At 47.3% G+C, this 69,166-nt stretch overlaps 4 protein-coding genes across 7 annotated transcripts in view; 1 reads left to right on the top strand and 3 right to left on the bottom strand.

The window, feature by feature from the left end:
* The window catches only part of HNF1A (HNF1 homeobox A), a 17,706-nt gene extending 7,736 nt beyond the window's left edge, over positions 1-9,970 (top strand). The window contains exons 3-10 of one of the 2 annotated variants that reach the window (XM_082699057.1): positions 3,163-3,349; positions 3,808-4,049; positions 4,879-5,036; positions 5,176-5,377; positions 6,099-6,290; positions 7,474-7,595; positions 7,683-7,827; positions 9,555-9,970. In XM_082699057.1, the coding sequence (XP_082555183.1) occupies positions 3,163-3,349; positions 3,808-4,049; positions 4,879-5,036; positions 5,176-5,377; positions 6,099-6,290; positions 7,474-7,595; positions 7,683-7,827; positions 9,555-9,682 (1,376 nt within the window). In that variant the 3' untranslated portion in view covers positions 9,683-9,970. Of the gene's footprint in view, positions 1-3,162; positions 3,350-3,807; positions 4,050-4,878; positions 5,037-5,175; positions 5,378-6,098; positions 6,291-7,473; positions 7,828-9,554 lie in introns of both variants that reach the window. The other variant, XM_082699056.1, reaches the window with a different exon arrangement.
* A 1,272-nt stretch (positions 9,971-11,242) lies between these two features.
* On the bottom strand, positions 11,243-22,313 carry LOC309848066 (protein CUSTOS). 2 transcript variants are annotated; one of them, XM_082699059.1, is made up of 6 exons: positions 22,127-22,313; positions 16,161-16,203; positions 15,883-15,981; positions 13,335-13,408; positions 12,703-12,793; positions 11,243-12,205 (listed from the first exon to the last, which is right to left on the bottom strand). In XM_082699059.1, the coding sequence occupies exons 1-6, from the start codon at positions 22,278-22,280 to the stop codon at positions 11,854-11,856; spliced, it is 813 nt and encodes a 270-aa protein (XP_082555185.1). In that variant the 5' UTR covers positions 22,281-22,313; the 3' UTR covers positions 11,243-11,853. The 2 variants fall into 2 exon arrangements, with proteins under 2 accessions (XP_082555185.1, XP_082555184.1); XM_082699058.1 differs by having other exon boundaries at positions 11,243-12,208; positions 22,127-22,312.
* A 1,009-nt stretch (positions 22,314-23,322) lies between these two features.
* Positions 23,323-37,260, bottom strand: OASL (2'-5'-oligoadenylate synthetase like). 2 transcript variants are annotated; one of them, XM_082699857.1, is made up of 6 exons: positions 36,787-37,260; positions 33,026-33,308; positions 31,749-31,924; positions 28,516-28,757; positions 25,950-26,097; positions 23,323-24,350 (listed from the first exon to the last, which is right to left on the bottom strand). In XM_082699857.1, exons 1-6 carry the CDS (start codon positions 36,982-36,984, stop codon positions 23,850-23,852), a joined length of 1,548 nt encoding a protein of 515 aa, XP_082555983.1. In that variant the 5' UTR covers positions 36,985-37,260; the 3' UTR covers positions 23,323-23,849. The 2 variants fall into 2 exon arrangements, with proteins under 2 accessions (XP_082555983.1, XP_082555984.1); XM_082699858.1 differs by lacking the exon at positions 28,516-28,757 and having other exon boundaries at positions 36,787-37,254.
* Positions 37,261-41,646: 4,386 nt separating this feature from the next.
* On the bottom strand, positions 41,647-57,748 carry LOC309848370 (2'-5'-oligoadenylate synthase-like protein 2). Its single transcript, XM_082699856.1, has 6 exons — positions 57,413-57,748; positions 49,472-49,760; positions 48,503-48,678; positions 45,317-45,558; positions 44,727-44,868; positions 41,647-42,854 (listed from the first exon to the last, which is right to left on the bottom strand). The coding sequence occupies exons 1-6, from the start codon at positions 57,608-57,610 to the stop codon at positions 42,381-42,383; spliced, it is 1,521 nt and encodes a 506-aa protein (XP_082555982.1). The 5' UTR covers positions 57,611-57,748; the 3' UTR covers positions 41,647-42,380.
* Between the last annotated feature and the right edge of the window lie 11,418 nt (positions 57,749-69,166).

Below are 69,166 nucleotides of genomic sequence, written 5' to 3'. Positions count from 1 at the left end.
GATGTGGGACTTGATCCCAAGACTCTGGGATCATGACCTGAGCTGAAGGCAAATGCTTAACCAACTGAGCCACCCAGGTGTCCCTAAAAAAATTTTTTTTTAAATTTCTTTTATTAATTACCCACGTTTTTAAAAAAGGGTACTACATATTAGTTTTAAAAAATAGGGGAAAATAAAGAGTTTACAATAAAAATTAGGTGTCCTCCTAATGGACATTCCTGGTCTCATGCATCCTTCCAGAGATATTTTATGCATATACTACACAATATGTAATGTATAATAATATATAATACACACATACATACATATATTTCTTTTTTTCCCCCTGTGCTCTTTGAAGAGCTGCTGGCTATTATTATTTGGAGGCACTGTTGTTTGTTTAACTGGCTCCCTACCAAAGACTTTTAGACTTTTAGGGTTTTTCCAACATGCTGCTATAACCAACTGCTTCAAAGAAGACGTGCTTACACAAGACTCTGTCTGTGGAAGTAATTCCTAGGAGTGGGATTCTGGGTGAGGGAGTATGTACTTGAAAATCTTTGATAGATATTCCCATAGCTCCTTATGAAGACATGGTGACAATTTGCATGTATGGTAATTAAAAAAATCAACTATTTGCTCCCATGCTTCCTAAACATTTATTAAAATGTTAAAAGTCCTCAAATTCACATATTAATTTGCTCACTCATTTAATATTCACTTATTTATTTACTTATTTATCTATTTTTTACAAGGTGAAAAGTTTTTTCAAGCTGGAAAGTTTATTAAAGTGAAAAGTACACTCTCAAGATAGGAGAGCAGGTGAGCTCAGGAGAGAGAGAGAGCAGGGCGCCTGAGTGGCTCAGTGGGTTAAAGCCTCTGCCTCAGCTCAGGTCATGATCCCAGGGTTCTGGGATTGAGCCCCGCATCAGGCTCTCTGCTCAGTAGGGAGCCTGCTTCCTCCTCTCTCTCTGCCTGCCTCTCTGCCTACTTGTGATCTCTGTCTGTCAAAAAAACAAATAAAATCTTAAAAAAAAAAAAAGAGAGAGAGAGAAAGAGAGCAAGCTATACTTCATTTAATATTTATTTATTTATTTTAAATTTTTAAATTTTTTTTTAAAAAAGATTTTATTTATTTATTTGACAGACAGAGATCACAAGTAGGCAGAGAGGCAGGCAGAGAGAGAGGAGGAAGCAGAGCAGGGAGGAAGCTCCCTGCTGAGCAGAGAGCCCGATTCGGGGCTTGATCCCAGGACTCTGGGATCATGACCTGAGCCGAAAGCAGAGGCTTTAACCCACTGAACCACCCAAGTGCCCCTTATTTATCCTTTTTAAAAGATTTTATTTTTAAGTCCTCTCCATACCCAACATGGGGCTCGAACTCACAATCCTGAGATCAAGAGTCACACATTCCACTGACCTAGTCAGCCAGGCGTCCCACCTCAGTTTATATCTATTGAGTATCTACTATTTACCATTTTTGTTAAACAAAAAAACCCACAACTTTTTAAAGCTGTGATGATCATTTATATAACTTATTTTTTAAAACGATGATATTGGTAGGGGTACCTGGGTGGTTCAGGTGGTTAAGCATCTGACTCTTGACTTTGGCTCAGGTCACGATCTAGAGGTCACGAGATTGAGCCCCTTGTCAGGCTCCGCACTGGGCGTGGGACCTACTTAACATCCTTTTTTTCTCCCTCTGCCCAACCCTCCCCAAACTATGATATTGGTTTTATCAAGGGGCTGATTAAAACATTTAAGTTAGTTGGGGTGTCAGGGTGGATCAGTCAGTTAAGTGTCTGACTCATGTTTTCAGCTCAGATCCTGATCTCAGGGTCCTGGGATCAAGCCCCAGTGAGAAGTCTGCTTGGGATTTCCCCGTGTCCCTCCCCCTGCTTGCACACGCTCTCTCCCTCTCTCTCTAAAATAAATAAATGAATAAAATCTTAAACTGAAAATACCAAAAAGTTAGGTTAATTAGGTTAAGTAACATTAGGTTACTTTACATTAGGTTATTGAACATTTACTGAGCAACCACTATGGTAAAATTTTAATATATCCTTACAAAAATGATCACTGATTCCTTATTCATGCAGAAATAGCAACACATACTGATGCCCTAGGACCCAGTGTTCCTGACACCTGTACCCAACAGGGGCATCCTTTGGGTCTCAGGTGGCTGGAATTGTATATGACGTACTTTGAAGGCACTATCACTAAGTGTTTTTAGAAAACAAGCATGGCTTTAATTTACCCTTCTTAGCAGGTAAAACTTTAACATAACAAACTATTTTTTTAAAAAATATTTTATTTATTTATTTGATAGAGACACAGTGAGAGAGGGAGCACAGGCAGGGGGAGTGGGAGAGGGAGAAGCAGGCTTCCCACCTAGCAGGGAGCCTGATGCAGGGCTCGAACCCAGGACCCCGGGATCATGACCTGAGCTGAAGGCAGACAGATGCTTAACGACTGAGCCACCTAGGCCCCCACACATAACAAACTATTAATTTAGGACAAGTGTAGACCTTCTGGGCAGGCAGTACAGAGGAATCTAGTTTACCCCAGACCCAGTTTTCCCTATTATTAACATGAGTAGGGGACATTTGGGACGATTAACAAACCAGCACTGTCACACTATCGTTAAAGTCCATACTTACTTTATTGTTCAGAGTGCCTCAGCTGTCCCCTAATGTCTTTCTCATCCAGGGTCCCATCCACTTGGATGGTGAAGGCACAGCGTCTGCCCTCCCTGACTCACTCTCCCTGCCTCCCCTCCCCCAAAGATGGCTTTGCATTTATCCATTCTAGTCTCTTGGTTCCTTGCTCAGGGAGAATCTAAGCATTTCCATTAAGTTGGAACCAGCTGATGAGGGCTGGCTGGGTCTCCCCTTTCCTGGCTAACACTTGCATGTTAAGTGTGATTTCCAGATCTGAGGAGTTTAAAATAGCTCTGAATCTACTGTGCAAGGGTTGATTAGTGATGTCTGCCTGGGGCACGGGTTGAGACAGGTGGCACGCGTGCTGTTTGTTATCACTGGATTGGATTTTTACGTTCTAGATGTAAGCTCCCTTGGTTCAAGATCTTAGGAATGAGAAAGAATCAGAAGTGTGGTTGGAGGAATTGAGGTGGCCAGGTGGGAGTGGCCAGCACCCTGCTTATGGCTGTGTGTGTGCCTACAGAGTTCACCCACGCAGGGCAAGGTGGGCTGATTGAAGAGCCCATAGGTGACGAGCTGCCAACCAAGAAGGGGCGGAGGAACCGTTTCAAGTGGGGTCCGGCCTCCCAGCAGATCCTGTTCCAGGCCTACGAGAGGCAAAAGAACCCCAGCAAGGAGGAGAGAGAGGCATTGGTGGAGGAGTGCAACAGGTAGGATGTCTGGTGGGTCGGCAGGGCTGGCTCGGTTTGGGCTGGGGCAGGGCGGGGAGAGATTGGGGGAGGGTGGCTCTGAGTTCTGAGGCTCCCCAGTCCTTGAGCGCTCTTGCTGTTGGCCCAGGAGCACTCAGATCCCGCTCAGTGTCTGGAACCTAGCTCCATTCCTAGCACCCACTCCCCACCCATCCTAGCAGTCCTTGAGGGGCTGCTATTTCATTCACCCTCATTATGACCCTATGGCTATTTTGCTCACTTATGAATGGAGATACTAAGAGAGGTTAAGACCCTTGCTCAGGGTCACATAGCAGCCCTGGGATTAGAACCCAGATCTGCCAGCTCTCAATACTAAGGGAGAAGCCTACATCTTGGGACTCTCTCCCCTACCTCCAGCCTCAGGAGAGGAGGGTTCCTCTGAGCCTAGCCTGGAGGCTCACGAGTGGCCATTTCTGCAGGGCGGAGTGCATCCAGAGGGGGGTGTCCCCGTCGCAGGCCCAGGGACTGGGCTCCAACCTCGTCACGGAGGTGCGCGTCTACAACTGGTTTGCCAATCGGCGCAAGGAAGAAGCTTTCCGTCACAAGCTGGCCATGGACACATACAGTGGGCCGCCCCCAGGGCCAGGCCCGGGCCCCACACTGCCTGCCCACAGTTCCCCGGGCTTGCCCCCACCTGCCCTCTCCCCCAGTAAGGTCCACGGTGAGTGCTTTGTGTGCGGGGGCATGAAATAGTGGGTAGAGGGGACAGATGGCAGGCTGGTGAGCTAGGGAGCACCACACCAGCGGCAATAGCCACCCAAACCCCTTCGCACTTCAACTTGGTTCCTTATCACCCCCCTCTACTCGTTACCCTCCATCCTCTATCTGGTCCCCTCCTACCCACCCCAGTGACCAGACCATGCCATTCGATCTGGCTGAACTTGACTCGGATCACTTTCATTCAGGTCATTCATTTAAGATCAACTCAACTCAATTCCTTTCAGTTCAGTTCAATTCGATTCAATTCCGTTCTGTTTAACTCCCTATAATCCAACTGAGTTCCCTTCTATTCCACTCCGTCCAGCTAAATATAATCCAGGGAAATTAAGTTAATTTTGTACAGCTCAGTTCAGTTCAATCCAATTTGATTTGATCTGGTTCGGTTCAACTCCAACATACTCAATCTACTTCAATTCATTTTGGGTTCAGTTCAACCAGATTCCAGTTCATTGAACTAATTCCAGTTCCTTCTATTAAACTCCATTCACCACAGTTTCAGTTCATCAATTTCCGTTCATTTTGACCCAAATGTCTTTCATTGCACACCTCCTGCCTATCACGCATAGCTCCGGCCCACAGGGGCCATAGAGCTAGTGAGATGCAGGTCTTGCCTTCGGGGAGTTGGAAGCAGCCAGCCCAGGACCTGGCAGGGGGAGGTTCAAGTGAGGTTTGTTGGCCGCACACATAAAGATGGGGGGAGTCAGTAATTAGGGCAGTTTGGAGCAATGAAGGCCACGGAGGTGGGGTGCTGATGCTGGCTGCGGCTCCAGTTCCAGGTGTGCGCTATGGACAGCCAGCAACCAGTGAGGGGGCGGAAGTGCCCTCAAGCAGCGGTGGTCCCTTGGTGACAGTGTCTGCTTCCCTGCACCAAGTGTCCCCCACGGGCCTGGAGCCCAGCCACAGCCTGCTGAGCACCGATGCCAAACTGGTGAGTGTCCCCACACCCCACGGGGAGGAAGACCCGTCCAGACCCATCTTCCACCTTCCCCTGGCTGGGAGATTCTGCAGTGGTCCCCAGGGAGACAGTGTGGGGCCTCACTCAGGCTCAGCTTGGTTTCCCCTCTAAGGTCTCAGCTACTGGGGGTCCCCTGCCCCCTGTCAGCACCCTGACAGCCCTGCACAGCTTGGAGCAGACCTCCCCAGGCCTCAACCAACAGCCCCAGAATCTCATCATGGCGTCACTTCCTGGGGTCATGGCCATTGGGCCTGGTGAGCCTGCCTCCCTGGCCCCCACATTCACCAACACGGGTGCCTCCACCCTGGTTATTGGTAAGTTGGTGGGCATGGGGGGGCACCCGGGTGGGAGGGCTCACAGGGACCCCACAGGATCCAGAAGCTGGAGGAGCCACTGGGACTCATTCATTCATTCATAGACTTACTGAGTACATGTGCTGGGCCAGGCACAGTGCCACCTGAGTGACACATAAGGGAGCCAAACAGACCAAAATCGCAATGACTCCGGGTGGGGAGGCAGACAGCACACTCAGTACAACATTATATAGTGTCTCGGAAAGCAAAATGTCTTTGGGAAAACTGGGCACAGAAAAGGAGATCAAAATCTTGTAGGTTTTGGGGTGTTTTTTGTTTGGTTAGTTTTCTTAAGCCCAGAAAGACTTTCTTTGCAAGAACCATAATACAGAGGCTGAATATATTTGACAGATAGGGAGCTACCGGGAGAGGGGGACAGAGTTAAGCTGCAGGGCCTATGCACTGCTGTGGAACCCCAGGTCTCCGGGGAACCTAACTGGTCACACCCCCTGCCCATAAGATGAATTAGAGGCTCAGAGGCAGGGAGTAGCTTGCTAAGACCATGTAATTTAGCGCCAGGTCCTAGTGAAGCTGTCTCCTGGTCGCCTTTCCCCTTCCTCCCCCCGCCCCACTGGCTCTGGAGGGAGGGGCAGTGTCCGGGGGTCAGTGCTGGGCCAGTGGAGGCAGTGAAGGCCATGGAGGCAGTAGGAGGCCAGGCTAACTCCTGTTCCTCCCGCTGCAGGCCTGGCCTCCACTCAGGCACAGAGTGTACCAGTCATCAACAGCATGGGCAGCAGTCTCACCACCCTGCAGCCCGTCCAGTTCTCCCAGCCGCTGCACCCTTCCTACCAGCAGCCACTCATGCCCCCCATGCAGAGCCACGTGGCCCAGAGCCCCTTCATGGCCACTATGGCCCAGCTGCAGAGCCCCCACGGTAAGCACCCCGAGACCCATACTGGGGGAAGTGGTGGGAGAGGCCAGGTGTCTACGAGCAGATGAGGCGACAGGGCAGCTTAGCAGCTTGTGTGTGTGTGTATGTTGTGGGGCACATGCTTTGGTGTGTGTTTTGGTAACGAGGCGGTCTGCCGGGGTTCAGATGCGTGTCTGGGGGCCTGAATATGTGTCAGGGTGTGAATGAGCATTGGTCGTGTGTGCACACGAGTTTCTGTGAGTGGGTATGCATGTGGGTGTCTATTGGTGTTTGTGGATGCACACCCATGTGTAGGAGAAAGGTCTGAGTCCTCTCTCTGAAACGCGCAGGGCCACATGTATCTCAGAACTCAGTACTTCTCTGACTTTAGAAAGGAGACACAGAGTGTCCACCATACATACCACCACACTCCCGGGAGGCCTTGGGGCAATGTCCTGTCTTCTAAGCCCTGTGACTTCTGCAGAAGGGAGAAAGCCACCAACGGGTTAACAAAGACTTAACAGAACCTCCCATTGGGTTCCAGTCAGAGTTTGCCACCAGATGAGCTCAACTGATGGCTTTACAAAAACCTGTTGGTTTTCAGAACTTTCTGGAATTTGGAACTAGGGATAAGGGCCTGTGGGCCTGTGTCTCTGTGTGGGTTTGGTTGAGGGCACATACTCGTGTGTGTATGGTTTCATCTGAGTCAATGTGAGAATATGTAGTTCAAGTGCTTTTCTGCTGGTGTCTGTGTGCCTAGTCATGGGGCCAGGCTGTAGGCGGAACTCTGGGTTACATTTTGGAGAGGTGTCCTGGAGGTGGAGTGATGCTGCCCCCCGCTCTGCTGACCCCCTAAGGGGGCTGCCAGCCTTCCCCACCACGGCCTGTACTTAGTACAGCTGCACTGTGCCTCCTACTGCCCTTCACACTTGTCGTCCCTGGGTGGTGGGTGTGGGTTGAGGGTTCTGAGCCTCCCCAGCCTTCCACCAAGCCAGTCTCTGCAGGGTCTTGTAGTTGGGGAAAGGATCTAGCCCCTCAGTTTTGGAAATCTTTCCTGAGTCCTTAACCACTGCTCCATTGGGCCATTTACCAGGCCCCGTGCCCCACTTCCCCCAGAGCTCCCAGCTTTGAGGCCCCCTTCAGAGGGGTCTAGTGTGGCCCAGGGTGCCACGTATTTATCCTCCTCTCTCTTCTCCCTCCTGGCCAGCACTCTACAGCCACAAGCCTGAGGTGGCCCAGTACACCCACACAGGCCTGCTTCCGCAGACCATGCTCATCACCGACACCACCAACCTAAGCGCCCTGGCCAGCCTCACGCCCACCAAGCAGGTAAGGCTCAGGCCCTCCTGGCCCCTTGCTCAGGCCCCTCCCAGAGGGCACCTCTGCGGGGCTCAGGAGGCTGCTGTGTTCCCCCAGGTCTTCGCCTCGGACACCGAGGCCTCCAGTGAGTCCGGGCTGCATACGCCAGCGTCTCAGACCACCACCATCCACATCCCCAGCCAGGACCCCGCTGGCATCCAGCACCTGCAGCCAGCCCACCGGCTCAGTGCCAGCCCCACCGGTGAGCAGCCTTTCCCTGCTCCCTCAGCTGGGGAGGAAGGTGTATGCAGCAAAGGGGAGGGCACCCTGTGCTCCCCTGAAGTGAGCCAAGAGGGGTATGAAACCACAGGAAAATGGGCGTATCTTACGTGACTATCACACTGACTCAGTTGAGGAAAGAGATTAAGTAATCGCAAGAGACAGTAGAGGGTACTAAGGAGCAGAACGCTGGGCGTGCCGTGGACCAGAAGCAGCTCATGGGCGTGCTGGTTGGGCTCAGGGGTTGGCACTGTTTGAGTATGTTGCCCACTTTTTAAAAATTAGCTTTCACAAAGAAATCGTGGTTTCTGGCTTTTCTTGGAAAATTGGGAGACTCGTGTTCCCACGTAGCAACGATAAGAGTGTGGGCTCTCCAGGTCATCACATCCCCCTTGACCCATTCACTTCCATCTCCGATGCCCGACATCTGCAATAATGAACAGTGGGCACTTGGGAGTCAGGCTGCTGGGCTCTGGGGCCATGGGTCATCACTTGCTAAGTGTGTGACTGTGGGCGGCTGCTCCTCCTCTGGGGGCCTCAGGTTCCCCCATCCAGTCCTTGTGGCTGCACTGACAGGTACTCAGGGCTCCATGGGTCAGGCTCCATGCTTTATCCACCGGACACGAGTCGTCATCCCCATTTTACAAATGAGAAGCACCGCTCAGGAGGTGAAGGACTTGGCCTTGCCTCTGACACTGCCTAGGTGGCAGGGCCAGGATTTGCATCCGGGTCCAAAATCAAAGCCCATTCTCTTAGCCACCGGATTTAGTCAGGGTTCTGGTGAGACACAACCAAGAGGAATACAGCTGGGCCCTGAATGACCCGGGGTTTGAACAGCACGGGTCCACTTATATACCAGTTTTTTTCAGTATAGCACAGGATGGTAAATGTCCAATGTTCTTGATAACTTTTTCTTTTCTCTAGTTTACTTTAAGAATACAGTATATAATATCTAGAGGGTACAAGATATGTGCTGATGGTTGTTCAGGTTATTGGTACAGCTCTGGGTCAACAGTAGGCTGTCAGTAATTCAGTTTTTGGGGAGTCAAAGGTCAGTTGCATATCTATGACTGTGCAGGTGGTCAGTGGCCCTAGCTCCCTCCACACTATTTGAGGGTCAAAGACATATGTACACATATATTTAAGTAACTGGTTCACATGCCTGTGGGACTGGCAGTTGGGAAGCTGTAGGGCAGGCCAGCAGGCTGGCAAGAGAGACAGGAGTCCGTGCTGCAGTCTTGAGGCAGGATTCCTTTTTCTCTAGGAAACCTCAGCTTTGGCTCCTAAAGCTTTCAACTGATTACATGAGACCCACTCATGTCATCAAGAGAAATCTCCGTCACTTCCACGCAATGGATTATAGGTGTTAGCCACAGTTACAGAACATCACCACTGCAACACTTCAATGTTTGGCTCGGTGACTGTATCGTAGCCTAGCAACTAACCACACCATCTCACCAGGGCTTCTCAAATGTTTCCACTAAAATGTCCTGAGGTGGCCACTCCCTGGGGGGCCCCAGAGACTGGCTGGGGGTTGATGAGACCCAAGCACAGAGGTTTAGTTTTGGGGTCTGGTTATCTGCAGCAGTTCAGAAGGTGGTGAGGCCCCATGTCCTCTGTGCCAAGTGCCCCTTGGGATGGGGAATGGGTGGGTGAGGTGGGTTCAGGAAGGGCTTGGCCAGCAGCCAGCTGTCTCACTTGCCCCTGCAGTGTCCTCCAGCAGCCTGGTGCTGTACCAGAGCTCCGACTCCAACAATGGCCACAGCCACCTGCTGCCATCCAACCACAGTGTCATCGAGACCTTCATTTCCACGCAGATGGCTTCGTCCTCCCAGTAACCATGGCGACCGCCTCCCAAGGGGCTGGGCCCTGCCTGGAGCCTGCAAGGCCTGCTTGGGGGGTGATAGGGACATCTGTGCCTGTGAAACTTTCACTGCCACAGGACAGCAGTGTGCCCTGGAAAACTGTGCCTTGGTCCCTACTTTGCTCTGTCAGCGTCAGAAGGGGTTCCAGGGTTCCCTGACCCCAGGAGGGCTAATTCCGTCCACAAGAGGGGACTGTGGAGAGCTGGGAAGCAGAGCAAGACACAGGAGGGACTGTTCCTGATGCTCAGGGTCAAATCTGTCACTTGGGCAGCCTTTGGACTCTGGTGCCCCCGGCCTGTACCTGTGGAGAGCCCTGGAACTCCAAAGGGAACCACACTTCTCAGAACATGAGGCTGTGCAGCTGTGACTCACTGAGCTCCGAGAAGCTTAGGGTCAATGTGGCCCCACTCTGTCTTCTGTGTCCCGATCAGTCCCCTCACCCTGCTCCCCTTCCAGCTGTAGGCTCACATGCCCATTTGTACCAACCCAGTCCCCCAATCACATGAGCTTTCCCCAAGTGGCTACTCTGATGTCCACCGCCGGGAGAGCTCAAGCTAGCAGTGAAAGCATGCACAGCTCTCCAGCTTCTCTTTTCCTGGACCATCCCTCTCCCTGGCCTCCAAGATAGCCAGTTTTCTTGGCTGTTCTTTCCCTTGGGTATTACACCTTCTAATGCCAGCCTGGCATCTTGCCTCTATGGGAAAGTCCCCCTCCGGGTTGGGAAGTCATCCCTACCCCATGGGAGCCTTGCGATTGCGCCTGGTGCTGTCAGGATTCTGGTCTGTGGGGCCCTGCAGCACCTCCCTGGTTTGGGGGAGAAGCCGCTAAGCTCGGAGGGCACCAACGCCTGAGCACGTGGCAGAGCTGAGGTGCCCAGAGGGAGGAGGGGAAGGTCTAGGCAGTTCACAGCCACACCCAGGAGCCTGAGGTCCCGAGTGCCACCAGGAGAGGCAAGGCAGCTGTGTAAACCCAGGGCCCCATGACCCCCTCCCCCTGGGGCTGCCACCCCTCACCTGGCCTTGCAGATAGCTCCCACCCTGGGACTGAGGACAGGGCCAGGGAAGAACCAGTGCCCCCTGCAGCTTGCAGCTAGCTAAGGGCGAACCTGTACATTTATTTAACTTTTAGTAAAGGAAAGGAGGAACGGAGTAGAGGAAATGAGTACCGGAAACTTCTTGCTTGTCCACACATTGCCCACATGGGGTTGGGCGGGCAGAGGGAGGTGGAGGTGGGCCAGGGGCCTGAGGGGAGATGGGTCAGCGCACACACTCTCATGTCCCACCTCTGTCTCGCTCTGCGGAAGCTTAAAGGCAAGGCCAGAATTTCACCTTAACCCTGGGCTGCTCCTCTTCCCTGTGGAACACTCCTGGTGTGTGAAATCCCACTTGCGAGTGCTGTGATACTTCCTGAAGTCTTGAGGCTAGGGTGCGGGGACACATCTTGGGGTATAGGCAGGAGGATTCTACCTGAGTGATGTTTATTGAAACTGTCTCATCAAGATTCAGCATCGATACACAGGCAGAACCCCAACTATTTTGTTAAGTTTGGGGGTCTCTTGACAATTTATTTTCAATCATCTGGTTGGCTCAGACACATGATCATGCATGGTACATTCACAAACGTGGAGGAAAAAAATTCTGGAAACCTAGTGGGGGAGAAAATCCCTCAGACAATGTTGTATAAAGTCTGTGTGGCCTGGAGGCAGAAAAAACTCCTTCTGGGCCGAGCCGCCCTTCCCTCAGTTTCTTATGGTTTTCTGCCACACCAGGTTGAGAAGGTGGAAGGAAAGGAAAAGCTCTCCCTTCACTCACTCTCCTCAGACAGTACAGGGAAGACAAGCTTTACCACCTGGTCAACAATCTTGAATAGGTGGATGGCTCCTTTTTCCTGAAGCCATGGAATGTTCTGGTACTACAGGTCTGCCCCAGCCCCCAGGGCGAGCACCAATGGGCAGGCCTTAATTGGGCTTCTCACTCTACAGCTGTCTTTGTCCCGACCCTTGGGCAAGCCCCAATCATGGTCCAGGTATGGACTTCCTATCCAAGTTCTTGGACTTGGAAAGGGAGATGGGGCTTGGAAATGACTTGTCCCCAAAGGGCACCTTGTCCTCCAGACTGGCTGAGCCTTGGGCCCATATGCCAAGGTCAGTTTGCAGGCGTGGCCACTGTACTCTTTGTTGATGGGAATGGGGAAGCCTCACTGGTCTTCTTGGCTTTTTTCTTCCTTCTCTTCTTTTTGGTCCCAAGTGATGGCTGGTCTCCATTGAGCTTGGGTGACTGCTTTTCCTGCTTCCTAACTGCAGTTCCGCTTATGACGGTGGCAGCAGCGTCCAAGTTGGCACTGGCCTCCTTCTTGGCTTTCTTTTTAAACTTCTTTTTCTTTTTCTTTGCCTCTCCGTCCACTCTTATAGGGCCATGGATAGCAGATTCCTGGAGGATGTCGGAGGCTGACACAGCTGCCTCCCGGCACCGCTGCCATTCCTCCTCGCTGTCCTCACTGCTACAAGGGAAGAGCACAGAGTGGGCACAGGGCCCGGAGCTGCCCCTTACAGCCCTCCGTTTCAGCCACAGGGAAGAGGTCACAGTGGGAGGTGGCTAGAGAGCTCCGGCCTCAGAGTGAGGCTTACCTAGGTTCCAGCCCTGGCTTTTCTGCTTCCCAGCTGTGTAACCTCAATAAGTGACTTCACCTCTCCGACCCTCAGTGTCTTCATCTACAAAATGAGGATCTTACCAGAGCCCAGGCCTCACAGGGATGCCCCAGGAGTGAGGTGTCTGGCAGTTGATGATGCCCAAGAAGCAGTAAAACTCCAAAGCCAATGCCCAACAGAACCTCTTCCCCCTCGCCCTGGGAGGGGGGAACCATTTCTCTAGCTACCTGACAGGTTCCTTCTTGGCCTGGATCTGATCAGATTCTGCTTGGCTATTCTAGAGGACTGGCAAACACAGACAATGGACAGAAAGAGGGGAACACGAGGAGAGGGTATGAGACCTCACCTGGAGCCGGAATGTAATCGCTTTCGGCCAGGCTGGGGAGCAGCTTTCTTCTCGGAGCCTCCCGGGATGGATGTGAAGAAGAGGCGGAAGCCTAAAATCCAAAGGGGTGGGGTGAGCACTGCCAGCGGCCCTCCTCCTAGGGGCCAACGCTGCCCCGCCCAGCCCTCAGGGAGCTCCAAGTCCAGAGGCAGAGACCCAGGAATCAGTGTTGGTTGGTGACAAAAAGGTGTCTTGTGTGTGGAGAGGCACGCATGATGCCTGCCAGAGTCAGGGGACGCCAGCTGCCCCAACAGGTCAGCAAGCCCTAAGGGGAACTGGAAACCTGCAGGTGAACCTTCTGCGTCAGGAAGCTTCCGCAGTGGCAAGTGGGCTGGGCACAGGACAGACAGACTCGGCCAGGGACAGCTGGGGAGTGCGGTTGGTAAGAGGCCCCCGCTTGGGCTTTGACACCTTCATCTCTCAGAACCTCAGCTTCCCCTATGGCTTCCCCTGTAAGCAGGGAAAGCATCAACGAGCCTATTTCAGAGAGGGCTGTGTGGATCAGAGAGTGTATGGAAACAGTTTGCCAGCTGGGACACACATCGGGGGTGTGTAAGGAAACAACACCAGGTGCTAACAGTATGACTACTCACCGTCGTCCTCTGCGGGGACTTGCTGCACCTTAGGCTTTGCTGGCTCCTCCACTACTTCTGAGATGGTAATCGAACTATGGAAGGAGGAAATGGTTGATTTAGGATGAGGTCTGGAGTAATAGGGAAAAAATTAAAAAAAAAAAAAACTAAAACAATTTTTTTTTTTAAGTAGAAGGGACAGGGGAATATGATGTTAAATGCTACAGCAGCAAGCATGCGGGCCTGATTAAGGGCAGTAACACCTATAGACGTAACATGATGAACGCTCCCCTTTCGGGGCAAATGGCAGCCCTTCCTTTGTTTGAATCCCACTCTATTCCAGAAAGTGCTGAAGAAGTTTTAAAGATACCCACAGTATAACAAAATTCAATTTCAAATAGAACAAAGCTAAAACAGGCCAGGAGGGACAGACAATGCTGGAGAGAGGGGGCATGGTTTGTTTTGAGCTTCCTGGAAGCAAGCATGAAAAGGGAAATAAGACCAATCTGGAGAATGGTTCAGAGGTCAGCCTCTAGAACAGGGCAGCCCTGTTTTTTCTTTTCTTAATTTTTAATTTTTTAAAAAAATTTGAGTTAATCATGGGTTGACATACAGCTGTTGAAATAAAACAGAGATCCCATATACCCTTCCCTTTCCTCCCTATGGTAACATGTGCATAACTAGAATACAGGTTCCAACCAGGAAACGGATACTGATACAACCCACTGACTCTATTTACACTTCAGAGACCTGGCTTTGAATCCTGGCTTCGTTGCTTTCCTGTGGTGTCCCCTCCGGCAACTGACTTCATCTCTCTGAGCCTCTGTTACTTACCTGCCACATGGAGAATAGTAACCCTACATCTTAGAGTTGTCATGGGATGAAATAATAGTGGATATCAAGCACTTAGCATAGAGCTTGGCCACAAGTAGGTGCTCAGTAAATAGTAGCTCTGATGATGATGAAGATGGTCCCTGACATCAAGATGAGCAGGAAGAAGTACTGAGATCAGGAAGCATCGATCTGGTGAGTGCTGATGAGGTCACCGTGCACGGCAGAGAACAACGCTCGCACAATGTCTTGGCGGCGAACACAGGAACGTACTGGGTACATTCTCCTGACTGTTTCTTCCCTATATGCCAAAGGCATCCCTTGGAGCACCATGCAGGAAAGCAGGGAGCAGGCACAGAGCCGCTGCTGCCCAGGTGCCTAACTCTGACCCAAGCATCTGACACAGTGGTTCAATGTCAGTCTGCAGGGGACATGAGAATGCTACTAGGACATAGTAGGTCAAGGCCAGGGATGCTGCTCACTGCTCTACGAGGCACAGGGTGGCTCCCCACAGGCAAGAAAGATCCAGTCCAGGAGTCTAAAATGTCAGGAGTGACAAGGCTGAGGAACCTCGATCTAACACAAGGAACCAATTAGAGTATCATTTAAGTCTCTTTTCAGAGAGACGCAGAAACACCACAGGGAGCATGTTGACTGTGGTTGACCTGTATCCTGCGTGATTTCCACCTGGGGAAACATCCGATGTGAATCACCATAATGCCAGCCAGGCCTTGTTCACCCCAAAGCCAAAGGGTCATGAAGAAAAACTGCTCCCGTGTGTTGAAATGCCACTGGACCTCCCCACGCGTGTTCACCACATTCTCGAGTTGGGGGACTGGTACTGACGCTGCGGTGGCTCAGGATGCAAAGGTCTGGCCCAACATTCTGTCAGTCTCAGAAGAGCAGCTGGTTTATACTTTGGGAGGACACATTTGTCTTTTTGATAAATTGAAGGACGATGGCCTGAACATCTTCATCTCCCTTTGAAAAATCTGGTGGGGCTCTGCCAATCAGGAACGGATGTAGACCAGCTTATCCGGAAATGTGTTCCATGCTACACTTATCAGTCTTCCCTGAAACAAAGTCACTGTGGCCAGATGAGTTTGGGGAAACTGCCAGGCCAAGCAAAACCACACAAGTCTCTTGACTGCAGGATTCTCAAAGCCTTGAATATCCCATTATGAATCTTAAGTCTCCAAGGGCATAAGGAGGTACACAGATTGCAGTGTTTCCCAACTTCTTTGCTGTTGGACCCCTTCTTTTGAGAGCCATGCTTTGGACCTGGCACTGACTTGAGGAACACTGACTGGGATCTGTATAGATCATATTCTCAAATGCAAGACAGAGAACCAGCACGGCACAGGGCATAAAGAAAGTACCCCCAAAATAGTAGTTTTGGCTGTCTCTACCCTCTTGTGGTGAGAAAGAGCTCTCGCTTCTTGCGTTCCTCTGACTTTCATGGTAGCCGGATAATGCAGTGCTTAAGAGTATGGCCTTTATGGCCAAACACACTTGGGTTTGAGTCCCAGCCTGGGCCTTACAGTCTGTGCCTTCAAGCAAATGCTCCTTCTCCCAGAAGGAGAATAAGGACAATGATAGGACCTGGTTACGAATGTCACAAGGGGACATATGCCACATGCTTGCCCAGCTCCTGTTTGCACACCCTGAGGTCCTAGCCGATGTGAGCCATCCCTGTTTGTATTAAAGGATGCAGAAGAGAAGGGCCATCTTTGGTTACCTGTCCAGCAGGGCTCCCAGTTTCTTGGCTACGTGGGCTCGGAATTCGGGGGTGGTCTGAAGTTCATTGCCATCTTGTTCGTGGTCGTCCACTCTATGCCTACAACACACATGAAAGGACCTCATTTCCCACCAGCTCAGCAGCTGCTCCCTGTCCACGAGGGCAGGGATTCCATGTGTCTTGTTCACCCTGACATCCCAGGGTCTAACCTGGTACATGGCAGGGGACCACTACTTGTTAAAAGGGTGGATTAAATTTGAATACAGTGTGCACAGTACCTGAGGCTCGGCTGGGTGGCTGGCCCCTGATTATTTCCAGCACCTATAGAAATAAGGAAAATTGAGGCATTTATAGAGGAAATGACAATAATACCCATTGGGCATGACTTACATGTATAACACACTGAATGCTCCCAACAACCTTGTTTTTTTTTTTTTTTTTAAAGATTTTATTTATTTATTTGACAGAGAGAGATCACAAGTAGGCAGAGAGAGAGGAGGAAGCAGGCTCCCTGCTGAGCAGAGAGCCCGATGTGGGACTCGATCCCACAACCCTGAGATCATGACCTGAGCCAAAGGCAGCGGCTTAACCCACTGAGCTACCCAGGCGCCCCCCCAACAACCTTGTTAAAGGAGTTATTATCCATTTGGCAGAAGAGGAAGCAGAGGCAAGGAGATGTAAACTAACTTGGCCAGAGTCAGGCAGCTAGTAAGCAACAGAGTTGGGACAGGATTCAGGTCATCTGACTCCAGAGCCCCCTCTGAACCACCATGCTGAGCAATAAAGTCTAAGTGTGTTTGATTCCAGTGTTTGCTGCACACCTACTGTGGGCCTGGCTGTGTGCTAAGTGCTGTGGAGGAGAGAGAAGGTAGCTCGGTTACATAGGCTGCGTTTTTCAAGCCAAGATGCTGGGGATGCCTGGTGGTCATTCGCTCAACCAGATCCTGAAGCTCTAATATCACCCAGGTGGTGATGCAGCTGATGAACAATTTAGACACAGATCCCAGCCCTCATGTAACTTCCGTTCTAGTTGGTGGATATGGATGACAAAAACCACACAATTAAAATATGAAATTAGATAATGATAAATCTAGGGGAAAAAACAAAGCAGGGGAAGGATATGGGGGAGGGACAAGTTGGGGGATCATTTTGTAAAGGTGGTCAGGGAGGACTTCATGATAGGTGACACACGAACAGAGTTTTCAGAGACGTGAGGGAGTGAGTCAAGTGCATAACTGGGGAAGAGTCTTCCAGGTAGAGGGAAGAGCACCTGCAAAGGCCCTGAGGCAATACTTCAGAACCAGCCAAGAAGCTGGTGTGGCTGCAGCCCAGTGAGTTGGTGGAGCAGCAGAAATGGGGACCTTGTGGGGGTCAGAGCAGGAAGGGCCTGGTGGGCCAGTGTGAGGACCTGGGCTTTGAGGGAGGTAAGGAGCCCCTGGAGGATTCTGCACAGAGGAAGGACATAAACGGATTTGGAATTTTCCAGCATGTCTCTGGCTGTGGTGTGGACACAGGCCGTGGTGGGGTGAGGGCAGGAGGGGGCCGCGGCAATCAGGGAGAAGGGTTAGGGCTCTGAATGCATGTATTTTGAAGAAGTCAGCAGGATTTTGCTGACAGACTAGATGGTGTGAGAGATGAATGAAAGATGGTTCTCAGGTCTCTGACTTGAATAATGGAACAAAATGTGCTTGTGTCTTTAGGAAGCCAATTGGACAAAATGATCACTTGGTAATTCTGGGCCCCAAGCAAGGCCTCATGGTCTTGAATCAATCCAGGGCATGCAGTTCACGTGTGTTCTGTGTCAAACAAGTTCTGGAGAACAGCCCAGAATGCAGAGTGCCTGATGCTCCTGCAGTTGGGGAACCTGCAAGCCTGGGATGGACCCAGTCCTGCCTTCTGAGCACACACTCACAAGGAGGAGGAGTATTTCATCCTGCATGACTACAGAGCAAGGGCAGTGATGGCTAATGTCCTGGAACAGCAACAGTATGAGGCCCCAGAAGACAGGGTTCAGTTCTGGTTCTTCCACTGTGACTCCGGACATGTTACTTTATTTCCCTGAGCCTTCGTTTTTGTCATCTATAAAATGGGGAGAAGACCACCAATTTCCCAGAGTTAGTGTGAGGACATAGTAAAGTTTTACACTGTTTCAGAAACTATTTTTTTTATAAAGATTTTGTTTATTTATTTGACAGACAGATCACAAGTAGGCTGAGAGGCAGGCAGAGAGAGAGAGGAGGAAGCAGGCTCCCCGCTGAGCAGAGAGCCAGATGTGGGGCTTGATCCCAGGACCCTGGAATCGTGACCTGAGCCCAAAGCAGAGGTTTTAACCCACTTAGACACCCAGGCACCCCTTGGACACTTTGTTTGCATGTCTATCTCCTCCCTGGATTTGTAAGCCGCTGGAGCACATGGTCCGCCTCTTGTTATCTTTACATCTCCAGCTCTGGGTGTAGTGCCTTGGTGTGAAAAAAGGTTGCATAAAGTAATCAAAATGTATGCTGCCCCAAATGTGGTATGTGTGATCATTACTGGGTTAAAGAGCTCATTACTGGATTAAAAAGCTGTATCAGGGGTCACATTAATAACAGTCACTTTGGGGTGCCTGGGTGGCTCAGTCAGTTAAGTATCTGACTCTATTTCTGCTCATCACAATCTCAGTGTTGTGGAATTGAGCCTGGTGTCAGGCTCTGGGCTGGGCATAGAGCCCATTTAAGATTCTCTCTCTCCCTTTATCTCCCCACCAACTTGTGCGCACACACTCTCTCTTTCTCTTTCAAAAAAAAAAAAAAAATCTTAATACTACAGTGACCTACATTTCCACATGGTCATGGACCAAAGGGTGGGAGTTTTGCCCACAAGAGGCACTTGTCTGTGGCAGGGAGTGACAAGAACAGCAGTTAATAGCACAGGCTTAGAGTCATAAAGACTCTGCCACCTACGAGCTGGATGACCTTTCTGAGCATTCACTTTCTCATCTGTAAAATGGGGCTAATAATTGCTAGAATGGATTACTGGAAGAATTAAACTAGACAATGAACATGAAGTGTTTAGAACAGGGCACACGGGGCACCTGGGTGGCTCAGTGGGTTAAGTGTTCAACTCTTGATTTTGGCTCAGGTCATGATCTCAGTGTTGTGAGATGTTGGCTTAGCGCGGAGGCTTGCTTGAGTTTCTCTCTTCCTCTGCTCCTTTCCCTCCCCCGTCCCCACACAAGTGCCCTCCTTCCCGCTCTCTCTCAAATAAATAAATAAATAAAATCTTTAAAAATAAAAATGAAAAAAGAACAGGGCACACAGTAAACTCTCAACTCATGGTGGCTACTATTAGAATGGCCCCAGAATGTATGTTAAGTGTTCAGTATTCTTCCTGGCACACAGAAGGCGCTCAATAAGTAACAGGGCTTATTATCAGCAGCTACATCTACTTTGGTTAGCAGAAGGTTTACAATTTCACAAAAACAGTGAGTCATAAAGCAGATATCTTAGATGCCTCTTTTCCCATGTACACCTCTTCACTAGCTGGTCAAAGCTGTTCATGTTTGAGACTCCCAACAATCCTAGGACTTAGGCATTTCTTTTTTTTTTTTTTTTAAGATTTTGTTTATTTATTTGATAGACAGAGATCACAAGTAGGCAGAGAGGCAGGCAGAGAGAGAGGAGGAGGAAGCAGGCTCCCTGCTGAGCAGAGAGCCCGATGTGGGGCTCGATCCCAAGAGCTTGAGATCATGACCTAAGCCGAAGGCAGAGGCTTAACCCTCTGAGCCACCCAGGCGCCCCGACTTAGGCATTTCACACATGAGGAAACTGTGGCTCTCAGAAATTATTTTACTTGTCTGGGGTCAGCTTCACAGCTTCACAAAGAAATCCATTCTGTCAAGGCAGAAACAACTGGACTGGAAGTCTGGTTGGATGTCAGTCCCTCACTCATCAGAGAAGTGCCTCTCTGGCAAGTTCATTCATGTAAGAACTATTTTCCTGAATGCTGTGCTAAGCCCTGGGGATACCATGGTGAGGGACAGGCCAGATCCCAGCCTTTGTTAAGTTCACGTCACATAACATCTCACTAAACTATTTGTGGAGCAAGTTGGGCCAGGGTTAACTCACCCACAAATGCTAGGGATGCAGGGATGGAAGGAAAAAGAGTTAAGTGGCAAGAGTAGGGGAAAAGGAAGCACCATTTATGAAGGGAATCACACAAGGTATGATGGTGACACTGTGAAGACATATAACCAGCTTTTCTGAAGAGGTGGTTAACTCAGCTATATCACAGGGTAAGCAAGAGTTAAGTAGGAGAGAGAAAGCAGTCCATGTAGAGAAAGCAATCACAAAACTACTACCACTGATTGGGTCTTTAATATGTGCCAAGCATTGTAGAGGTATCATCTCCTTGGGGAGGGGAGGGACCACCATTACCCTTACAAGTGCCTTACAAGTGCCTTGCCCATAGTCTCACTGCTAGTGAATGATGGAGTTGGCAAGGCAGACCTGTATGCAGAGCTGAAGAGAAAAGTGCTGAGTTATGGTGTCCAGAGATGAGAGGATATAATATGGTTTGGAGTCTACCTATGGGAAATGCAATGTGGCAGGACAGGAGGAAGAGAGAGGCAGGCAGGGAATGGACTGAAGACTACCAAAGGGCTTGTAAGTCCTTTTAAACAAATGTGGGGGTTCTTAACCTTGCTTTGCGATGGCCTGCTTTGGCAGTCTGGTAAAGCCTTGATCCTCCTCAGAATAATGTTTGAAATGCATAAAACACAACACATATGATTACAAAGAAAACCAATGATATAGAAATCCAGTTACCATTATTAGTTAAAAAAATTAGTTAAAAAAATTAGTTAAAAAAAAAATTACGGAGTAAGGGACAGGTGAGGCTAGGTAGGGAGAGACAGGTAGAGGGGCTATGTGACCAGGCTCATGCAGGGGACTATGCAACCAGGCTCACAGAAATCCCAGAAGTGGAGAAATGTTATAGATAAGATATTAACCAGAGAGCAGGGAACAAAACAAACCCACCTTGTTTGTAAATATAGACAAGATATTTTCAAAATATTTACAAATCCATCTTTTCCCTTAAATGTTCTACACAAAATATTTACCAATAAAAGCCCTCAGTGGCAACCCATTCCAGATCCCTTTCACTCTAGAAAGATTTCCCCCCTGTTCTCACCTTCCCTTAATAATTCTTCACTTCAGGACGCCTGGGTGGCTCAGGTCGTGATCCCAGCGTCCTGGGATCGAGTCCCACATCGGGCTCCTTGCTCCGCAGGGAGCCTGCTTCTCCCTCTGACTCTGCCTGCCACTCTCTCTGCCTGTCCTTGCGCGCGCTCTCTCTCTCTCTGACAAATAAATAAAATCTTAAAAAAAAAAATAAATAATTCTTCACTTCATTTCACCCTTTGTCTGCCAGATCCATTTTTTGACTTTGTGAGAAAAGAACCCGGCAACATTACTACATGTGCTTCTTTATTAATGCACTGTCTTTATTAAGGCATTAAGTAAGATCTACAGATGGGTCTAAAAATGACTGCAATTTTAAAGCAGGGACGAGTGTAAATTATCTTTTCCTAATATTTTCTTGTGAATACAATGGTGTTTTGATACATATGCAGACTGCAATGGGATATGAAAATCTGTGATTTTGTCAGGACAAAGTAACAGGTGTTGCCCAAACGACTGTAGTTGTTTTGCTCACGTGCATGACAGAAAGGGATGCTAAATTTCAAATGCAGGTTAATGAAAGTAAAGGTAAAATATTTTTCCGATTCCAACGTCACGGATCTTCTAGATTCTACCCATGACTAGGAATCCCTAAGTTGAAGGGCTTTGGATTTATTCTCAGGGTCGTAGTCACGGTCAGACACGTGTAGGACTAAGCTCGCTGGCAGCGCCAAGGTCTGAGAATGAGCTGGACGCGGGGTTAAGGCTGGAGACCGGTTTACAGAAAGGGGACTGTTGCAGTCATCTTGGAAGAGGTGGCGGGCTACCAGAGTGCAGCAGTGACGATGGACCAAAGGAAACAGAGTCAAGAGACATCCAGGTGCTTCAGTTTCCCTGACTGGGATAATGAAACAACCCTCCCTCGTGCTGCCCACTCTTTGAATAGGGGTTCCACCCAGTCCCTGAAGCTTTCTCAGGAAGAGAGTGGAGTCCGGATAACACCCTCCTAACCATCTATCCTCTGAGACCCCGGGATAAGATCCCACGCCTTTCCGCCAGACTCCCAGAGCACAGTGTCCTACCGGCTCTTGACTTCTCCGGCCCTCTCTGGTGCTGCTCCAAGCCCCAGGCTGGCATCGCCGCCTCCCGGCACCGTGCCAGCTCCTCCGCATCGCTGCCGCTGCCGCTGCTGTTGCTGCTCTCCAAATCGCTCAGGTTGGCACGGGGCGCCGCCATCTTGAACTACCGCAAAGGATTGTGGGGAGGGCTTCTACTGGCGAACCTTCTCTGCACCTGCAGGAGGGCGGGGGAACGCAAGGTTTTGTGGGGATTGTAGTTCTTCGACGCCGGCCCCCTGGGACACGAACTACCCTAAGAGTTTTCTCAAACGTGAGAGCTAGAAGGGCTTAAGAGGTGAACTTGCGGGGCACCTGGGTGGCTCAGTGGGTTAAGCCGCTGCCTTTGGCTCAGGTCATGATCTCAGGGTCCTGGGATCGAGTCCCGCATCGGGCTCTCTGCTCGGCAGGGAGCCTGCTTCCCTCTCTCTCTCTCTCTCTGCCTACCTCTCCATCTACTTGTGATTTCTCTCTGTCAAATAAATAAATAAAATCTTTAAAAAAAAAAAAAGAGGTGAACTTGTCCATCCTTTTCTTGATGAGGCAAATGAGATCCACAGAGGAGAAGGAATTGCCTAAGGTCCTACAGGGAGTTAATTACAAAACCAGCATTGGTTCTTAGGCTTTGATCCAATGTAATTTCAATATTATCCATTTATTCCAGTAATTCCCAAATTCTTCTAGGCATCAGAAACACCATAGGGAACTTATTAAAACTCAGATTGTTGTGTCCAACAAAAATTAACCAAAGGAGGGCGCCTGGGTGGCTCATTCAGTTAAGCATCTGCCTTTGGCTCAGGTCATGATCCCAGGGTTCTAGAATCCTGCTTCTCCCTCTGCTCTTACCCCTGCTTGTGCTCTCTCTCTCTCTCTCTAATAAATAAATAAAATCTTAATATATATATATATATATATATAAAGAAACAAAAAAGGAATCAGGGCAAAGGCGAGGGGGGAAATGAAACATTTTATTGGGTTATTGGAGTAACCTGATCACATGAAGTCCTCTGATGATAGAGATACTGTTCTTTTCCAAAAGCCTTTGGACTATTACAGACCATTTGTGTGTGTGCATCAGGAGTTGAGAGAATTGTTTTACACTTCATCATACTCACTGTCCCAGATGTTAGCATGTGTGGAAAGAGATGAAGAACACCCAAAAAGAGATTAAACAAAGGTTATTTATTTCTAGCTTTCTATTATAAGGGAGCCAGCCACTGTTCCCTGCAAATTGGCAGAGACTCCAAGACAGAGAAAGCTTTATAGTGGAAAAAAGAGGAGGTTTCTCTTCACTTCTTGATTGAAGCTGTTGGCATGGGGAAGCAGTAGGTGGCTAACTAGAAGCAGGCTGTCCTCTGTGATTGGTTAGGGAACTTATTTGCCTTTTTCTGGTTGGCTCTATGTTGGAAGTGCAGTGGAATTAGGCAGTTAGTGACCAAGTCCTGATGACTGGGGTAGATTGCTGCGAAGGTGGTGGTTTGGCTTCCTGGGCTGGGGACTGCAGAGGTTGTGTGGGTCAGAATCCTATCGTCATATGTGGTCTGGCCATTGTCCATTGTATACGAAATGTCTCACATCCCTCCTCATTCCCCCACTTGCAGGGCTAAGCTAACTATTTACAAAGCTGGTGAAGACATGGCATCTCCCCAGGTGAGAGCTGGAGGAAGTGGCTGATATGCTGAGTCCCAGATTAGTGGGGCAGAAATGGAAAGCTTTCAGCTTTCTTCTTGGAGAGGATAAGGGTGTCACCGTCCTGGATCCCATAGCTGCACAAAGATGACCAATCCTGCAGAACTTGACCTTGGAACTGCAGCTGCTGCTTTTTTCTGGGCAGCCCCTGCTGGTCTTCAATCTGGTGCTTCAGGCCTAGGATGAAGCTTTTGGGATCAATGCCATAGGCATGGCTCCCCCCATCAGGATTCTTCACAAATACTTGGATCTCGTGGGAGGTGGCCTCCACCAGACAGAGACGAATGTTGGAGAAGATGCCGTAATAGGCCAAGGAGCACTGGTTACTGAGAAGCTGTCGCTTGCCACCAGGCTCCTGGAAGGACAGACGCTTCAGGGCCAAGGTCCCCTGGCTCTCCCAGATCTTCTCTTGGATCTTCCTTATGGGCTCATAAGGGTTCACCGTAAGAATCAAATCTGAGTAACCCCACTGTCCCACTGTCACTTGGATGTCTCGTGTCCTCTGGAAGGGAGAGAAGAGGGAGAGGGGGTCAGTTCCACGCTCCTCTGCCTGACATGCAGAAGTTCTCCTTACCTGTTTCTAAGTTTCCAACAGCAGCAGTAGTAGCAACACACTTGGGCTGTGCCAACCACCTCCTAGGCCCTGTGCTGGGTGCCTGCACTCTTCTGAATGCGTTTTATTTTCACAGTGATAAGGGAAATCTGTGTTCTAACGTGGCCAACCAATCCAGCAGGAGATCCCAGTCCCAATCCCAGGGCCATTCCGGGTTTTTCCCCTCTCCCACTGGCAGTGGCTGCAAGAGTGGCACAGTACAGAAGTAAAAGTGTATAAAGTGCCCCCTTTGTGCTCCGGGCTCAGACCTTGAGAGATTACTCTCCTCTGAGCCCTCTGGCATTAAATAAACCTTGGATCCTCCAAGGTCTCTGAGTGCCACTGGGTTATTTGGCTAGGATCCAGTCCGGGTCTTGTACAACAGCAGCCTCATGAAGTTGGTTCCTATCATCCCCTTGTACAGATGAGGAAACTGTGGTTGAGTAGGGTTAAGTGACTTAGTGACCATCACAGAGGTAGTGAGGAACATAGCAGGTATTTTAACCAAGGTCAGACTCCAAAGTCTGTTCTTCACCACCACTGGAAGTCATGCTCAAGGTTCTGAGAGTCCCCAGTGGCTGGAGAACAGCACCTGGCAGGCGCTGGGTGGGGCTGGACTGCTAGCTGATCTTTTTAAGAAGGAATATAGGCCCAGAATCCCCACGTCCTCTGATTTTCAAGATTAAACATCTTTGCAAAATGATTTTTATACTCCAGAAAAATCCAGAGGCATATAGATTCAGTCTGTCTGTGGGCCTCACTTGGCTGGTGACCCCCACAAAGACCTGGGCATAAATCCTGGCTCTGCTCCTAGCAGTGTGATGTTGGTTAATTCACTTAACCTCTCTGAGTCTCAGTTTCTTCATCTGTAAAATGGGGATAACAGTGTTCAAGATAGTGATAATAATGTTTGACCTCTCTATTTTACAGATTTGTCCCGGGACAAGTGCTTGGCAAGTTATTAAGTACAAGAGGAATAGAATCAAAGTGATTATTATGATCTTTGCCTGTACAGCAGGTTTGCCATTGCATAATAATATTACTTGGCATTTTTTGTTCATTGAGTAACTTCCCTCTCAGTTCTTTTCTTTCCAGCAGTTTTGTGCAAGGTTGTTTTCATGGGCTTGCTTCCCACCCAAATCCAGTGAGTTCTTTGAGAGTAGGAGCCATGTTTGATTTCTACCCCACTGTTGTCCCCACCAGCCCCAAGTGCTGGCACAAAACAGCTGCTGAATTCACTCGCGTGGCCTCAATTCCTGCCCACAGTGATCGGGAGCATGACAGCTTTCTCTTCCGGTTATGGCAAAGAGAAAGAAAAAGAGAACATGAAATTAAAGGAAGCAATCTGAGGCTCAGCAGGTTGAAAAATGTTCCCAACTAAACAGAGCTGCCGGGTGCCAAAAGCCTTGTTGGTGCCATCGACACAGAAAGTAAGTAAATAGGTAAATTCTCCGCAGTTACCTCCTTCTGAGCTTCAAGCCCCTGACAGCCCCACAGAAGAGCCATTACCTTCACATTCCAGCTGGGGACTGGGTTCTCCTTGTTGTCATAGCAACAGTTCTGTTTCAGGCACTGGGAGGCCCTCTCCGCGACTATGTCCCATCTGTATCCTTCTGCCACATTGTGGGTGGGATCGGCTGGATCCAAGATGATGGGCCTGCAGCACAGGGAGAGGGTTCCCAGGCTTTTTCTGGTCTGCAGGCCAGAAAGAAGCCTGTTCAAGGCATCATCTAATCAAAACCACTGAGCATGTGCTGGGTGTGGAGCCTGGGGGGGCCATTGGTCCCAAAGGGTCCGGGAACATCACTGGAGAGGAACAGATCAGGGTTGATTATATTTCCAAGAAGTCCTTTTTAGGGTGTGGAGTGTTGAGATCCCCAAAGGTATGCTGTAGCAAGAACAGAGGCCGGCTCGGGCTGGTGGGCCTCTTAAGATCAGAGCTTTTGTTTTGCTGAGCAAACTTACTACGTAGGTAAGTTTGAGGCTAGGGCTGCTGAATTGCTTTGGATAAAGAAACACCATCAGCAATAACCACTGAGAGTTACTGAGGCACTCGGTCAAGCCCTATGGGAATTAACCTATTTTAATCCTTATAACAGTTCTAGGAGGGAAAGACTATTAGACTATCGGTTTCTTTCTTTCTTTCTTTTTTTTCCTTAAGATTTATTTACTTAAGAGAGAGAGATAGAGAGAGCACGCAAAATGCATGAGCCGGGGGAGGGGCAGAGGGAGAGGAAGACAAGCAGACTCCTGCTGAGTGGGGTGGCCTGGTGTGGGGCTCCATCACAGGACCTTGAGATCATGACCCAAGCTGAAATCAAGAGTCGGCTGCTTACCTAATTGAGTCCCCCGGGGTGAGACTATTTAATTGCTGTTATATATCCCCATTTCACAGATGAGAAAACTGAGGCCCAGACTTCTCTAAGTTCTTACTGTCAGCAGATGGGTGTTCCTATCCCTTTGCTCTGGTTCAACAGAGAAGAGGTTGGGCTGCCCCCAAGCATCTCTCTTCTGTATAAATGGTGAATGAATACTTAGCGAATATTGGCTCAAAGAGGGTCTAACAGTCTCCTTAGATGGCTTGGGTTGAGCACATGGGTCAGATGCCAAGCCCATGATTAAGTTCTGGCTCTTGCCCTCCAGGAGCTTTTGGCTAAGGAGGGAGCTGTGACTTCATCTATGACAGAATGTGACAGTGTGCTATGGGAGGGTGCTGGACACCACAGGATCTATGTTTGCTACCCCCAACATCCCTGCACCCCAAAACAGCCCTGCCTGAACTAGGGAGCAGTGCCAGGCTTCCCTACAGGGTAAGATCACCTGACCCAAAGTGATCCACCAGGTGACCTGACATGTAGGGTTTGGGCCCAGTGAATAGACTGGTTCCTTCTGGGGTTTGGACCAAGGATAAGGGAGGTCCCTCATCACATGGAAGTAAGAGGGGAGTAGAGCAGGTATGGGGAAAAAAGCAGAGGTTGTCAGAGGAAGAGACGGCATGTGGACCATGAGAGGGAGTGGCAGAGAAAGAGGGTGTCTGTAGGTTTGCCTCAGGTCCTGATGGTTTCCTAACCTCAAATTTCTGGGCATCCTTAGAATGAATCCTCTTTTCATCAGGAGACTGGGTTTTACTTCCTTGTATTTTTTTTTTTTTTTTAAAGGGACCCAACATTCACATAAGGGAACAATAAACATTCTTGGGATATTGCTCGCACTGACCTAGAGCTTCTAATATAAAGAGTTGTCTCAGGCTGGGTTTCTCCAAAAGCAGATCCCAGGAGAAGAATGTGAGTGCCCATGGTTGATTTGGAAGGACAGGCCAGGAAGCCCCAGTCGGGAGTGGGAGAGTGATTCAGGAAGGGAAGGACACCGATGAAGGGTTTGTATTGAGGTGATTCCCACTGTGCGCAACTGGAGGTTAGTCCCAGCACAGGGACTCTGGGAAACAATGTAGCACACGTGACCCTAAGAGAGTCCTTCCATCTGGGATGGGAGGGAGCTGGGGTGTTTATCCACCAGCCTCCACGGGCCACTGGGGGAGGCTGAAAGCCCCAGGCAAAGGCTGGAGGCTGAGCCAGCCTTCACATAAACGGTGACAATCCCGGGGTTAGGGATGGGTGCTGGTGCTTTGTAGAGCTACATGCGCCATGAGAGTGAACACCTCTCTGGCATCTACCATAGACCAGACCGCATGGGCCCTTTAGGTATTTCCCCAACCCTTACAGTAGCCTGCATTGTAGATGCCACTTTACAGAGGAGATGCTGAGGCTCACAGCGGTGAGAAAAAGCCAGAACTGGGATGAAACCCGGCTGCCCGCGATTCTTTCCACATTTCCATGCTGTTGCTAGAATGCCCTGAAATGGTCTTTTGGAAGCAAGAGAGCTAAGTAGGGTGGGGTTCCTTGAGGCACAAGGAGAAGGCTTACAGCCCCTCTGCCCACCGGGGCATTTTGAAAGGTTTGAGATGTCAGTGTGATTTTAGTGCCTGATAAAGCAGCCCTCCCATTCAATGCGACACTGCCTTTGCCTCTCTCCTTTCTGTTCTCTGAGATGTGGCAGACACGCAGGGGCCCAGTACCTGTCTCTTTTGAGCTGTTTTCTGACAAAATCCTTGATGACTGGGTTCTGGAATGTGTAGTACTTGGTCCAGTAGATGCAGAGGAACTTAAACTCCTGGAGTAGTTCCATCACTGAGGTGAAGCCTTTATCCAGCCTGAAATTCTCATTTTCCTGAGTACCCATCTCCCAGGCGTAGATGGTCAGCAGCTCGAGGGCATAGTCAGGGGGCAGCGTGGCCCTGGGGCACTTGGCTTTCACGTACTGTTGTTGAAAGAGACAGGAAAGACCCCAAGATCTTGTGTCAGGATCACTCTAGATGGACCAGAAACTGGCAACTCCAACTTCTTGTCTCAGCTTTGCCACCTACTGGCTGTGTAATCTTGGCCAATCGCTTTCCCACTCTGGCCCTAAATGGTTTCCCTGTTTCAGAATTAAGGGGCTCAGTTGGTCCAGTGGATTTCAAACTATTCCTTTTTTTTTTTTTTTAAGATTTTAGTTTTGGGGCACCTGGGTAGCTCCGTGGGTTAGAGCCACTGTCTTCAGCTCAGGTCATGATCCCAGGGTGCTGGGATGGAGCCCCGCATCAGGCTCTCTGCTCAGCAGGGAGCCTGTGTCCCCCTCTCTCTCTGCCTGTCTCTCTGCCTACTTGTGATCTCTGTCAAATAGATAAATAAAACTTTAAAAAATATTTTAGTTTTAAGCAATCTCTGCAATCTCTGGCTCCAAGCCTCAACTTCAAGATCAAGAATTGTATATGACACTGACTGAGCCAGCCAAGTGCCCCATGTAACTCCTGGAATGGACTTAGGAAGAGGTGTCCCAAAGAGTGAATGTGTTGGGCTCTAGATCTGAGCCTAAGCAACTGCATTTCTATTTTACTGTACTAGGCTTCTTCTGAAAGATTTCCTTTAAAGAAAAGTCTTTGCTGATAGAAAAAGAGGGATGGAAATGTAAGATTTTATAGGCGAGATAAATACGACACCAGGAAGGCAAAAGGCAAGATTTATTAAAGGCACTCTGGCGAAGTTTCAGGGCTCAGGAGAAGGGGAGCCAGGAAAGTCGCGCTGGGAGGAGGTGAGCACCCTCGGGCGAGGTTCCGCGACTCTGGAAAGGGGAGTCGGGGAAGTCGCACTGGGTCGGAGTTGGTGGGGATCTTTTATCAGGCCAAGGCAGGGCATGGGCTCACATCCATATATGATAGGGTGTTTGGTGATCAGAGGGTATGGGGTGGGGGGTCCTGATACTTCTGTTTCCTGCATAGGTATCAGGTTATCTACGGAGATGTGACCTGGGCATACAGCCTTTTGGTGGGAGAATCAAGGGTTGAGGAAGGTGGGGGAGGGGGCTGGAAGATGGCGGCCCCGGCGGTCATTTCTATTGTTCCTCCTGCATTCCCGGAGCCACCAACCCAACAGGGAAGTTTCTACAGATCTTGGCAATAGCCGAGATTCTGTGGGGGAACACAGAAAGCTCTAGGAAGCATTTCTCTCTTCTCCGTTGTATAGTACCTACACTGTTTGGATGGGATTACCACTCCCCTCAACGCCAGGGTGAATCCTGTTACGAGCTGATAATTGTCCTTATTGTTTAAGTCAGGTTTTTTTTTTTTTTTTAAGATTTTATTTATTTGACAGAGAGATCACAAGTAGGCAGAGAGGCAAGCAGAGAGAGAGCGGGAAGCAGGCTCCCTGCTAAGCAGAGAGCCTAATACAGGGCTCGATCCTAGGACCCTGAGATCATGTCCCAAAGGCAGAGGCTTAACCCACTGAGCCACCCAGGCGCCCCTGTTTAAGTCAGTTTAAGTTGGTTTTTCTCCTACTTGCAAAAGAAAGCATCTTACCTGATACCAGTCACTTCCTGTCTAAAGAATCTTTCTAGGGGCGTCTGTGTAGGTCAGTGGGTTCAGTGGCCGACTCTTGATTTTGGCTCAGGTTGTGACCTCAGGGTCCTGAGGCTGAGCTCCACAGGGGACTCTGCACTCAGCAGGGATCTGTTTGAGATTCTTTCCCTCTGCACCCCCCCCCCCCCCAACCAGGTGCATGCACTCTCTCTCCCTTTCTCTCAAATAAATAAATCTTTTTTAAAAAGAAAGAGAAACCATATGCAATCAAATCCTTGTTTTAAGGAGGAGACTCGAACAAAAACAGAAGGGAGGCTTCTAGAAGCAAAGCTGATATACTCTCTGGACATTACCAGAAAAAAGGGCATATCATATGTAGGAAGAAAGCACTTTGCATTCTTAGACAGCAAAAAAATGAATCTTTCTGCGGAGTTCTAGTTCTCCAAAGCCACAAAACCTTGCGTTTCCTGTAAGTGACTGACTAAACAGCAAACCAACTTTGTTCTTGGCTTTGGGCATTCTGATGACGGAAGATGTACCACAACCTTGGTTGACTTGATAATCGTGTAAGAAGAAAATGGCTTCACCATCCCTCACCCCCACCCCCAATAAACAGAGTAACTGTAAACTTACTAACCTTGGAAATTTTCTGATTCTGTTTTTTTATTTATTTTAGAGAGACAGAAAGCGAGTGAGTGGGGGGAGGAGCAGAGGGAGAGCGTGAGAGAGAAAATCCTCAAGCAGACTCCCCACTGAGTGTGGGGCTCTATGTGGGGCTTAACCCCAGGACCCTGAATGATTGGGTTACCCAGGGGTGTGTGTATGTGTGTGTGTGTTTGCGTGTGTGTATTTTAATATATACAAGAAAGCATCTTTCTTCCACCCTTTCTAACTTTGGGTTTGTTTCTGAGTCTTCCTTTCACAAGTTTAGTTGACTTTATTCATGGAGATATTTTGAAATGTACCTGGTACCATGCAAGCCAGCATCTGTGAAATCTAAAAATTGGCTGTTGCAGATATATTCACTCGGTAATGACCATGACAGGAACACGGGTATTTGTGGGGGAAACTGGTGCAATTAACAGAAACTTTCCTTCTGTTCGTCCTTAACTAGCTGAGATTAACTAACATCTGGAGAACTCAAAGTAGTCAGTGTTAGCCAGTATCGACTGAAACTGGGGTGTCGCAAACACTTGTGTCCTGGAAAATATTGTATATTCCTTGCTTTTCTCCTTCCTTCTGTTCCTCCTCCTCCTCCTCCACCTTCATCACTATTTCAACTTACAGTTTAAAAGATTAGCATTTCCCCCCCTTCCCCACTACTACCCCCCACCTTGATGCAGGCCCCGCCTCCTCTTCCCTGCCCTCTACAGGCTCCCCCTATTGTGCCCCCATCCTGGCAGCCTCCTCACCTGCAGGTACCAGTGCTTTACTAGCCGGAGGAGGCTCTTCAGCTTGGTTGGCCGATATTTCACGAAGTTTCTCTGCAGCTCGCTGAAGGATGGGGAGAAATATCCAGGGTAACCCTGGGCCTCAATCAGACTCACATAGACCTCAGGATGTGGCTGAGTGTTGGAAACAGAAGGCCCTGGGGTGAGAGGGAGCAAAGGTAGAGAGCCGGGATTTAGGAAACCCCAGGTTGTTAAGTGGGGAGGAAAGGGTTGAGCCTGCTAATTTCCCTGGAGTGTCTCCCCAGGGAAACTGGACTCCTCAAGGCCCAAGAGAATCAAGGTTTGCCTTGCTTGATTGTCCTTCTGGAGAACCAAAAGTGGGCTTGCCATTCTTCAGACCACTCAAAGACTGTTATTCTCTCTCGAGGTCCCAACCCGCCAGGTCCCCTTGATGTCTGCTTGGGATTTCTTTCTCAGTGACTGATTCCAACCTCCTGACACCAGAATCGAGAACCAGGGTCAGATAAGAGAGCTGGCGGCCTCAAGGGCATTTGCAGAAGGGTGTGCTTCCACGGCAGCCATCACTAATGCATCCCGGCACTCTTGTTCTTGCCCAGGTGGGACCCCATTTCTGACACCGTCCCTACAAGGTGGATCCTAGCAGCCACCCATCTGGATGAAACCTGATTCACCTGGGGTTGTAGCTGATACTGTTTACTCCAACCCCAGGACTCTTCGCCTGAGGACAAACGCAGACAAGGGTGATGGTAAGTTGGGGAATAAACATCCCACGCTGTATTTGGTTGAGGGGTACTCTGTGCTGTCCCCTAGAGTTCTCCAGGGGCACGAAGCCAGAGGCTCATTTGGTGACTTTGTGATGCTTCCTCCCTTCCCTATCCCTCTCCCCTACTTTCCTCTCAGCAGTTCCCAGGACTGCTTATCCTCACATCTTTGTCTTAGGGTCTGCTTCGGGAAAAGCCCAAACAAGGACAAGCCCTGGCACCCGTGATAAATGCTACAGGAGGACCCCAGCTTCTGCTTCTAACGCCTTCCCCTCTGCCGCTCTCATCTCCTCTTGCAATCATGTATTTATCCATAGGATTCTTTGGTAATTGTTTCCCAAGCTGATCAACACAATGGCCTGAGTTGGGCCAGCCCCAACTGAGCCCCCAGCTCAGGATGTAGGTTGAACAGATGATTGCAGGTGTCTGCAGCTGGCTGTGAATGAGAGGTGTGAGAGTTCAGGTCTCCCTGAGATGGCAGGTGTGTGCATCTGATGGGCTTCCCCTCCCCCTTACCCAGGGCCCTATAGGCAGGCACGATGGTGACAGTGATGGGCTCTGCTGTCCTCCTGGTCTCAATGGTGAAGACAAGAGCATTGGGGTCTCCCTGGGTGATTTCCACGTCCTTGAGCCCAAGGGCCAGCAGATCCTGGCAACACAACAGCTTCTTCCATATCAGACTCAGAATGTCTTGGTGGTGCTTGGCCTCTTGCTGGAAGCTGTGGAAACAGCTCAGGAACACCACCAGTTCTACCTCCAAGTTGTTCCTGACTGCTGTGCCATTCCCGAAGGAGCCTACCTGCGGAACACAGAACCCTGTCATCTGCCACTGCCTGTGCCAGGCAGTCCCTGGTGCTCCTTACGTGAATTATCCCATATCCAAGGCTCCCCACAGCCCAGAAGTGTGGGCGGGTAGTACCAACATCCCCTCTTACAGGCGAGAAAACTGAGATTTCAAGAGAAGTCACTCGCTCAGGGTCACAGAGTACACAGCAGAGCCAGGGTTTGAACCCAGGCAGCCTGACTCCAGAGCCCAGACATTGTTTTGCTGCTGAGATGGGGTGTTCTAAGCTGCAGAGTGGTGCCTCCTCCAAGAGACCACTGAGGCCTACTCCCCAGGGTATTCTGAGCATTTGGGCATCTGAGCCTTTCATGATATTAAAAAGTTGGGAGCAGGATTGCCTGGTGGGTAAGAGCCAAGGGGCAGCCTGACTTTGACCTTGACTCCTGCACTTGTTTCTCATCTCTGGTCCCTAAATGTGAACCCTAATTCATCGTCTGCAAAATGAGAGTAATCGTGGAATGTGAGTCATGGGTTCCTGGGAGGATTAGATAAGAGAAGGTGTGTGTGTGTGGGGGGCTTGCCATGGGCCCGGCATGCAGGAAGTCAGCCATATAGCCCTCATCCTCTTCTTTGTCTCGTTTTGACTCAGATCATCCCTTCTCTACCTGGGATTCAGTTTCCCCATCTGGATGGAAGGAGCCTGAGCCGGATGATTTGGAAGCAATCTATTTGATGTTCTGAGAGTCTAGACCTGCTCTCCAGCCCCTCCTGCCTCTGGTATACAAAGCCCTACAAATATCTGGCCTCCTGTCTTTCTCACCACAGGCTGGGAGATCCCTCAGACCTGAGGGTGATTACCTCTTCTGGCAAGTGGAATCACGACAGATTGATTGTAATGCAACTGTCATGGGTTGAACCTTCACGGTGTCTGGCACCATGGAAGGTCCTTTATGCCCATGGTATCTTTTATTTAATCTTAACACCCACTGACTGGGGTGGGGACTAGTCACCCCAGTAATTGTCCCCAGTGTACAGATGAGAAAGCTGAGACAGTGGATTCATGGCCAGGAGTCATAGTCATGGTCAGTTAAAGGGTCAGAAGACAAGGTGTTCTGACAAGGTGTTCTACTTCTTTCTTCCCTGTGCCCCAAGTCTCTGTGCCCCAAGGCCCTAGTTCTGAGGAGAAGTCTGCCATCTTTTCTTCCTCCTTTTTTTTTTTTTTTTTTTTTTTTTTTTTTTGCATTCTCTTTCTGCACCTTCATTGAGATCCAACATTTCTGCTGGGGATGGAACCCTGTGTGCGGATGAAGGGCACATTCCCTTGAAAGCTATGCCCAGACTTCCTGCCTTTTGCAATGAAGACCCAGGTGGAGACTAAAGGACATTCTTGAACAAGCTTCGTGACTTACTCCAGTCCGAGTCTTCTTAAACCCAACTCATTCGAGCATTCATTCATGTGAACCAACCAAGCTCCAGATTTTTGTGGGGGTGGGAAGAGGGTTTAGAACGTGCATAAAGCATTATTTCTCCTCTACCATTGCTTTGGGGGTATCACTCTTATTTTATGGTTTTGGTGGGAGGGGGAAGTGGCTCGGGTCTCCAGGGAGAATTTGAGGGCTGGGTAAATTCCACTTCATGTCATCAAAACTCATTCAGTTGGTCTCCAGACTACCCCCCCCTTTCATCCACTTCACCCTCAAGATTGTCAGGGGTGGGGCAGGCTGGGGGTGTCTGCCTGACTCAGAGCAAGAATTTATAACGGCGCTTTTGTTTTGGTGCATTTACCATGTGCTTATCTCTTAGTTTACATTGATGAGGCTTTTGCTGGACAAGGAGGAAACTGGTGATGATGATGATGAGACAGTAGGTATGAGAGATAAGAGGAGTCTAAGAAGGAAAGGAAAGGAAGCCAAGAGTCAAACCGTGGTCTGTCTAAATCCTGTGGCCTCAGGCTCTAGGTGCTGGAGATGGGTGTAAGGAAGGGCTGGGGACCCAAGATTTCTAAATCCTTTACTGAGGTGAGAACTAGAGCCCTAGGCTGGGGTCAGGCACCCTAATTCTAGTCCTGCCTTTGCCACTAGCTCACTGTGTGAACCTGAGACATCTCTCACCATCTCTGTGCTTCAGTTTCCTTAATGTTTAAACAAAGGGTTGGCTGAGACTGATTCTCCAGGGCCTTTCCAGGTTTGACCCCCTTGAATCTTGATTCTAGCTAGGACAAGAAGCAGCTGAAGGAAGGGCATGGGGAGAAAAATCAGTGGGGTTGGCCTAGAGCACCGGCTGTGGAATAGATAGATCCTGGTTCAAATCCCAGTTCCCCCATGAGCTGTGTGACCTTGGACAAGTCACCTTACCTCTCTGAGCTTCCACTAAAGAAAACGTCTAATCAAAAACTTACAACAGAAAAGTAGGAAGAGACTCCAATAAGCACTCACATATCCAGGCAGTTAGTTCTAGCAATCTAAACTCCTTGCCACATTTGCTGCATTAAAACCTTGTTAGAGCAATTACAAATACTGAGGAACTTTGTCTCTGAATACTTTAGCATTTTTAAAAAAGATTTTATTTATTCATTTGAGTGTAAGAGAGAGAGAGAGAGAGCACAAGCAAGGGTAGAGGCAGAAGCAGATTCTCCACTGGCAGGGAGCCCGATAAAGGCCTCAAATCCCAGGACCCCGATATCATAACCTGAGCTTTTTTTTTTTTTTTAAAGATTATTTATTTATTGTCAGAGAGAGAGCGAGCACAGGCAGACAGAGTGGAAGGCAGAGTCAGAGGGAGAAGCAGGCTCCCTGCGGAGCAAGGAGCCCAATGTGGGACTCGATCCCAGGACGCTGGGATCATGACCTGAGCTGAAGGCAGCCGCTTAACCAACTGAGCCACCCAGGCGTCCCATAACCTGAGCTTTTAAACACAGATGCTTAACCATCTGAGCCACCCAGGCACTCCTGCTTTAGCATTTGTATCCAACCAAAAAGAGCACTTCCTCCTGGCCCATAACCACAAAAGGATTATACCTAAACAATCAACAATGCCTCTATTATCTAATATTCAGGCCATATTAAAATTTCCCTACTTGTCCCCAAACTGTATTTTATGGATGGTCTATTCACACCAGGATCCAATCAGAGACCTTGCATTGCATTTAGTCATTATGAATCTTAAGGGTCCGAACCTCCATTTTGCTCATCTGTAAAATGGGAAAAGAATCGTGTATACCTCAAAGGGTGCATGAATTAGAGCTCGTGTATTGTAAGGGATTAGGCTAGTGCATTCCAGAAAAGTGAACTATTGTCATGAGTTTCCTTACCAGACCTGTTCTGCTCAAGACAGAAGCAGGGTAGGGTGCAGGCAGCTCAGTGGGATGCCCTGACATGTCAGCCGCGTGGGCTAAGGATAATGATGCAAGAGGCTCCCAGCATCCTCTGGGATGAGGACCCTCATGCTGCCTTTGCCAGGCCCTAGCTTTATGGATGGAGGGGACCAATCTCACCTTGAGCACCTTCAGCACCCGCACCTTCTCATCCAGTCCGCAGTCGCCCTCAAAGTGCTCTTCTCTCAGGAATTGTTGCACAGTCTGCACAGCCTCCAGAACCTCCACTTTCTGCTCCTGGTAGGGCTGCAGCCATTGAGCCACAAAGGAGTCCAGCCTGGAGGCAGGGGTGGCATACAGCTCCCTGGTCAGTGCCATCTCTGAGCCAGAGGACCGCCGCTGCACAGATATATAGCCACACAGCTATCCGGCTCCCTGCACGCCCACTTCTTTAAGGGGGCTCCTCCTCAGTTGACTGCCAGCACCCTGCGGGGTAGAGGGGCCAGAGTGGAGAGGAAACCAGGAGGTGACTGGGCTGACCTGAGTTTCTCTTCTTGGAGACCCTTTGCTGCAGCAGGGGCCCTCCCGCTGGGAGTTCTGGGGCCACCTTAACAAGCTTGACTTCCAGCCTAATCTTTTTGCTATCAGTTTCGATTCTCAGCTGCTTTGGTTTCCCTTTGATGACATTTGGAAACTGAAATTGGCTGAGTTTAGCCCTGGAGGAGCCAATGCTCCCAGTAGGTCAGAGTGGGATGTTCTCTATCAGCCAGTCACCCCACATTGTCATATGAACCCGAGGCTCAGAAAGATGGGGACTTGCTCATGGTTGGTCAGGGTGAGCTGGGGGAAGCCCAAAGATCCAGAGTCTGGCAGAACAGACTTTCAGTTCTGGTCTGCCCTTTGCCACACTCTACTTCTCTGACCCTCCCATAACTGACCCATAAAAAAGGGGTTAGTAATCATACCCTCCCCCATAGGTTGTTGTCCAGATTAAGTGTGAGAACACTGAGCACAGAAAGCACTCAGTAAATGCAAATATTATTATTCACTCATTAAGTACCTGTTGGGCACCTGCTAGCTGCCAACAGTGTTAAAAAGACAAAATAAGATGGGATTCCTGTCCCCAGGGGCTCTCAGAGCTGTAGGGGAGAGGGGCAAGAGATTCTGAGAGTCCAGTGTGACCCTTAAAAGATTACGGATCTGGCCAGGAGGAAGAGGAGGGCAGACCACAGGCAAAGTAGAAGTCCGAATGGTCCTGGTGTGTGCCAGGGATTGAGTTGTCAAATATGCCTTGGCACAGAGGGTAAGGAGGAGAGAGGTGAGAGATGTTCCTGGACAGGTGGGCAGGGTTGAATAATTGGAATGCCATCATTCATTCATTCAATAAATATTGAGTAGTTACTATATGCCAAGCCAGTGCTGGGGATACAGCAGGGACTAGACAAAAATCCGTGCCTGCAGAGGGTTTACGTTCTGATGGTGGAGACTGACCATAAACAGGAAAAATAAGTCAAATCGTAGTAAATAAGACAATGAGAAGTGCTAAGCAGAAAAAGTAAAGCAGGGCAAGAGGTTAAGATATATGGGGTGTGTGTGCGTGCGTGTGTGTGTGTGTGTGTAGGATTGTTTAGATGTTCAGTCTCAAATAAGGTGGTTGGAAAGGCCTGAAAGGGAGATATTTGAGCAAAGACATGAAGGAGGCAGAGTGAGCCATGTGTATGCCCGAGGGAAGAGGATGGTTCATGGCAGAATGAGCAGCAAGCGCAAAGGTCCTGTGGCATCAGTGTGCCTGGTGGGTTTGAGGAATAACAGCATGACTAGAATGGGATGACCAAAGGGAGAGACTGTGAGGAGATGAGGTATAAGTGGTAAAATGTTCGGGTGCAAATAGTGTAAGATCTTGAAGACCATTCATTAAGGCTGACTTTTACCCTGAATGAAATGGGGAGCCATTGGAAAGTTTCAAGCAGAAGAGTGAAATGGTCTGACTTTCTTATTAATGAGATCACACTGGCTGCTAGGGGAAGTTTAGATTAAAAGCAGAGGGTAGCTGTGAAGGTGAGAGGGGAAGCAGGGGCTCAGTTAAAAAGCTACTGCGATAGTCCCAACAGGAGGGCACCTGGGTGGTTCAGTCTGTTAAGTGTCTGCCTTCCACTCAGGTCATGATCTCGGAGCCTAAGATCGAACCCCATGTCAGGCTTGCTGCTCAGTGGGGGGAATCTGTTTCTCTGCTCCTTCCCCTACCTGTCTCCTCATGCTCGTTCTCTCTCAAATAAATAAATCAAAATCTTAAAAAAAAAAAAAAAGTCCCAACAGGGGAATCTGGCTGCTTGGATCAGAATGGTAGCAGTGAAGGTAGGGAAAAGTTGCATGATTTTTTAAAAAGATTTTATTTATTTATTTGAGAGAGAGAGAGAGAGAGAGAGAAAGAGCATGAGCTGGGGGGAGGGGCAGTGATAGAAGGAGAAGCAGACTCCCCACTGAGTAGGACTTGATCCCAGGACGCTGGGATCATGACCAGAGAGGAAGGCAGACACCTAACTGACTGAGCCACCCAGGTGCCCCTGATTTAATTTTTTTATTACGGAAAATTTCAAACATAAAAGTGGAAATAACAAAAGGAACCTCTGTGAACCATCATTCAGCTTCCACAATGATCAAACTGAGGAAGGAAAGGGTTAAGGTGTAGGGAGGGAGGGATAGGGAGCCCCTGACTAGGCTCTGAAACTATTCCTGGCAGGCAGAGGCTCTAAGAGAGGCTGGACAAGAGATAAGGGAACACACCAGACCACCGGCCCCGGATGTTAGGGAGTCATTTTCTTTGGTGGCTACAGTGTAATCACAGAAAAATTACCAGACCTCAAAGAAATGAGTCATTAAGGGTGTTACCAATAACACCTGCTCAAACCAAGATGGCACGAGAATCTCAAGGTCACAAGCTTCCTGGTTGAGTTTTCAATAAAGGACCCACCCTGAAAACCCTCAGTGGAAACCCATGAGGGACCCCTCTCACTCTAGAGAGCATTTTTCTTGCCTTTCTGCTCTCACCTTCACTTAGTAAACTTTCACTTCCCTTGACCCTTTTGTGTCTGGCAAGATTCATTCTTCAACCCGGTGAGACAAGAACCCTCCGATCCTGCAACAAAATGGCATTCGGTGATTCTTGCATCCACGTATCCTCTCCTGTGTTATTTAAGCATGAACCCCAGATGTTGCATCATGTTCCTGCAACTATTTTGAATATAAACAGATCTTGCTAATGGATAGAATATGGTGTGAGACCAAGACTGGACCAAAGGACCATTCCGAGGCTTTGGTTTGGCAACTGGAAGGATGGAATTGTCCTTAAGTGAGATGGTTAAGACAGGGAAGGGCCAGCGTAGAATACTTCCTAACTTCAGTATTCCTATCTGTAAAAAGAGAGAGAAGGTATTATGCATACTCCTCCACCTAAGTTCCCGGGCAGCCGTGAGGACAGGAATCTAATGACATCATGTCCATAAAGACTCCTGGTGTCAATGCCAGGCAAAGGCACGGAGTTATTAAGTTACTAAGTATTAGAAAATAAATAATTTTATTGAGCTGCAGAAGCAGATCTTAGTCAAGGCTTTGGGGGCAAAAAAGATACCCTACCTAGTCGCATTCACTCAATGAGTAGGAGTTCATTCAATTTAGGTTAATGATGGGGGGATTTGATTTTTTTTTTTTTTTTAAACAGGCTGGTCTAACAGCACCCTGCAGCATCTCTCCCTGGGGCTGTGAGTGCTTTTGATTCTCTCTTGCTATTCATGGCTCCATTCTTTGTGCAGAGGGAAGACTTTTTACTCATACGTAGACTTGACCTTGGGAAGTTCTGCTCTGATTGCATTTCTGCTTAGACATTCACGCTCATTTAGCTATACTGGGAACTGCTGTACTTGGTCCCACCCCCCAGGGCTCAAAATCAGGCTAAGTAAAACCAATAGATGGGAGTCTATGCTAGGTCAGCTGATCACTCTGGGTCCAATTAGGTTTGGACAGATGAGCGAAGCTATTGGGTCGGAGCTTGTTATGGTTTACACTATGGCATGGAGCGCATATGGGTGATTGGGCAATTTCAAGGAATGAGACAGCAGTTACCATGTGGTTTCTAAAATAGCATTGGGCTGAGACCCTCAGGAAGATAAGAGGGAAGAATTCAAAGTCATTCTTTGGTTCATTCGTTTATTGAGCAAGCACATGCTGAACATGTGTGCCAGGTAGACAGCATTCTAGACCATGGGGACACAGGAATAAGGCCCTTGTCAAGTCTCATTAGATCAGAGAGACGAATGATCCAACAACAGAACACAACAAGGGTTCCAAGTGTTTTCATGGAATTCTAAATTGGGTGTGGGGGCAGGAAGTGACCCAGTTGGCTGTGGGGGGCTTCTAGCAATGGTTCTCAACTGGAGCATGCATCAGAATTACTTGGAAGACTTGTTTGGACACAGACTGCTGAACCCCATCACCAGAGGACCTGACTCAGGTAAATCTGGGATAGCTGCTGAGAATTTTCATTTCTAAGACATTCCCAGGTGGTGTGCTGATTCTGCTGGTCTGGGGTACATACTTGGAGAATGATGACTTAGAGCTTTGAGTGTTGACAGATAGAAACACGAGGGAAAAGGGATAGTTGATTCGGTCATGGTGTCATGATCCAGAATTTGGTGCTCTGGAGCTTCGAGAGTTTGGGCTCACCTGGTGTGTTTTGAGAGTGATGAGGAGAGAGTGAGAAGCAAGCAATCACTTAATTGTCAAAGACCTTGAATGCCAAGACAAAGAACTTAAACTTTATTCAATAGGTAATAGGAGCCATTGGAGGACTTCCTGCAGGGAAGGGTACATTCATACTTATGCTTCTGAAAATCACAATGGTCTGGGTGGAAAGGGGTAGGTGAGGGAACAGAACCATAGAAATCTACATCATGTGCAGCCTGACCTGGGGACCTGTGGCGTTGAATCGAGGAGCTAGGTTCTTATCTCACCAAGTCGAAGAATGACTCTCACTAACAAAGGAGGGTGAGTAAAGCAATAGAGTTTTATTAGGAAAGGTACAGAAAAAGCTCTCAGGAGTGAGGGCTCCCAATGTGGTTGCCACTGAGGGCTTGTAGTCTGTCTTTTTTTTTTTAATATATACTTTTAAAAAATTTTAAATAAACATATAATGTATTATTAGCCCCAGGGGTACAGGTCTGTGAATCGCCAGGTTTACACACTTCACAGCACTCACCATAGCACATACCCTCCCCAGTGTCTATAACCCCACCCCCTTCCCTCCCCCTCCCTCCCCTCGCCCACCCTCAGTTTGTCTTGTGAGATTAAGAGTCTCTTATGGTTTGTCTCCCTCCGGATCCCACCTTGTTTCATTTATTCTTTTCCTACCCCCAAGTCCCCAATGTTGCATCTCCACTTCCTCATATCAGGGAGATCATATGATAGTTGTCTTTCTCTGATTTGTAGTCTGTCCTTTTATTGAGAAGTGACTGGGTGACTTATAGCCTTGAGTTTCTGGTGCCATCTTGGCTTGAGCATGGGCTATTGATAACACCTTTAATGACATACTTCTTTGAGGTTTGTTCATTTTCTATGATACATTGTAGCCACCAAAGAAAAATACTGCCGACCATCGGCCATCTGAGGTCAGGGGGCTGTTCCCTTATCTCTTGTTCACTCTGTCTTGGTGCTTCTGCAAGTCTCAGAGCCTAGCCAGGGACCCCCATCTCTCCCTGCCTATACCTTAATCCTGTCCTCACTCAGGTTCTCCTCGTGAGTAGGATGGTGTCACAGTCTTTAATCTGCAGGTCTGAGAGGCTGCGGTGATTCCGCAGAGTCCGACTCTGGAATTTTAGTATCTGATCCACCACAGAAAGTCCCCCAGCTTCCTCAATCTTCTCTTTCAAGTCACGGATGGAGTCCTCAGGGTGGATGGCGTAAGGTTTGCTGTGGCCTTTAGAGTCCTTCACGAAGACCTGAATCTCACCAGGGAAGGTCTCCAGTACCCGGATGTTCACTTTAGAGAAGATCCCATAATCTGCTAGTGTCTTCCGGCTGCTGAGCATTTGTCTCTCCCCACCTGGCTCCTGGAAGGAGAGACGCTGCTGCCCGTAGAAGCCCCATATCCTCCTGATCTCTATTTTCATCTTCCAGATGGGACTGTAGGGGTTCACTGAGAATGTCCAGGCCTCCTCTCCTGCCTTTTTCACCGTCACCTGGACATCCCTTGCTGGCTGGAAGGGAAGGAGGACAGATAAGGACATCTCACCGTCATGGCTGTTGTCTCCAAATCCTCTCCTTCCTGCCCACTGACAATATGACTGATTGCCTACGAAGATACTTACAGTAGGAGAAAGTGCTATTGGTAATTTTCTCAGCCAACAGGTATAAACTGGAACTGTCCCAGGCAGAGCAGAACACCTGATCATCCTAGGCTTACCTGACCATTGAGTCGCCTGACTTGCCTTCTGACTCACCCTGATCAGAGTAACAACCGGCAGCAGTCCTTGAAGTAACCATTCCTCCTATGCGGAACTGTTCAGAGTCCCTATCTGTCCCATGGGGATAACATTAACACCTACACAGGTGTTTGGGCTACTCTAGGTTAAATCATTTAACAGATGGAGGTGGTCAAGGATATTCACTGTAACAGCAAAAGTCTGGAAGCAGCTTAAAAATCTTTCAGTGGGGCAGTGGTCACAAAAGAGAAGGTACTTTCCTCCATTGGATCAAGATATAGCTGTTAATCCAGGGGGACTCGAAGTCTAGTCCAAGTGTGTGTCCCTTGTCCTGGCATAATTAGCATCACCCCATTTCATGCTCAAAAATATCCTGCTTTGGACATTGTGTTACATGGTCAAGCCCTTTTAGGTCTACAGGTGTGGATATGAAATTGCCTTTCTGATAATTTAATTGAGTAACATAAATAGCCGAATAGTCTAAGTAAATAAAAGCAAAAACACAAAAAATTTAGATTACGGTCAGACAGGAGCGTGCTAGTGTGTGGGCGGCGTATCTATCTACAGAAGGAGATGCAGGACATCGATAAATGGATGTTGGGGAGAAGGCGGTACCTAGAGCCTGGGAAGGCAACTTACTTTAGTTGTGTGTTCTTTTCAACAGTGTGATTTTTAAAATTCTTTGCTAAACATGTGTGTTACTTTTTCACAAAATGATAATATTAAAAAAGGTGGTGGGGAGGGTTCTTAGCAAGAGCTGGAGGACAGTCCCATGAATCTTGCCTCGCGGGAGCCTCCTGGTCCACTGGACATGCCTGTCAGTGGGCCAGGGCTGGGTGGCAGGTCCTTCTCAGGCGCGAGGAACTGCTGCAGATCTGCCTTCGAGGCCAGCCACAGGATTTCCCTGCAGGCTACGAGATGTGGGACTGGCAATGAGATCTCTAGGGGAGTAGCAGGTTAGGGAAATAAGGTCTCTCTCAGTTGAGCTGATAGCCACCTCCTGGTCTTTGAACCCTGGATTCCTATAGTGTTCAGACCCAGGACTGCCATGGTCATGTGGGGGAAACCCGGAATGGGGAAGGGGGGTCGCACACTAGGGGTGTTGCTGTCTGCAGTGGAATCCAGCGCTCCTAACTGATCGTTTCTGGATACATCTCTGAAATCTCTCTCTTTTTAAAAATAAAACTTATTTTTAAATATTTTTAGTAATCTCTACACCCAACATGGGGCTCAAATCCACAACCCTGAGATCAAGAGTCGCATGCTTTTTTGACTGAGCCAGTGAGGTGTCCCTTAAATCATTTTTGACAGCAAGAAGTTGAGCTTTCAACAATGCATAATAGGGAAAATGTTACCCCACAGAGGGTATGTATGTGAAAGGCTTTGATTATATTTTTCCAGTGGCTACAGAGCAGGGAAGAAACTGCCCATTTTACAGATGAAAGAACTGAGGCCAGACACTTAGAGCAGAAGGGGAAGACTTGCTGGTTGCCTGGGATATCTCCATGGTGTGGGGGGGTGCTACCTGTCCTGGGGTCTTAGAGGTGCTGTGGCCAGAAGCTGAGAGGGTTCACTGGGGGGGGGTGCTGAAGTGAGGTCAGTACTGGGTCATGACTGAGGCATGGGCTGGCATGGGGATGATCATACCTGTATGTACCAGGCCTGGTTGGGGTCTTCAGTCCTGAAGCAGGCCTGTTCCAGTTCACGAACAGCCTCCCTGGCCACCAGGTCCCATCTCTTTTTGCTTCCCAGGTTGTTAGTAGGATCAGCTGGGTCCAGGATAACTGGCCTGAGAGAGAGAAAGGGAAGTAGATCTCCATCACACTTAGGACTCTGGCCTCTGTCACTGAAGTGTGTAGGACGTGCAAGGCCTCCTTGTAGGGAGGCCTCCCTGCAAGCTAAACCTAAGTTGGCCTGGTCAGAGTGAATCTCAGGGATTCTGCTTAGAACGATAGGGCAAAGGCACTCTCTCATAGTGAAAGGGATGAGGGCAGATGAGGAGACTGGAACTGATGGTCGCCTGAATTCAAAGGCAAAACACAGGGAAGGGCAGGGCTGAGTGATTTCACAGACTGCAACCCTAATGAAATAGCAAACATCTGGATCACACCATACCTGAAGCTTCATTTATCCTTGGGCTTCTCAGTTACAGAAACCAATAAATTCCCTTTGTTTAAAAAAGCGTGTGAGTTGGGTTTCCTGTTCCTTGAAGCTGAAAATAATGCCAATATACTCACCTGCGTTCCTTCAAACGTTGTTTGACATACATTCTGACAGTCTCATTTTGGAAATCATAGTACTTGGTCCAATATATGCAGATGTTTTGATAATTGATGAGGAGTTCCATCACAGCTCTATACCCTTCATCCAGGCTGAAGTTATCGCTTTGGTTTGTGCCTATTTCCCAGGCATAGATGGTCAATAGCTCCAGTGCATATTTTGGGGGCAATGCTGCATTTCGATATTTAGGTTTCAATTTCTGGGGGTTTGGGGGAAAGGGAGACAGAGAGAGAGAGAGAGAGAGAGAGAGAAAATAAATATGAGATGCTACCCTGGGAATTGAGAATTTTTAGTTCTCTCTGTTTCTAGATCCTAGTAATATTTTGTCAACTTCAGGAATGCCAGGCTGGCTCAATAGATAGAGCATGGTACTCTTGATCTCAGGGTTGTAAGTTCAAGACCCTGTCATGTATAGAGCTTGCTTAAAAATAAATAAATAAAAATAATACAGAAAAGAACTACTTTGTCAACTCCATTTTGTATCTGGACTATGTAGCAAGTCCATGAAATTTGAAGTGGGTCTAGAAGCTTGGTCTCTAGAAGAATTACGTCCCATGGCCAGCAAAATTTCCATGAAAGGGGAAATTGAAGCCTCTCATGGACATTTTAGGCCCCACAAGTCTATGTTCTTGAGTTGGGATGGGGGAGACAATGCAGTATGGTGAATATAGGGTCTAATTAAAGAAAACAAAGCATATAGACATACTGAAAACATAACACAAAAACCAGAACAAATGGAAATATGGAAAAAGAGTTAAGAGTGTGAAATTTTTAGTTCCTCAAAAATTCATTTAGAAATTTATTGCAATTACAATTTGAATCCCACCAGTTTTTTATTCTTTTTTTTTTTTTTAAAGATTTTATTTATTTATTTGACAGACAGAGATCACAAGTAGGCAGAGAGGCAGGCAGAGATAGAGAGAGAGAGAGAGGGAAGCAGGCTTCCTGCGGAGCAGGGAGCCCGATGCGGGGCTCGATCCCAGGACCCTGACATCATGACCCGAGCTGAAGGCAGCAGCCCAAACCACTGAGCCACCCAGGCGCCCCTCCCATAAGTTTTTTAGTGGGAGAAAAATGATCTTAAGATTCAAATATAGGAATAAATGCTTAGGAAATCCAAGAAAATTGTGAGAAAGAAAAATAGAGAGGTTGGGATTTGTTTTCTCAGATATGTCTCATAAAAAGTATGTTTTTGGTGTCAGAATAAGCAATAGCCAAGTGTAACAGAATGGATAGCCCAGAACTAGTTCCCAGTAGATTAAAAAAACTTAACAAAGACTGACAAGGGTGATGGAAGATGGGAAAAAATGCACAACCCAACAAATGATGCTAGCACAATTTTCCCACCATTTGGAAGAAAATAATGATGATCCCACTGTGGCAACAAATACCAAAATAGTTTATAAATGGAGTGAAAGTATTTGTGAAACATAGTAGAAGAAAATTAGAAGACCACCTACACATGGTGGGCAAGACAGAAAACCTACAACCCAGAAAAGTCAGACCCATTTTTGTGTCTGGTTTTTTTTTTTTTTAAGGATTTTATTTATTTATTTATTTGACAGAGAGATCACAAGTAGACAGAGAGGCAGGCAGAGAGAGGGGGAAGCAGGCTCCCCACTGAGCAGAGAGCCCGACGCGGGCCTGGATCCCAGGACCCTGAGATCATGACCTGAGCCGAAGGCAGCGGCTTAACCCACTGAGCCACCCAGGCGCCCTTTGTGTCTGTTTTTAAGTAATCTCTACAATCATGTGTGGCTTTGAACCCATGACCCTAAGATCGAGGGTTGCACACTCCTCCAAACGAGCCAACCAGACATCTTTCTTTGTGTATTTTATTTTATTTAATGATTTTTTAATTCATTTTAGAAAGAGAGAGATTGCCTGAGCATGGGGAAGAGAAGCGGTGGGGGTGTGAGGGGGGACAGAATCCTCCAGCAGACTCCCCGCTGAGCCCGGAGTCCCACTGGGGGCTGGATCCCAGGAGCCAAGATGGTGATGTGAGCTGAAACCAGGAGTCTGTCCTTCAACTGACTGAGCCACCCAGGTGCCCCCCCCAACTTTGTATATTTTAAACATTAGAAAAATTATATTGTCAGAGATACTTTAATTAAGGGCCATAGTGGAGTGCTCTATTGGTGAAAACATTGTAATACATGAGAAATAGCAGTAAATATCTACATAATTTACAAAAAGCTCTCACAACTTATTAAAAAAGCCCCAAAATACCCAATGGAAAACGATGCAAAATACATTAACACGTTAACTCCCCTAAGTTCAACTCCAAATGTCAGTAAGCAAATGCATTTTTGCAAAGAGTGGACTACAGAAAGAGTAAGGCATCATGTGGGTCCACTTACGTGAGCTCTGGGCATAGCAGTGTGAACAAAGAGAGAGGAATGAAGGGACAGTCTCCAAAAACATTTTTGGTATCATTTCAGGCATTTCATCTGAATTTTACCTTCCTTTTTATACTTCTTTTCGTGCATTACTTGAATTTTTCACAAGCCCAATGTAATGCTCAAATAATCAGAAAAAGTGATTATTATTATGAAAACTATTATTATTATGAAATGTTATTATTATAAAAACCAGCCTAGCATAGTCAGGCACCTTGGTGTTTAAATCTCAGCCTAACTTTAGCCCTTGAGCCTCAGTTTTCTCATCCCTGAAATGGGGCTAATGTAGAATGCCTACATGACAGGGTTGCTGGAAAGACAGAAAAAATATGCAGAGCACTCAGAAGACAATGCTCAGTAAACAGCAGCTTTCTTCCCATTGCTGTTACATGAAATGCCTGAGGTCTGAAGTCTGTGGAAAATCACATTGGCGGAGCACTTGGGTGGCTCAGTCAGTTGAACCTCTGCCTTCAGCTCAGGTCATGATCCTGGAGTCCCAGGATTGAGCCCAAGTCAGGCTCCCTGCTCAGTAGGGAGTCTATTTCTCCCTCTGCTTTTCACCCAGCTCTCTCTTTCCACCTCCCCCAATAAATAAACAAATCTTAAAAAAAAAAAAAAAAAAAGAGTTAGCATACGCCTGCCCTCCCTCTTGTCTCTGCATCTCCCAGTCCAGCACCTCCCAGGCCCGAGCCGCCCAGCCCTGGCACCCAAGCCCCACACCCAACCCCGCTCTGAGCCCCATACCTGCTGGTGCCAATACTTCACCATCCGCAAGAGGTTCTTTAGCTTAACAGGGCGACTTTTCACAAAGTGCCGCTGCAACTCTGTGAAGCTGGGCGAGAATTCCCCAGGGGGGGCACCACTGGTTATTAAGTCTTCATAGATTTCTGGTGATGGTTTAGAGTCTCGGCAAAAATTTTCTGGGAGAGAAAAGAACCTGGTTTAAGAAAATCCACCATCTGAGGACAAGAAGATGGGAAAAAACTGCTAGGTAGAGAGGACTCATAAATGATCTCACAGAATCCCCACTCCTGTATTCTTTCCCCTATTTTACATCAAAACAGGTAGAGGCTTACTGAGTTTGGTAGCCCCCTCAAAAGTCACAGAGATTTTAAATGACTCACAATGCCCAAAGACTTTACCCTCTGTTGGGCACTGGGCTAAGCTCACGGAGCCTTAGAACAGCTCCATGAAGTAGGTAAAATTAAGTGGAACCATAAAGAGCACCATCTTTGTGGATCAAACATGGTCAAATATTGTCAATTTCCTATGGTTCAACCTGATACTATCCCATTTAACAGGTTGGTACATTGAGTCTTAGAGGTGTTAGATACCTTGCCCAAGATCACAGTTAGTAAGTCTTAAGCTAAAATTAAAAGACATTAAGAGTTCGGTTTTTAAAATGATTCCAATCTAATCCTAACTCCAAAGACCTTGAAGTGCTTTCTTATCCTGGTGTTTCCCAGAGGGTCACAGAGGAGTCTCTCCTTGAGCTGGGTGGGAAAAGTCCCCTCTCTCTCCAGCATGGGGCATGGTAGCACATACGTTTATGGAACGACTTAACTTCAAGATACAGCTCGAGTTGCAGCCCCCCCAGATAAAGTGAACTCTACTCTCTCTCCCCTGGTTTCTACTTTCCTATACCTCCCCCAACACCAGTTTGGTGAAGACTCCCTACTAGTTTCTTGGGCCCCAAACCATTATTGTCTTTACTCAGAGCATCATAGGCTGGAAGCACATCCACTCCAATGGCTTCACTGTTCTTCCTGAGCTGGACTTGGAAGGACAGCGAGCGGGGGACCCTGGTGGTCTCTTTCCGTGGGACCATGGTGATGCTGTAGGCTAGGCTCCTGCTGTACTTGGTCAGTCTCTTCTTAATGAAGTTGATGACAAATTCGCGGTGGTCTGCCTGGTCTTGGAAGCTGGAGAAGCAGCTCAAGAACAAGACCAAGTCCACATCAGAGCTGTAGTTCAGCGTTGTCCCCTTCCCAGAGGAGCCGCCCTGGGGAGGAAATTAATGTTGGGGCCTATCTTGGGGCCTGAAGCTTTGAGGTCAGGGTGAAGCCAGAGGCACCCATGTTAAGCTGTTTACATAGGTGTCAAAAGGAGACCTTGGTCTCTTCCATATGTGGTGGACTTTGCTGACCACATCTCTTTGTTAATTTAGACAAATTAAGTGCATGATTAACTATTCAAAGATATAAATGAAAGGTAAAACTCCACTGTACCTCAGGCCCTAAGCTCCTTCTGCAGAGGCACCCACAGCTTCTTCTGTATTATTCCAGAGATGCTTGATGCCTAAACCCATGCTGTCCAATATGGTAGCCAAGAGCCACATGTGGCTAATTACATTTGAATGAAACGAAATTTATAAATACAGTCTTTCAGCCATACTAGCTTCCGTCCAAGTGTTCAATAGCCACCCACAGAGAGTGATGGGGGGTACATGTAGAGAACATTTCCATCACTAGGAAAGTTCTATTGGACATCTCTGGCCTAGCCAGACAGACTTTAACATATATATTTTGTATATACATTTTGTGTGTGTAGGCACAAACATATTTTTTGGACATTGTGTCTGTGCATGTGCGTATATGAAGGATGCTGGAAATCCTAGTGCATTGGTAGCATACGTGTTCATAGAATGAGGCCCAGCTGTAGCCTTGAAAGGTACATCGTAAATCTTTCCTCCTGGATAAGAAAAAAGCTGGAAAAGGAATTTAGGTGTCACGGACAAGCACCCACATTCATGGGCAAGGTGATGATGGAGTTTCTCCATTAGAGGGGGACTGAGAATGATGGAAAGTCCTGCCTGCCTTTATTTACTTCACTTGCAAATGATCTTCTTCTTGCCTGGTCCTTTCCCCCACTTACTGCTGATGCACTTGCAGAGAATGAACTAGAAAACTACATGTTCCTAATATTTGGTCAAAAGAAATCTCAACAAGAAAAGCAGAAATTGTTTCCTCTTTCTCAAAAGTGTAGAAATGCATCCACTGTCCTGAGGCCTGATTTGTGGCCCAGGATGTGATCTACTCTGGAGAATGTTCCATATGCACCTGAGAAGAATGTGTATCCTGTTGCTTTAGGGTGGAATGTTCTCAATATATCTGTGAAGTCCATCAGGTCCAGTGTGCCACTCAAGGCCCTTGTTTCCTGGTTGATCTTCTGCTTGGATGATCTGTCCATTTCAGTGGTGGGGGGGGGGGGTTGTTAAAGTCCTCTACTATTACTGTATCATCAATGTGCTTCTTTAACTTTGTTATGAATTGGTTTATATACCAGTCTGCTCCCAGGATAAGGGGCATAGATATTTACAATCGCTAGGTCTTCTTGTAGGGTGGACCCTTTAATTATGTTATAGGGTCCTTCCTCATCTCTTTTTATAGTCTTTGGTTTAAAATCTAAACTGTCTGTTATAAGGATTGCCACCCCAGATTTTTTCTAACGTCCATTAGCATGGTAAATGGTTTTCCACCTCCTCACTTTATGTCTGAAGTGTCTTTGGTCTAAAATGAGTCTGTTGAGGTACTTGGGTGGCTCATTCGGTTAAGTGTCTGCCTTTGGCTCAGGTCATGATCCCAGAGCTCTGGGATTGAGCCCTGGGTTGGGCTCCCTGCTCTGTGGGGAGTCTGCTTCTCCCTCTCCCTCTGCCTGCTGCTCCCCCTTGTGCTGTCAAAGAAATAAATAAAACCCTTTAAAAACAATAAAATGTCTCTTTTGCAGACAGCCTATCAATGGGTCTTACTTCTTTATCCAATCTGATACCCTGTGTCTTTTGGTTGGGTTATTTGGCCCATTTATATTCAGAGTAACTATTGAAAGATACAAATTTAGGGCCATTGTATTATCTGTAAAGTTACTGTTTCTTTCTGGTCTGTGTTACTTTTGTGCTCTCTCATCACTTAAAGGATCCCTTTTAATATTTCTTGTAGGGCTGGTTTGGTGATCACAATTTCTTTTAGTTTCTGTTTATCCTGGAAGCTTTTGATCTCTCCTTCCACTCTGAATGACATCCTAGCTGGAAAAAGGACTCTTGGCTGCATGTTTTTTTTTTTTTTTTTTTTTTTTTTTTTAATTTTCCAATTAGTATTCTGAATGTATCATGCCAGTCCTTTCTGGCCTGTCAGATCTTTGTGGATGGGTCTGCTGCCCATTTTTTAACATTTCATGAAATCTTTAATAAAATTAAGGAGGGATCACTGTTATATTAAAACAAGACAAACTGGGATGGCCTGGCTGGCTCAGTCAGTGGAGCATGCAATTCTTGTTCTTGGGGTTGTGAGTTCGAGCCCCACACTGGGTGTGGAGGTGACTTAAACATGAAATCTTAAAAAAAAAAGATGAGTAAAAAAGGACAAAAAAGTGCATACTATATGATTGCATTTATACAAAATTCAAGAACAGTTGAGACTAATCTATGTTGTTAAAACTTGGGCTATGATCAGTTGTCTCTGGTAAGAAAGAGAGGGGAACATTCATCTTTTGATCTGCATGCTGGTTACACTTGGGAATTCATTAGGAAAATTCATCAGGCTGTACCTTTATGATTTGTACACATTTTTTCATATGTTAAACTTCATTAGGAAAGTATTCAGGAAGGGTACAAAATTATTTTTAGGTAATCCCTCAGCAAAATAAATATTTTTTTGAAGATTTTATTTATTTATTTGACAGAGAGAGTGAAAGAGGGAACACAAGCAGGGGGAGTGGAAGAGGGAGAAGCAAGCTTCCCACCAAGCAGGGAGCCTGATGTGCGGCTCGATCCTAGCAACCTGGGATCATGGCCCAAGCCAAAGGCATACTCTTAAGGACCGAGCCACCCAGGCACCCTAACCCTTTTAAGTAGGCTCCATACCCAGTGTGGAGCCCAATGCAGGATCTGAACTCACAACCCTGAGTTCAAGACCTGAGCTGAGATCAAGAGTCAGATGCTCAACTGAGCCACCCAGGTTCCCTTAGCACAGTGCTTTTGACATCCAACCATGCTGTTCCATATATTACCAGTTTGCTCCACTATCATCCCCATTGTTATAGGTTGTTCCTTGAGTTTTGACTTCCATCCCCCATCTGTCTGCTTATTGTTTACTGTACAGAGTTCTCAAATCCTTTTTGATGTCTGTCTAGTGTTTCAGCTATAATTTGTGAGGCAGTTTGTAAGAGCCTTACTTCCTCTTGGCTGGCACCAGAAATTACTAGTGTAATTTTCAAAAATCATGAGGCAATTTGGACCCCAGATTCCTATGTAATCTTAACTTTGGTACCAGGTTCCTTGACCTGGGGAAAAACAATAGTAGAAAAAGAAAGCATATGGATGTCAGTGGGGTGGCAGTGATCAGACATGGCCAGATGTCTTTGCAAAAGTTACTTCTGGTCCTAGAAGACTCTCCAGGCCACTCATGGTAGGAAATCTGTGAAATCAGTACATCGAACTCAAGAATTAATTCCAGAACTCTCACCGCAATAGAGATAAATGAAACCAGGGAAATTAGATGCAATTTAGAAAATCTAGCACTTAACAAGTTCCAGAAAGGCAGAGAGAAAGAACTGTTACGTACAACGCACAATGTAATCTCTTCCTTCCTCCTCATATAGAAACAGAAACGTTCATTACAAATGTGTCCTTTATGCTATTGCTGGTTTACCAATATTTATCCAAATATGGTGTTTAAATATTTGGCTTGGGACACCTGCGTGGCTCAGTTGGTTGGGCAGCTGCCTTTGGCTCAGGTCATGGCCCTGGAGTCTCAGGATTGAGCCCCGCATCAGGGTCCCTGCTCCACAGGGAGTCTGCTTCTCCCTCTGACCTTCTCCCTTCTCATGTTCTCTCATACTCTCTCAAATAAATAAATGAAATCTAAAAAAATTAAAAAAAATTGGCTCTAGGCATTGTTGATCTTGCTCATAATAGTTGGACATAGCTACTGCAGGAGTATTTAAGCTTCTAGAAATAAAGATCATTGAGAGAACAAGAGAAAAGGAGAAGTGATTTTTTTTTCTTCTTCTCCAAACAGTCTTCACTTGACATTACCCATAAAGGAGAGAATGGGAACTTCAAGTCATGGGTATTTGAAGTAACACAAATGGCAGGTCTCCAATGGAAACACAACACTTTTAAATCCATAGAATAAATTTAACATACGTTCCTTTTTTGGTGTTAGGTCCTGAAATCAAAGAAGCTCAAGGAGGCCTACAGCAGAAAGCATGCATCACAATCACTCCAGGGAGTTCAGATATTAGGAAGAATCAGAGCCCAGAAGTGCAAAGTTTGTATTTTTTAAGCAACTACAGTAGCCTTTATTTCTTGAAATTCCATTTGGAAGCTCATGCTTTGCTGATCGCACTCTTGAATCTTTGGCTTCAACTCTGTATTTAAAGATTCTTTGGGGGTGCCTGGGTGACTTAGTCAGTTGGGTAACTGACTGTTGATTTTGGCTCGGGTCATCTCAGGGTCATGGGATTGAGCCCTGCTGCTCTCTCTAAAAAACAAACAACAACAACAACAACAACAAAACAACACTCTAAAGATCTTTAAGGCTGCACATCCTTCTTTTGGCAGCCACAGTGTTAGAGGATTTTTGTCCCCCTAGTCCTGCGGTTCTTGGTCCTGCTGCTTGGAAGAATGAAGAGGTAGACCTGACAGAGTGGTGGGCAGCAAAGCAAAGTTTATTGAGTGTTAGAATAAAGCTCCTGGCAATGGAGGGGACTCCAGAGGGTTGCCATTTTGGCTTTCCTATCCAGGGGTTTTTATTAACTCTTTTGCAGGACTATCTTGAACAGCTGGAGTGTGGGCCCCCTGTGGATTGGCTATGGAGGTGTACCAGTCCAAGCTTTGATCATGCCCCCGTCTACCTGATGAAGTCCCAGAACCTAAGTCAGGTTCGGTGGGGTGAGGAGGTTCGGAGCCGATGACTAAAGAAAGAATTCTTAAGACGTCGTTGGTGCAAAAGGTGATTTATTAAAGCACGGGGACAGGGCCCGTGGGCAGGCAGAGATGCAGCTGCCCCGGGTTGTGAGGAGTGGTTGGTTATATACACGGGAGTTGGGTAGGTGAGGACAAAGGGGTGTTCAGAAGGGCTATTGGGGCAAAGAATACTATCAGGATATTGAAGGCTTAGTTGCTATCAAGTAAAGACAATTGGAAGTCTGGTGGAATGTTACATTCCTGCTATCAAGCATCCTTGTTAATGAGATTTAGGTTTAGAAGAAATTTAACTTTATTTACTTTTCCTTCTACTTCCACCTCCTTCGGTTTCTTATGGAGGGGAGGGTGACATTAGGGCTTGAGGAACTGAGTTCTGTGTCTTTAGAAATTGGGCTATTGATAAGGTAACTTCTTTGTTGTAATCTCAAGGATATTTGCAAACCAAGGGAGACTCCTGTCTTGCAGGATTGTGATCTCAGCAAGTTAACTATTTATCATTTTATGGCAGTCAGGGGTGCCTGAGGAATGCTACACCTATGGAGGGGAGCGGATGAAAGGGGGGGGTGCAAGGCGCCAGCTCTTGCTTTGTCCTCAGCCAGCCTCCTGCTCCCTCATCATACCTATCGGGTTATTGTTCCCGTGTTGCTGCTCATTTGGGCTGACATTTGGAAAACCAACTGTCTCAGCTTGTGATAGTGACCCACGTTTTGTGGTTAATTGTTTTGTTTCAGGATATTCTGTAAGAGTCACTCCTACAGAGGCTGCTAGACAGGATGTCACTGTGGTCTTGTCTATGCTGTGAAACAGGATGCTGGTGGGGTTTTGTCTTAGCTGTCCCCGCTCCCTGTTTTCTTGTTGGGGACCCTGGCCCTGATTACCTAAGTGTCCAATCAGCTCCTCCTAACAATACCACCCCCAGGTGAAGCTTGATTTAGATTAAGCTTGATTAGATTCATGGGACGCCTGGGTGGTTCAGTCGGTTGGGCGTCTGCATTCAGCTCAGGTCATGATTCCCAGGGTCTGGGAATTGAGTCCCGAATAGGGCTCCCTGCTCTGCAGGGAGCCTGCTTCTCCCTCTGCCTGCTGTTCCCCCTGCTTGTATGTGCTCTCTCTCTGACAAATAAATGACAAAACGTTTTTTTAAAAAGTAATTAAATACATGAAAATTAAGGGAAGCTTCACAAAACGGAGTCTGAGGCCAGAGGGGGAGGTCACCAGGGGGAGAGGTACCAACGCCAATTATAGGAATTATCCATGCAGACCACCACAGAACTGTAAACAGGAAAGAAACATCAATTGCAGGCCCCAACAGGAAATCATGTACATTGCATTTTCTATAAGAAATTTACCCTGCAACTCAGCCAATGAGAAAGTCTCATTACTCTGACTGGACTTCCCTTCAAAACAACTCCTGCACCTTCCTCTTCCTTCTCCCTAAATTCCTCTCCTTTGTGTGTTGGACTTGCCTATGGTCATGCCCTAAGGGGCTTGTGCTGAGTTGCCATTCTTTGTTATAAAGTAACTGGTTGTTAAATTTTTTTTGTAGGTTAACAGATATCTTTCATTTAGCAAAATTAGCAAAATCTAGAGGATGATTAAAGCAATTTTGATTTAGGGTGAAGTTGGGTTCTGGCTCCAGAAAAGCAGGAGGAACAATAGAAATGACGCCCCGGGCCGTCATCTTCCAGCCCCACCCCCCCCTTAACCCTTGACTCTCCCGCCAAAAGGATGTATGCCCAGGTCACTTCTCCATAGGTAACCCAATACCTATGCAGGAAACAGGAGTATCAGGAGCCCCCACCCCATACCCTCCGATCACCAAATACCTTACCATACATGGATGTGAGCCCATGCCCAGCCTTGGCCCGATAAAGGATACCCACCGATTTCCCCGACTTCCCTATCCAGAGTGGCGCCCGAGGGTGCCCACCTCCTCCCAGAGCGACTTTCCTGGCTGCCCTTCTCCTGAGCCTTGAAACTTCCCTGGAGAGTGCCTTTAATAAATCTTGCCTTGTGCCTTCCTGGCCTGGTGTTGTATTTACCTCGCCTGCAAAACTTTACAGGTGATTTGTTAAACGTTGAATTATGTGGTCAGCTCCTAAAAATCCCTTTTAACCCATGAAGTACTCACAATTGCTAGGTATATTCTAGCATAAATATGTACATATAGTACCATTTTAGGAGAAAAATACAGATTATAACTTGGAGGGTACAGTTGGTTTAAAATAAGATTTTATTTTAGAGCAAGAGAGCACCAGAGGGAAAGCACCATGAAGGGAGATGGGAGAGGGGAGGGAGGAAGGATTCCACGCTGAGAGTGGATTCCCGGTGGGGCTCTTATCTCCCCATCTCCCCCTTCCTGAGATCATGACCTGAGCAGAAACAGAGAGTCCCATGCTTAACCCTCCGAGCCACCCAGGTACCGCAACAGGTTTTCTTCAACAAGAAACACAAGCGGCCCCTTTATCAGACCTATTATTCGTATTCCACCTGCCCCCCCCCCCCCAATCAGCTGGATCCCAAATAATTTCCTCCTCCTGATCATCCTCCTCCATCAGACTTGTTACAGTTCAAAGGCACTTTCCCAGTTAATCACGTCTCTTCCTTGTAACAAATCCTGATCAAAGAGGGGCAGCCCAGAGACGAAAAGACCCCTCCCCCAAGGTCACACGGTCTCCAGGTCACACGGGCTGGGAATCAGAGTCAATCTTAAGTCCCCAGGAGCTCACCTTCACCACCTTCAGCACCCTGACTTCCTGGTCTAGAACCAGCTCATCACGGAAGCAGCGTTCCCGAAAGAAACGCTCTATTCTCTGCCAGGCATCCTTCAGTTCCTCCTTCCAGTCCGGGTCGGGCTGAAGGTTCTGCTCCACGAAGACAGACAGCGTGTCTGCAGGGGTGTAAGACGGGACCTCAAAGAACGCCATCTCCACCAGCCCAGGCGGCCGGCCCGGCTGGATTCTCTGGGCTTCTCTAGGCTTTCCCCAGAGGCTGAAGGGCTGGGGAGCTCCTGCTACCCCATCCGCAGGCGTTCGGCCGCCCACAAGGCTGTTCCTTCCGGCTCCTGCCTGCTCAGGTCTTTGGGAAACCGAAACTGAAAACCGAAAGTGACTTCCTGAAAATGCAATTTTCAGGGCACTCGAGGCTGTCAGGGAAAAGGGCAGAGGGCGCAGATCACCCGCTGAGTCTCGGTGTGAGCGTTTCCCCCACCCCCGTGCCCCATTTCCTGCTGCTTGCAGAGCAGACCCCCACCCGCTACAGGAGCTGGATTGTGTGGACCCCTGGGGGTAAGGAGGTGCTGAAGCCTGGGCGGGAAGGTGGGGGCTTGGGCTGAGCCCGAGAAGTCCTGGAGCCAGACCCAGAACCAGCGGAGCTCTTTCTTTTCTAAGAGCAATGGGAAACACACCTTCAATTTGCTACTTTGTTCCTAAGGTCCAGGTGAAGTTCCCCTTACCCGCGATGGTGCAAAAAAATAGCAGAGCTTGGGGTTAGGAATTCTACGCTGCCCTCATCCCAACTCCGTCAACAAAATGCCAGAAAGAAGTTTTCTTCTCGTTTTTGTTAATGGCAAAAATTTGCCACTCGTTGAAATCATAGGTTTGGAGCAAGTGCGGGGGACCCACGACTGTGGGGAGGAGACTGGGTTTTGGAAATAGGGACATGAAAGGTTTGCTGAGGGGCCAGGAGGCCCTGATGGCTGGCTGCACAGGCCAATCCAGGTTTGGTGGGAGGGATAAAATCAGCAGATTTGCATAAACTACCCACTCCAGAGTCTGCAGCAGAGGGGCTGATGTGGGGTGCCTGGGTGGCTCAGTGAGTTAAGCACCTGTCTTCAGCTCAGGTCCTGGGCTGGAGTCAACATTGGGCTCCTTGCTCATTGGGGAGCCTGCTTCTCCCTCTCCCTCTGCTCTCCTTCTTGTGCTCTCTCTGACAAATAAAATTTAAAAAAAGGAGAAAATCATGAGGAGAAAATACACTTATAGTACTGTATACAGTATTTAAACAAATCTGCATATAGGTGGACCCTCATAGGCCAAGCCCATATTGTTCAAGGGTCAGCTGTGTTGACAGCTGTGGTCACCAGGTTGTACGTCAGATTCCCAGAGTTCAATAATCTTTTTTTTTTTTTTTTTAATTTAAAGATTTTATTTATTTATCTGACACACACAGAGAGAGATCACAAGTAGGCAGAGAGGCAGGCAGAGAAAGCGGGGCAGCAGGCTGCTCCCTGAGCAGAGAGACTGATGTGGGGCTCAATCCCAGGACCCTGGAATCATGACCTGAGCCGAAGGCAGAAGCTTAACCCACTGAGCCACCCAGGCGCCCCTGGAATTCATTCATCTTATAACCCAAAGTTTGTGCTCTTTGGTTACCTTCATCCATTGCTCTCCCCCCCACCTCCTAACTCCGGCAACCACCAGTCTACTCTGTTTCTGGGAGTTCTTTTCATTTTGTTTCATTTACTTGTGATTCCACATGTAAATGAGCTCATAGTGTCTTTCTCTGTCTTATTTCACTTCACATAATGGCTTTGAGCTTGCTGCTTGTTGTCATAAATGCAGGACTTCCTTTTCTCGTATAGTTGAATAATATACCATTTAAAAAATTATTTATTTATTTGAGAGAGAGAGAGAGAAAGAGAGAGGGCAGGAGTGAGGGGAGGGCCAGAAGGACAATCAGACTCCCAGCTGAGCACAGAGCCCGACGTGGGGCTTCATCCCAGGACCCTGAGATCATGACCTGAACCAAAGGTAGACGCTTAAACGACTGAGCCACTCAGGTGCCCCAGTCTTACTTTTTATAGATCGCATTTTCCTTACTTGTTCCTACCTCCTCACTCATTGTGGATTCCAGATGAGGGATCACATCTGTCTCACTGCTGGGTCCCCAGTCCCAACACCGTCACGGTGCTTTCAAGAAAGATTATTTTTATTTTCTTTGAAATAAACTGTTGTGAAATAATTTCAAGGGCGCCTGGGTGGCTCAGTCATTGGGCATCTGCCTTCAGCTAGGTCATAATCCCGGGGTCCTGGGTTCGAGCCCCACATTGGGCTCCCTGCTCAGCGGGAAGCCTGCTTCTCCCTCTCCCATTCCTCTTGTGTTCCCTCTCTCACCATCTGTCAAATAAATAAAATCTTTTAAAAAAATGCAGAGGAGTTGCAGAAGTGGCACAGGGAGCTCCTGTAGACCCACTTCCTAGGTTCCCCTATTGTTATCACCTCCCATGACCCTGGGACACTGGTCACAATGAAGAAAACAGTGTCGTTTGAATTCCAGGAACTAAACTCCAGACTTGATTTTGCCAACTTCCCCTTTCATGTCCTTTCCTAGTGCAGGAGCCAACCCAGCACACCACACTGCATTTAGCTGTCCCACTGGTCCAATGTCTTCTGGGCTGGGACAGTTTCTCACTCCCGTTTTTTATGACCTTGACAGGTTTGTTGATGGGCCCTTCCTGGCCAGCCATTTTGTAGAATGAGCCCAGTTTGGGTTTGTCTGATGTTCTTCTCATGAGGAGGCTGGAGTATGGATTTTGGAAAGAATATCACCAAGGTGAAAAGCTTCTGTGCCTTCTCATCCCATGAGAGCCAGGACTGCACTAGAGTCCCAAGACATTACTGCTGACTTTTGTTACTCAGTTAAGGTTGTGGGTGCCAGTCTGCTGCACTAAGTCACTGTTCCCCTCTGTTATTTGGAAGCATGTTCTAAACCCAGTCCACCCTTGAGGTAGGGGGTGGGAAGGATTCAACTTCACCTCCTGAAGTGGGGAGTCTGTTTTCTGGAATTCTTTTCTTTTCTTTTATTTTAAAAAGATTTTATTTATTTATTTGACAGAGAGATATCACAAGTAGGCAGAGAGGCAGGCAGAGAGAGCAGGGGAAGCAGGCTCCCCAATGAGCAGAGAGCCTAATATGGGGCTCCATCCCAGGACCCTGGGATCATGACCTGAGCCGAAAACAGAGGCTTAACCCACTGACCACCCAGGCACCCCATTATTATTTTTTTATAAAGATTTTATTTACTTATTTGATGGACAGAGATCACAAGTAGGCAGAGAGACAGGCAGAGAGAGAGAAGGGGAAGGAAGCTCCCTGCTGAGCAAAGAGCCCAATGCAGGACTCCATCCCAGGACCCCGGGATCATGACCAGAACCGAAGGCAGAGGCTTTAACCCACTGAGCCTCCCAGGCGCCCCTATGGGATTCTTTTAAAGAAAAATTTGCCTCTTATCCCCCCATTTGTATGTTTGTTCATTATTTATATCAATATAAACTCATGTATATTTATTTCATACTTTGGTTATAATCCAATGCCGTGTTATTAAGAAATCTTTAGGAAGGGGTACCTGGGCCCACTTTACACGTGAGAAAACTGAGTCCTAATGTCAAAATGGTAGAGGCAAGATTTGAATCTGTCTGGGTCAAGCAGAAATTGCCCTAGCCCAGTTGCAGGAATTTGTTTCTGCTGGGTAACAAACAAGCACTTTCCTCTCTCCAGACTTCAGAGGATGCAAAGGTGTCCAGGCTTCCCATTCTTAATTATCTTCTTTACTATCCCTTACCCCAGTTTTGCTCTATTATAAATTCATTTATCCTTTTATAAAGCTTCTCTCACTAGAATATAGAACAAAAATCACATCTACCATTTTTGCATACCAGTTATTTCTATATTATAAGTTCCCTCCCTGTCTTAACCTCATGGCATCCATTGTTTTATACTTTCTTAGGTCACAAGTTCTGTGGGCACAGAACTTTACAGTTTATAAAGTTTATATGATGCTTTCACACATCATCTAATCTTCATGATGACCTTATGAAGTAAGCATTACAACCATTGTGTTTCCCATTCCATATGTGAGACAGTTGAGATCAACAAGCCTGAGAAACTTGCCCAGACCTATTGCTGTGAAGTGGCAGACACTGTAAGACATGTGGAGTGACTCAAAGATGACAACCAGTATGGGACATTTGGGCCTGTGCCCACTGTTCATTATAGAGTATTAGTGTGTAACATGTTGGTGCCTATTTACTTTCTCGATTCCTTTTTTTTTTTTTTAAAGATTTTATTTATTTGACAGACAGAGAGATCACAAGTAGGCAGAGAGGCAGGCAGAGAGAGAAAGGGGGAAGCAGGGTTCCTGCTGAGCAGAAAGCCCAATGCGGGGCTTGATCCCAGGACACTGAGATCATGACCTGAGCCGGAAGGCAGAGGCTTAACCCACTGAGCCATCCAGGTGCCCCATTTCTATTCCTTTTGATTCATCCTTGGTAGGTTGTATGCTTCTGGAAACTTATCTATTTCTTTGAGGTTATCCAATTTGGTGGCATGTAATTGTTGACAGCAGTATTTTCCGATCACGTGCATTTCTGTAGTGTCAGTTGTAATGTCTCATCTTTCCTTTCTGATTTTATTTATTGAAATATTTTTAATAAAAAAAATTAAAAAAAATCTGGTTCAGCATAGCTAAAGGTTTGCCAGTTTTGTTTTATCTTTTAAAAATATATATACATTTTAAAGATTTGTTTTTAGAGAGAGAGCATAAATGGGAGGGGCAGAGAGGGGAGAGAGAATCTCAAGCAGACTCTATGCTGAGCTCAGCCTGGCACAGAGCCTGACACAGGGCTTGATCTGATCACCCTGAGATCACGACCTGAGCCGAAAACCAAGAGTTGGATGCTTAACTGAATGTGCCACCCAGGTCTCCATATATATGTGTGTGTGTGTATATGGGACCACATCTGTCTCACTGCTGGGTGAGCAGTGATGGTATATATAGTGAGGTACACACACACAAACACACAACACACACACACACACACACACATACACACACACACACACACACATATATATATATATTATATTTAAGTTTGTCTATATATGTAATCTCTACATATATAGCTCAAACTCAGCACCCCAAGATCATTAGTCACTCTAATGCTCTACTGACTGAGCCAGCCAGGTGTCCCTGTTTTATCTTTTCAACAAACCAGCTCTTAGTTTCATTGATCTTTTTTATTGTTCTTCTGGTCTCTATTTCTTTTATTTCCATTATGATCTTTATTCTTTCTTTCCTTCAGCTAACTTTGGGCTTGGTTCACTTGAGATAATAAAGTTAGGTTGTTTGAAATTATTTTCTGTGCTTAGGTTTTTATTTATTTATTTATTTATTTATTTAGGATTTTATTTATTTTGACAGGCAGAGATCACAAATAGGCAGAGAGGCAGTCAGAGAGAGAGAGGAGGAAGCAGGCCACCGCCGAGCAGAAAGCCGGATGCGGGGTTCGGTCCCAGGACCCGGAGACCACGACCGGATCCGAAGGCAGAGGGTTTAACCCACTGAGCCACCCAGGTGCATTTTAAACAATCATTTTAAACAATCTCTACACCCAAGGCGGGGCTCAAACTCATGACCCTCAGATCAAGACCTTCTGGCTCTTCAGACTGAGCCAGCCAGGCACCCCTTGCTTTCTTCTTTGACCCATTGGTTGTTCAGGACTGTGTTGTTACAGTTCTGCACATTTGCAGATTTCCCTTGCTTTCTTCTTGTTGGTTTCTAGTTTTGCATCATTGTGGTCAGAAAGGATACTTGGTATGATTTTGGTCTGAAGACTTGGTTTGTATCTTATCCCGTAGTCTTTCTAGGATAATGCTCTGTGTCCACTTGGGAAGAATGTGTATTGGGCTTCTGTTGGATGGAATATTCTATAAATGGCTGTTAGTCAAGTATGTTCAAGTCCAGTTTTTCCTTGATTTTTTTGTCTGGATAATCTATTCATTGCTGAAGTTTTTTTTATTGTCTATTTCTCCCTTCAGATCTGTTAATATTTGCTTAATATATTTAGGTGCTCTGATGTTGGCTGTGTGTACATTTAGAACTATTATATATTCTTTATCAATTGACGCTTATTCATTGTATAATGTCTCTCTCTGTCTCTTGTTAACATTTTGGCTTCAAGTTTATTTTGTCTATTGCTTCTCAGCCTTTTGGCTCTGAATGTAGTGTAGTGTCTGTTTTCATCAGTTTAAAGCCTATTTTGTCTGGTAAATATATAGCACTCCCCACTGTTTTTGGTTTCCACTTCCATGGGCTATCTTTTTCCATCCCTTCATTTAAGACTGTGTGTCTCGTCGGGCAGCATATGGTTGTGTCTTGGTTTTTAAATCCATCCATCCACTCTGTGCCTTTGGATCAGTGAATTCAATCCAGGTTGAAAATGAAAGGATGAAAAATGATACTCTATGCAAATATTAAGAATAAGAATAGCTATGCTGGAATCAGACCAAATAAACTTTAGATCAAAAATAGACCAAAGACTTAAATGTAAGAGCTAAACTGTGTAAATCTTTAAAGAAAAGAGTTAAATAAATCTTCGTGGGGATAAAAATCCTCATGGTCTTGGATTTGGCTGTGAATTCTTACATATGGTGCCCAAAGCACAAGCCACAAAAGGAAAAATAATAGGACTTTACCAAAATTAAATTCTTTCTTGCTTCAAAGAATACCATCAAGAAAGATCTAATACAGCTTACAGAATGGAAGGAAATATTTGCCGATCATGTACCTCATAAGACCTATTACCCGGAATATATAAAGAACATTGGCAACTCAACAAGAAAATGTCAAATAACCAAATTTTTTAAATGAACAAAAGATTTGGGTATTGCTTCAAACGGGAGCAATTCTCGATAAGCACATTAAAAACACATGAGATACCACACACCTCACTAATATGGATGTAATTAAAAACAACCAACCAACCAACCAAATTTTGGCAATGATGTGGAAAATTGAAACCTTTGCAAATATAAAAAGGAAAATAGTTTGCAAGTTTCTCAAAGAGTTAAACACAGAGTTACTATATGACCCAGAAGGCGTGTGTGCCTGGGAGAAATAAGAGAACTTGTACAGGAGCGTTACAGCAGCACTACTCATAATAGCCAAAATGTGGAAACAACCCAACTGCCCATCAGCTGATGAGTGGAAATAGAAGTATTCTATCCATACAGTGGATATTATTTAGCCATTTCAAGGGTGAAGCATGGATATATGCTACAACTTGGATGAAACTTGGATACATTTTGCTTACTGAAAAAAGACCCAAAAGGCAACACATCATATGACATTTATATAAAATGTCCAAAATAGGAAAATCCACAGAGACAGAATGAGCTAGTGCTGGGGGGATATTGGGCAGACAAAATGATATTGACTGATAATAGGTATGGGGTTCCCTTTTGGGGTGATAGAAATGTACTGGGATTAGACATGATTGCAAAACCCAAAGATACTGGGATGCCTGGGTGGCTCAGTCGGTTGAGAGGCTGCCTTCCTTCGGCTCAGGTCATGATCCCAGCGTCCTGGGATCGAGTCCCACATTGAGATCCTTGCTCTGCAGGGAGCCTGCTTCCCTCCCAACCCTCTCTCTGCCTGCTTCTCTGCCTGCCTGTACTCTATCTCTCTGACAAATAAATAAATAAATAAAATCTTAAAAAAAAAACCCCAAAGATACTAAATACCCACCAAACTGTACACATTAAAAAAAAGATCAAATTATGAGATGTGAATTGTATCTGGATAAAAAAGAATAGGACTTAGTATTTTTCTAGTTTTTTTTTTTTAACATTTGTATAGTTTGTCTCTTAACATGATTCATCAATAAACTGCAGTTGACCCTTAAAAAACACAGATTTGAACTGTGAGGGTCCATTTATTCATGGTTTTCTTTTTTTATTTTGTTTTGTTTTTTGAGCACAAGCAGGGGGAGGGGCAGAGAGAGAGAAAGAGAGAGAGAGAAGCAGCCTCCCTGCTGAGTAGGGAGCCCGATGTGGGGCTCCATCCCAGGACTCCGGAATCATGCCCTGAACTTAGCCACCCAGGTGCCCCAGTTTTGTTTTGTTTTGATACAGTACAGTACTGTAAATGTATTTTCTCCTCTTTATTTCTTTCAAGAACACTTTCTTTTCGCTAGCTTACTTTATTGTAAGAATATGGTATTTAATACAAATAACATACAGAATAGGTCTTAGTTGACTGTTTATGTCAACGATAAGGTTTCTGGGCAACGGTAGGATATTAATTAGTAGTTAAGTTTTGGGAGAGTCAAAAGTTACACTTGGATTGTTGACTGCATGGGAGCTTGGCATCCCTAACCCTTACGTCGTTCAATGGCCAACCATACAATAATTTTTCTTGAGTGAGCTTAATGATGGGATTCCCACAGTGAAGTCAGTGGGGTAGCTTGTAGGGGACCCTGTGTGGCCAGAGCCCTTTTGCCTACAGGGGCGCGCAGGTATTTTCTTCACTGAAGATCACTCCCCACATGTATCTTTTGTTTGAATTCATTATCTTTTTTATTTTTTAAAATATTTTATTTATTTATTTGACAGACAGAGATCACAAGTAGGCAGAGAGGCAGGCAGAGAGAGAGGAGGAAGCAGGCTCCCTGCTGAGCAGAGAGCCCGATGCAGGGCTCCATCCCAGGACCCTGGGATCATGACTTGAGCCGAAAGCAGAGGCTTTAACCCACTGAGCCACCCAGGCGCCCCTGAATTCATTATCTTTTTGTATTCCTGAAGCAAGGTACGGGGAAAGCAAGGTACGGTATGCACAATAGGGATGGTTATTTAGGTCCTCCCGGCGGAAGTATTCATACCATACTCCCAGACCAAACTTTGGCTCTCCTTTTCACTAGCTGCCCGGGGAGCCCCCTGAATCCAAGTAGGTCTCAGGAAGATGGAGCTTGCCATTTGGTGTGAACCTAAAATACCCCAAAGACTGAATCTACATGGGAATAATAACTTTCTTTAGATGAGGCAAGTGGCAAGCCAGCACAATACAGTGACTGAGAGCATGGGTGTGGGGGCCTGATGTCCTGAAGTCAAATCCCATTTGAAAAACACGTGTGTCTGGGGAGGCTTATTAGCTTTTTTTTGTTTGTTTGTTTCTCAGTTTCCTGCTCTGGAATATGGAACTGTTAATAGGATCTGTTTATTGGTATTATGTTATGAAACCAAAAATAAGGAAATACGAAGCCTGGAGAAAAAGGATCGATGCTTTTTCAAGTTCTCCCGACATAAGTGTTCAAATAGATGTCTGGAAGAATAAGAAATGTAGTACTGGTCTCCTCTAGAGAGGGCACCTGGAAGGCTGCAAGACAGTAGAATGGAAACTACATGAACATGTTTTAGTGCTCGTGGGAAAAAGTCTGACTTCTTGTGATGCTCACATCTGCACTGTGGGGTGGGCAGAGTAGGGACTTGTGGTCTATATTTAGTGGCTCAGTGCATGACATTTAGAGAAATGAAGTGACTCAGAGTCACAGCACTGACGAGAGACAGCTCTGAAGCAGGGTATGCAGTTGCCTCCGTGGGGATAAAGATCTCTGATCACCAGGGTATGGGATCCATGATCACGGGGGGTATGAGATTGTGCCCAAACCCTTTCCCCTACTCCCTTGCACACATCTTCCTGCCCCAAGGTTGCTGTGAGGAGACAGCTGGCACCCTAAGGAGGTGCTGGTCTGAGAGAATGGCTCAAAGCCTGACCCAACTCCTGGTTCTATGTTTCAATCCCCGACCCCATGATGGACAGGGTGTGTGTGTGTGGGGGGGTGATTCAAACACGTCTCCATCTCCTCGTCCGTCAGCCCCCAGCACTCGATGCTACCAGCTGCCTTGCTGGTGGTCAGGTGACCACCAGGAATGACCACTGGTCTGCTTGACTCTCAACTGTCTCAGAACCCAGGACATTCTAAACCAACTGCCGACTTTGGCAGTTGCGCCAAGAATTCATCTTCAACTGACCAAACCTGGGCGATGAGCAGTTCATTTTAGCTGAGAGAGGGGTCTGCCAGGCTGGTGCTCCGGTGGCTTTAATGGATGAAGTCTACAAGCCCTGAGTATCTCTGTGACCAAGGATCAGACCCATCATCTGAGCAGCCAGAACTAAGGCATGGCTGAGAGCAGGCATGGGCTCCCTTGTTCTGAGCGAGCTCCTTTCCTGCTCCTTCCTTCCTCCCCAACATCCAGTCTCTGCCATACAAACTACAATCTCTCTACAACCTACTTACTGATTTTATACCCACAGTACCTTTAATGGAGCAGTCAGTGGGGGTGATATTTGTAGCTCTGCCCTGTTGTTTGGCCGGAAGCCCATTTTGATGCTGCTGGGGCTATGCTGGGGAGGGCCACTAGATTTTCTTAAGCACAGATGATTTCCTTGTGAATCCTTTATGATCTTTTTTTGTAACCCGAGCCATGATCCTGGAAAGTACACTAACCACGGAGAGACTAGTTGATACGCGGCTGGGAGAAGACCGTGGGAGTGCTTTCATTCATTCCTAGGTCACACTCCCGTTTTTGATCATCTGTTCCTGGGGAACAAGCTGGGCTCACATAGGGGGGATTGTGGTGTGGTGAGTGCTTACCACCTCCAGCAGACTGATGTGCGGGACGCGAGTTTATTGAGATGAGACAGTATAGAAAAGACAATATAGAGGACAGTGACCGGGAGCATGGGAGTGTCTGATGCCTGGTATCCAATCATACCAGAAGCCACACATGCCTGGGAAAATTTCTTAACCCTTCTGTCCTCGGTTACCTGTTCTGTGATATGGGGTCTGCTTACTAGTATTACCTTAGAAAGCTTAGTATAAGAAAATCCAGATGATGCTGAAAGACCATGACTGGCACCTTGGAAGGGCTACATGACTGATCGGATAGAACATGTCTGGAAGAATAATCAAGAAATGCGGGAGTGGCTGCCTCCAGCGCGGAAGCATGGATGGCTGTGGGACAGGGGAGGGTGGAAGGTGACCTTTCAGCCATCGCATGGGCACGATGCTTTACCGCTCTGCCACCATCTCCTGTGAGTCCCCTCAGCCCCCCATGGGGTGGGTACACAGGGCAGGTGCAGACACCCGTATTTCCTAGTTCATGGCACTGAATTCATAGATTTTAAGTAACTTGTCCAGAGTCATAACTGATGGCTGATAGATCTGGGACAGGCATACAGGTGGTTCCCTGCGGACAGAGATCCCCATGCCCCTCAAATCCTCTAGATCCTGTCCTGGACTCCAGACCAAGGGCTCCCCTCCCTCTGTACCCCAAACTCTTTCTGCTGCGGGAAACAGGACATGCCCGTGACAAAGAAGGGCACATGTCTGACTCGGCCACCTCCCATAGATTTCAATCCCTGACCCAAACGCTCTGACGTTTTCCTGAAAGAAAGCCCCTGAAGGGTCGGGGGGGTTCCAATCTGTGTCCCTCCCTCCTCCTTCAGCATCTTCACATATCAGCTGCCCGAAGTGAGCTCTTGGGCGTCTACTCGGCCCCCACGTGGCTGAGTCCACAAATTTCCCAGCCAACTGCCCACATGGCAGGTCTCTAGTAAATTAGCTTGGCCTTTACCCTCCAACCGTGGATGAACAGTTAGTGCTGATTAATGAGGACAGTGACCCATTGCGCTTGTGTTTGGTGGTT

Source organism: Mustela nivalis, assembly GCF_964662115.1.
Source record: "Mustela nivalis genome assembly, chromosome: 14".
NCBI classification, from domain to species: Eukaryota; Metazoa; Chordata; class Mammalia; order Carnivora; family Mustelidae; genus Mustela; species Mustela nivalis.
Note: the sequence above shows the minus strand (reverse complement) of the source record. Positions and strands in the feature narration are given on the sequence as shown.

Excerpts from the sequence above, each read along its gene's own strand:
- LOC309848066 (XM_082699058.1), bottom strand. The coding sequence starts at position 22,280 with ATGGCGGCGCCCCGTGCCAACCTGAGCGATTTGGAGAGCAGCAACAGC. Across the intron at positions 13,409-15,882 it reads CTGGGAGCCCTGCTGGACAG|TTCGATTACCATCTCAGAAG; the intron begins GTAACCAAAGAT and ends CTCCTTCCATAG. Across the intron at positions 12,794-13,334 it reads AGTCCCCGCAGAGGACGACG|GCTTCCGCCTCTTCTTCACA; the intron begins GTGAGTAGTCAT and ends TTTGGATTTTAG.
- OASL (XM_082699857.1), bottom strand. The coding sequence starts at position 36,984 with ATGGCACTGACCAGGGAGCTGTATGCCACCCCTGCCTCCAGGCTGGAC. Across the intron at positions 33,309-36,786 it reads GGGTGCTGAAGGTGCTCAAG|GTAGGCTCCTTCGGGAATGG; the intron begins GTGAGATTGGTC and ends TGTGTTCCGCAG. Across the intron at positions 28,758-31,748 it reads TAAAGCACTGGTACCTGCAG|TACGTGAAAGCCAAGTGCCC; the intron begins GTGAGGAGGCTG and ends TTTCAACAACAG.
- LOC309848370 (XM_082699856.1), bottom strand. The coding sequence starts at position 57,610 with ATGGCGTTCTTTGAGGTCCCGTCTTACACCCCTGCAGACACGCTGTCT. Across the intron at positions 48,679-49,471 it reads TCCAGCCTATGATGCTCTGA|AAAATTTTTGCCGAGACTCT; the intron begins GTAAAGACAATA and ends TTTCTCTCCCAG. Across the intron at positions 44,869-45,316 it reads CAACGTTTGAAGGAACGCAG|GCCAGTTATCCTGGACCCAG; the intron begins GTGAGTATATTG and ends TCTCTCTCTCAG.